Source organism: Vulpes lagopus, chromosome 10 (genome assembly GCF_018345385.1).
Source record: "Vulpes lagopus strain Blue_001 chromosome 10, ASM1834538v1, whole genome shotgun sequence".
In the NCBI taxonomy this organism is placed as follows: domain Eukaryota; kingdom Metazoa; phylum Chordata; class Mammalia; order Carnivora; family Canidae; genus Vulpes; species Vulpes lagopus.
Genome location: NC_054833.1, coordinates 34,998,392 through 35,068,744, shown reverse-complemented (window position 1 = coordinate 35,068,744; position 70,353 = coordinate 34,998,392). Strand labels below are relative to the sequence as shown.

Here is a 70,353-nt window from a genome sequence, read left to right as displayed (position 1 = left end):
TTGGTTTTGAAATACCACGGTGACACTAGAAACAACCGTAGAGATTGGCCATTCTTTGAACTGGTGAGTTATTCACTTAGTCCTTTCTGTGCTCCTGTATCCTCAAAGGACGGGGCCATCCTGCTCCAGCACCGTTCAAGGCCTGAAGCCTGCCCTGCTCAGCTGTGGCTGTTGACATGTCCACAGCTTGACCCAGCAGATCAAGGCTTTCTGCTTCCCGCCACCCTTGGTGCTCTTTCTCTCAGATTCCTGTGTCAACCTCCCCTTTTCTCTCTGCACCTCCAACCCTCCCTTCCTCCCCTATCACTGGCTGCCAGATAGCAAGCTTTCCTCTTCCCTCTTTTCCTTCCTTCAACCCATATTTTCTTCTGGCTAAGCCTGGGAACTAGATGATTATAGAACAGTGAATAAAACAGACCTGCTCCCTGCCCTCAGGGTGCCTTTGGTTTAGAGGCTCCTTTGCTGCCAGGCTGATCAGAGCCACAATGGCTCCAGTGTCTTGCCTCCCTCTTATTCATAGAACTTAGGACTGGGAGGGACTCCTTCACCAGCCCCTCTGGTACACACACACACACACACACACACACACTCTACTTCCTCGGTCTTTCCCCCTTTCCACTGTGTAGCTTTTTTCTTAAGAAATGTGTCTTTTTAAGTTGGTGTTATTTGAAATCTTTGTTTTTATGTTTAAATCATGTAAGTAAAATACTCAGTTTAGAAAAAGTATAAAATAGTGGCCAGAATAGACATCACTAGCCTTCTCATCCTCTCATGTGGAGACTACCTTTTTTAGTGCTTGGCGTATATATCTTTAATTTATCATAATTTACTTAAAATACTTTATTCTCCTGATGTCTTCAAGATTTGCTTTTTATCTTTGGCTTTAAGCAGTTTGGTGGTTCTGGTGGTGATGTTGTGTGTACTCCTATTCTTTTAGCTTCTTTGGATCTGTGTTTTGATGTTTTTCATTATTTTTGGAAAATGTCGGATTATGTTTATAATAAGTATATAATATTCCATCCCATTTTCTCTTTCTTCTCTGTCTGGGAAACAAATCACATCTGTAGAATATTTTGTATTATCATACGGCTATTGGATGCTATGTGCTGGTTTCTTCTTACTATTATTAATTTAATTATTATTATGTCTCCTCATGTTTCTATTCCCTATTGCCCAGTCTTCAAGTTCACTACTTCTTTCCTCTCCTGTATTGAGTCTACTGATGAGCCCAGCACAGAAATTCTTTACCTCTGATATTATGTTATTTTATTTCTAGCAAAATCTCTATTTCTTAGAGATTCCATTTCTCTGTTAAGATTTTTCATCTGTTCGGGCATCCTGTCTAACTTTTTCATTCAGGTTTTTAACATATTGTAGTCAGTGTCTCTAATTAATATTTCTAATGGGCCATTGCATAGTTCAGTTATGATAATTATTTTCTCTTTTGACAATTTATTGTTTACTCTTGCCTTTGTAATTTTTTTTTTTGCCTTTGTAATTTTTTAATCAAATGTTTGGCACCACGGGTAGAATTGTAGAGAATGAAATAAATAGTATTGACACCTAGACATGGACATGCTTCTTTTTGAGTGAGGCTGTCAGTATGAGTTGAGTCAGTCTAGTCAGGAATTGTGATGGGTCATAATTTAATGTTGCTACTGTTACTTTCCAGGGACTACAGGCTTCAAATTCCTCCTTTGAGGGAGTGCACTTTTTTTTGTGTGTTGGAGGGTGTCAGGGAGGGTTTCCCTTTGTGTTCATGCCCCCCCTACCCTGTTTATGTCTCTTCCTAAATCTGGCAAGTTTGTAGCTATGGTTTAGTCCATTTTCAGTCCTGCTTTCTTTCTTCTCTCCCCCCCCTTTTTTTATATTAAAGATTTTATTTATTTATTCATGAGAGACGCAGAGAGAGAAGCAGAGATGTAGGCAGAGGGAGAAGTAGGATTCCCATGGGGAGTCCGATGTGACACTCGATCCTAGGACCCCAGGATCATGACATGAGCTGAAGGCAGACATTCAACCAGTGAGCCACCCAAGTGCCCCTCTTTCTTCTATTCTTCTGGGGCTCCAATGGCATGAATCTTTTGTTATAGTTTAATGGATCCCTCAGGCTTTATTCGTTGTGTGTGTGTGTGTGTGTGTGTGTGTGTGTGTGTATAGTTTCATTTTTTGCTGTTTTTTGTTCTGATTGGGTTATTTCTAACTTTTTTTCCCCTTATTTTTCTGTCTTCTGGTTCATTCTCCTTTTTCCCCCCTCATTCTGCTGCTGCTGAGTCCACTCCACTAAGGTTTTTATTATGGTTATTATATTTTTCAGTTCTAAAGTTTTTATTTAGTATTTATGTTTTATTTCTTTGCTAAAACATTTTATCTACTGAGGGCATTCACTTGTTTCCTTTTATTTTATTTTTTTTAAGATTTTATTTATTTATTCACGAGAGACATAGAGACATACGCAGAGGGAGAAGCAGGCTCCCCTCAGGAAGCCCAATGCAGGCCTCGATCCCAGGACCCTGGGACCACGACTTGAGCCCAAGGCAGAGGCTCAGTCACTGAGCCACCCAGGTGCCCCTCTGTTCACTTGTTTCAAGAATGTTCATAATTCCTCATGGAGGCATATTTATTATGATTGCTAAAATCTTTTTCAGATAAACATGTCTGTCATCTCAGTTTTGGCATGGATTGCTTGTCTTTATATTTTACTTTCATTTAGTGTGGGATCTTCCTGGTTTTTGGTATGAAGAGTGATTTTTTTTTTAAATTTTATTTATTTATTCATGAGAGACACACAGAGAGAGAGAGGCAAAGACACAGGCAGAGGGAGAAGCAGGCTCCATGCAGGGAGCCCGACGTGGGACTCAATCTGGGATCTCCAGGATCATACCCTGGGCACTAAGCCGCTGAGCTACCGGAGCTGCCCGAAGAGTGATTTTTTGAAACTTGGACATTTTTAAATTATATCCTGGGCTTACAATTTTACTTAAACATTTTGTTTTAGTTGGCTTTTTTTTTGCAACAGTTCCGGCAACGAGGTGGACAATACCTTGTTCCTACCCAGTAGAGACAGATGTACAGGTTTCCCATTTGGCACCCAAGTCAGGGAGCCCTTCATTGCTGCCATGCAGGGTAGAGTTCCAATTTCACATGTGGTCTCTGCTGATACTATCATGGGGGCTGCCTCAGTATGCTGGGTAATGGGGAAACTCTCAACCTCAGTAGACTTCCTCTGATACCACCAATGAGAATGGGAACTCCCCATTATTGTTAAGTGGAGGCAGAAGTCCTGGCTTTCCACATGGCCATGCTGACACTGGCAAGGGCCCTGTTTCTTACTGGGGTGTGAATATCCCAACTCCTTCTTTGGCCTTACCTGATACAACCACAGCAGGGGTGTTAGGCACCCAATTATAGGCTCATTAGGGTGGAAGTGCAGGCTCCTGACTTGGCCTTTGCTTGCCTTGGTGGGTATGGGACTATAGTTGTTCTGTGGTTAGTTAGCTGTAATTGATTGGTTATTGTCTTTGGTGGGGGGGTGGAGAGTAAAAAAAATTAAACATTTAATAACAAATTCCTTATATTTATACAGCTTACATTTTTTAACATTTTATTTTAATCTCCATAAAGTTAATATACAGTGTTCTATTAGTTTCAAGTATATAATATAGTGATTCAACAATTCAGGACAGGGGATCCCTGGGTGGCTCAGTGGTTTAGTGCCTGCCTTTGGCTCAGGGCATGATCCTGGAGTCCCGGGATCGAGTCCCGTGTCAGGCTCCCGGCATGAAGCCTGCTTCTCCCTCTGCCTGTGTCTCTGCCTCTCTCTCTCTCTCATGAATAAATAAATAAATAAATCTAAAAAACACCCCAAAAATTCAGTACAGTACTCAGTGCTCATCATGATAAGTGTATTCCTTTTTTTCTTTTTTTTTAAAAAATATTTTACTTATTTATTTATGAGAGACACAGGTAAGGGGAGAAGCAGGCTCCGTGCAGGGAGCCTGACGTGGGACTTGATCCTGGGTCTCCAGGATCACGCCCAGGCTGAAGGTGGCACTAAACTGCTGAGCCACCCCGGTTGCCCGATAAGTGTATTTTTAATCCCCTTTACCGTTTCATCCCTCTACCTACCTTCCCTCTGATAACTGTTTGTTCTGTATAGTTAAAAGACTGTTTCTTGGTTTGTCTCTTTGTTTTTCCTTTGTTTTGTTTCTCAAATTTCACATATGTGTAAGATCATATGGTATTTGTCTTTCTCTGATTGGCTTATTTCTCTTATTATACTCTCTAGGTCCATCTATCTTGTTAGAACTGGCAAGATCTCATTCTTTTTTATGGCTGAGTAATATTCCTCTGTGTGTGTGTGTGTGTGTGTGTGTGTGTGTGTGTGTGCGTGTGTGTATCACATCTTTATCCATTCATATATTACACTTGGGGTGCTTCCATAATTTGGCTGTTGTAAATAATGCTACAGTAAACATAGGAGTGTACTAATCCTTTTGAATTAGTTTTCTCATATTCTTTGCGTAAATACCAGTTGTGCAAATACCCAGTAGTGTGGGTTGCTGGATCATATGGTAGTTCTATTTTTAAATTTTTGAGGATTCTACCTCAAAATTTTATTTACACTTAAACAGTAGTTTTCCACAGTAGCTGCACCATTTTGCATTCCCACCAAGAGTCACCACGGTTCCCTTTGTTATCAAGAATGAGATGGAAAGAAAAAGAAACCTCAGTTCTTTTCACTGCCATAGTAAAGAATTATAGGACAGCAAAATGAAAATAAAGCAAAACAAAGTTTTAGTCAAGTGCACTCCAAGGGAGGAGCCAGCCAGTCAAGAGAGACAATGGAAAACATTCCCCTACAGCCACAGTTTTCTACCTTTATTCGAGTAAATCAAATACTTTTTAGTATTGCATTTTAATTTTTCCATTGGCTTTTTAGCTATACCTTTGTGTATTTTTTTTAAATGAGTTTTCTTTAAGGATTACTATATCTCTTCACAGTTGAATAAATTAATACTGTACTACTTAAAAATACGAAACTTTTTTTTTTTTTTTTAAGATTTTATTTATTTGAGAGAGCAAGCGAGAGAGCACAAGCTGGAGGGAGAAGGATACTCCCTACTGTTCAGGGAGCCCAACATAGGGCTCAATCCTAGGACTCCGGGATCATGACCTGGGCCAAAGGCAAACACTTGACCAACTGAGCCACCGAGGTGCCCCCAAACTTTTTTTTTTAAGTTGGCTCCATGGCCAGCACGGAGCCCAACATGGGGCTTGAACTCACAGCCCTGGGATCAAGCCCTGAGCTGAGATCAAGAGATTGATGCTTAACCAACCGAGCCACCCAAGTGTCCCGAAAAAAGAGACTTTTGAAACTATGGTTCCAGATACCTCCTCTTTCCTTTGTGCTATCATTGTTATGTGTATCTTTTTACATTAAAAATAATTTTATCTTTAAGCAGGTATGGCTTTTAAAATTAGGAAAAGAAATAAGGTATATGTCTTACATTTACCACATTTATTATGTTTGTTCTCCACATTTCTTCCTGTAGATCAGAGTTGCCATCTGGCATCATTTTCATTCAGCTTCCTTGAACAAGAAGAAATTACTTTAGCTTTTTTTTTTTTGAAGCAGAAACACTCAACCACTGAGCCATCCAAGCGCCCCTGAGACTCCAATTAATCTTATGTTCTATTGCTTGATATTGTCCCACAAGTCACTGAAGTTTTGTTCACTTTAATATATTTTTTAATGATTTTATTTATTTATTCACGAGAGACACAAAGAAAGAGGCAGAGACAGGGAGAGGGAGAAGCAGGCTCCATGCAGGGAGGCTGATGTGGAACTTGATCCCGGCACTTCAGAATCACCCCCTAAGCCGAAGGCTCAACTGTTGAACCACCCAGGCGTCCCTCTTTAATATTTTTTTTTCTCTGTTTTTCAAGTTGGATAATTTCTGTTGAGCTTTCTTCAAAATTGCTGATTCTTATGTGGTCTCCAATATGCTGTTAAGATCATCCAGTGATTTTTTTTTCAGTTTTGTACTTTTCAATTCTAAAATTTTCATTTGGTTCTTTTTTGTAGTTTTAGTTTGTGTTGGGATTCCTTATCTATTCACTCATATGAGAGTATTTTATTTATTTATTTATTTTTAAAATTTATTTATTTATGACAATATTTAAAAACTTTTTTAAAAAAGATTTTCTTTATTCATTCATGAGAGATACAGAGAGAGAGAGAGAGAGAGAGAGAGAGAGAGGCAGAGACACAGGCAGAGGGAGAAGCAGGCTCTCTGCCGGGAGCCCGACATGGGACTTGATCCCAGGTCTCCAGGATCAGGCCCTGGCCTGAAGGTGGCGCTAAACCGCTGAGCCACTCGGGCTGCCCTATTTTTAAAAAATTTTATTTACATTTAGTTAATTAGCATATATTATTTATTTCAGAAGTAGAGCTCAGTGATTCGTCAGTCGTATATAGCACCCAGTACTCATTACATCAAGTGCTCTCCTTCATGTCCATCACCCAGTTATCCCATCCTCCCAGTGATCTTCAGTTTGTTTCCTATGATTAAGTCTTACGGTTTGTCTCTCTGATTTCATCGTTTTATTTTTTCCTCTCTTCCCCTATGATCCTCCGTTTTGTTTCTTAAATTCCATATAAGAATGAGATCATATGATAATTGTCTTTCTCTGATTATTTCACTTTGCATAATATTCTCTAGTTCCATCCACATTGCAAATGGCAAGATTCCATTTTTTTGATGGTTGAGTAATGTTCCATTGTATTTACATACCACATCTTCTTTATCCATTCATCTGTCAAAGGACATCTCAGCTCTTTCCATAGTGTGGCTATTGTGGACATTGCTGCTATAAACATTGGGGTGCAGGTGCCCTTTCAGATCACTACATTTGTATCTTTGGGGTAAATACCCAGTAATGCAATTGCTGGGTCATGGGGTAGCTCCAACTTTTTGAGGAACCTCTATACTGTTTCCAGAGTGGCTGCACCAGCTTGCATTCCCACCAACAGTGTAAGAGGGTTCCCCTTTCTCCGCATCCTCGCCAACATCTGTTGTTTCCTGACTTGTTAATTTTAGCCATTCTGACTGATGTGAGGTGGTATCTCATTGTGGTTTTGATTTGTATTCCCCTGATGTCGAGTGATGTGGAGCATTTTTTCATGTGCTTGTTGGCCGTGTGTATGTCTTCTTCTTCTTTTTTTTTTTTTTTTTTTTTTAAGATTTTATTTATTTATTCATGAGAGAGACAGAGAGAGAGAGAGGCAGAGGGAAGCAGGCTCCATGCAGGGAGCCTGACATGGGACTTGATCCCAGGTCTCCAGGATCACACCCTGGGCTGAAGGCAGTGCTAAACCGCTGAGCCACCAGGGCTGCCCCATGTGTATGTCTTCTTTGGAAAAATGTCTGTTCATGTCTTCTGCCCATTTCTTGTTTGGATTATTTGTTTTTTGGGTGTTGAGTTTGATAAGTTCCTTATAGATTTTGGATACTAGCCCTTTTCTGATGCGTCATTTGCAAATATCTTCTCTCATTCTGTAGTTACCTTTTGGTTTTGTTGACTGTTTTCCTTTGCTATGCAAAAGCTCTTTATGTTGATGGAGTCCCAATAGTTCATTTTTGCCTTTGGAGACCTGTCTAGCAAGACGTTGCTGCAGCCAACGTCTGCAGCCCTCTATGCTGCAGCCATAGAGGTTGCTGCCTGTGTTCTCCTTTAGGGTTTTGATGGATTCCTATCTCACATTCAGGTCTTTCATCCATTTTTGTATATGGTGTGAGGAAATGGTCTAGTTTCATTCTTCTGCATGTAGCTGTCCAATTTTCCCAGCACCATTTGTTGAAGATACTTTTTTTCCACTGGATATTCTTTCCTGTGTTGTTGAATATTAGTTGACTATAGAGTCTATTTCTGGGTTCTGTAGTCTATTCCATTGATCTATATGTTTTTATGCCAGTACCTTACTGTCTTGATGATTACAGCTTTGTAATAGAGCCTGAAGTCCAAATTGTGATGCCACTAGTTTTGGTTTTGTTTTTCAACAGTCCTTCAGCTATTTGGGATCTTTTCTGGCTCCATACAAATTTTAGGATTAATTGTTCCAACTCTATGAAATAAGTTGATTTTTTTTTTTTAATTTTTTTAATTTTTATTTATTTATGATAGTCACAGAGAGAGAGAGAGAGAGGCAGAGACACAGGCGGAGGAAGAAGCAGGCTCCATGCACCGGGAGCCCGACGTGGGATTCGATCCCGGGTCTCCAGGATCGCGCCCTGGGCCAAAGGTAGGCGCCAAACCGCTGCGCCACCCAGGGATCCCCAAATAAGTTGATTTTGATAGGCAGTACATTGAATGTGTAGATTGCTCTAGGTAGCATAGACATTTTAACAATATTTATTTTTCCAATCCACGAGTATGAAATGTTTTTCCATTTCTTTTGTTTTGTTTTGCTTTTTTGTTTTTCTATTTTTTTGTGTCTTCCTCAATTTCCTTCATGAGGCATGACACTATTTTCCTTTAGAGTCTTAAACACATCTCTAATAGCTACTTATTGCTTTTGTTTACTAATTCCAATGTCTGGTATTTCTTGGGGTCAGTAACTTTGTTTTCTTTGCTATGGGTTACATTTTTATTTCTATGCCTTTATTTCTTATTATATAGTGGACATAGTAAATGATGCATTGTAGAGGTTCTGGACTTTGTACGTTCCTCTGAAGAGCATCAACTTGTTTTCTACTAGGTGGTTATCTTGGGTTGACTTTGTTGTGCCCAAGATTGCGAATCCGAGAAACCACCAAAGAGCCGACACCGATGCAAACACACGAGGGTTTATCTACAAGCTCGAGCTTGGGTCCAAGTATACCCGACACAGCGGAGCAGGGACTTGGACCCCGAGACTAAGAGGCGTAGCAGCTTTATAGGGGCCAGTGGCCAATGGGATTGTAATATACCCAGAAAGTTGCACAGTCATGTCGATCCACACGCAGGTGGCCGATTGAATTACATTTTACCCTATAGTATCCATTTGAACTGGTCTATCACTCTGGTCAGAATGGGTGCACAGTTTTGGTGGGCACAAGGCGGGGTTACATTGTTATGAGCCTATTTCCGATTAGGGTGTGCCCACCGCCTTGACTAGGGTGGGGCACTGCCTTAAGCAATAAGCAGGTCCTGTGGGGGTGATACAGGAGGTGGCGGGTGCAGCACAAAATGGAGTTAGTCCTGCTCTGCTTGTCCAGGGGCAGGGGATTTTTGTTAAATTTCCTGGGTCCCACAGACTTGTAGTCCAAACTCTATCTTCTTTGAGGTAGATAGCAGCACACATCTCAGCTTTCAGCTTCCGGGAGTCAGTGATCAGCCAAAAATTTGGTCATAGTTTATATTCATTTTGAGGTTTCATTGTGGCTTCTTACTTTCCAGGATTTCTCTAATTTTACAGCTGCTCTGCTAGCCCTAATGTTTATTCTCTGATTCCTCAAACCAGTAAATTGTGGGTTTGTCCTTGATAGGTAGACTAAAAAGTCCTCTCAGGCATAAGGCCACAGACTTGCAATTCTAACCCAGCACTGTTCCTGTCTTTTTAGGGGTGACTTCTCTCCAGTTCCTTTAAAGGAACTTTCAAATAGTTCTTTTCTGTTTTTTGCCCCATTTATAATTGTTATCTGAAGGAGGGTTAGTTTGACCAAACTATTACACTATTAATGGAAGCCAGAACTTCCCTTCTCTTACTTTTTAACCACATATTTGAACATATTTCCTTAACATATGTAACTATATTTATAGCATAGATTTAGCTACTACTTACTCCCTTTGTTCCCTCAAAAAACATATGTCAGTAATGTTAGTAGGATTCCATTTTTCTTCTTGCCTTCAGTAGACCATATTTCAAGTTGAGAATTCATTTAGAATTTTAGTTCCAGGTTTGGTACTTTATTTCTAAATGCCAGTTTATCAAGTAGTACTATGTGTCCAAAATAATTTTCACTCAGAAATTTGAGAAGTTTGAAAAGGAGCCTGAGGGAGTCTCTGGACCACAACCATTTATTTTGACTTGTGAAAAAACTCTCCAGTTTGTCTTGCTTAGGATCCTGTAATCTTAATAATTTAATTAATAATCTTAATTTTGTATACTTATATACCACAATTTAATAATTTTGACTGTTTTCAGGATTAAAAGAGAAGGCATCAACAAGACTGCTAAATGCATTGCATGGCCTAGGGTATATATTCCGTAAGTGCTAGTTACCACTCTGTTCACATTGATGATTGTCTTCATGGAAATACATATCCAAAGTCAGTGCCCAGCTCATTTGGTTTTAAGCCAGTAGTACATACCTTTTTTTTTTTTTTTTATTGGAGTTCAATTTGCCACCATATAGCATAACACCTAGTGCTCATCCCGCCAAGTGCCCCCCTCATTGCCCATCACCCAGTCACCCCAACCCCCCGCTCACTTCCCCTTCCACTACCCCTTATTCATTTCCCAGAGTTAGGTGTCTCTCATGTTTTGTCACCTTCACTGATATTTTCACTCATTTTCTCTCCTTTCCCTTTATTCCCTTTCACTAATTTTTTATATTCCCCAAATGAACGAGGCCATATAATGTTTGTCCTTTTCCGATTGACTTATTTCACTCAGCATAATACCCTCTAGGTCCCTCCAGGTCAAAGCAAATGGTGGGTATTTGTCGTTTCTAATGGCTGAGGAATATTCCATTGTATACATATACCACATCTTCTTTATCCATTCATCTTTCGATGGACACCAGTCTCCTTCCACAGTTTGGCTATTGTGGACATAAACATATAACATCGGGGTGCAGGTGTCCTGGCATTTCACTGTATCTGTATCTTTGGGGTAAATCCCCAGCAGTGCAATTGCTGGGTCGTAGGGCACATCTATATTTATCTCTTTGAGGAACCTCCACACAGTTTCCCAGAGTGGCTGCACCAGTTCACATTCCCACCAACAGTGCAAGAGTGTTCCCCTTTCTCCACATCCTCTCCAACATTTGTGGTTTCCTGCCTTGTTAATTTTCCCCATTCTCACTGGTGTGAGGTGGTATCTCATTGTGGTTTTGATTTGTATTTCCCTGATGGCCAGTGATACGGAGCATTTTTTCATGCGCTTGTTGGCCATGTCTATGTCTTCCTCTGTGAGATTTCTGTTCATGTCTTTTGCCCATTTCATGATTGGATTGTTTGTTTCTTTGCTGTTGAGTTTAAGAAGTTCTTTACAGATCTTGGATACTAGCCCTTTATCTGATAGGTCATTTGCAAATATCTTCTCCCATTCTGTAGGTTGTCTTTTAGTTTTTTTGACTGTTTCTTTTGCTGTGCAGAAGCTTCTTATCTTGATGAAGTCCCAATAATTCATTTTTGCTTTTGTTTCTCTTGCCTTCATGGATGTATCTTGCAAGAAGTTGCTGTGGCCAAGTTCAAAAAGGGTGTTGCCTGTGTTCTCCTCTAGGATTTTGATGGAATCTTGTCTCACATAGTAGTACATACTTAAATCCATAGATGAAAATATTAAATTCATCACAGCTTATATTTCTCTATTAAACTACAACGATGTTTAATATGTTGTCAATTTGTATATTCCCATATAAAAAAATATGAATGTAAACATCATTGAGTTTTAGACAATGGAAAATAAAATTATATACTGAAAAACATGCCTCCAGTGATTGTTAAAAAAAGAAAAAGTGAAAATGAGTTTGTCTTCCAGCCAACAGTTCTTGCCAATGAAGAGTCTGTTACCAATATGTTTTTGGGAGAGGGTCCATGATGTATGTATGTGTGTGTATATAATTTTTAAGTTTCACAAACAGTCAAATCTGTTTCTTGCTGTAGTAGTCTAAGAGCTTGTTTTGTTTTGTTTTAAGATTTTATTTATTCATGAGAGACACACAGAGGCAGAGGGAAAGGCAGGCTCCCTGCAGGGAGCCCGATGTGGGACTCTATCCCAGGACCCCAGGATCACGACCTGAGCCAAAGGCAGATGCTCAACCACTGAGCCACCCGGGTGCCCTGTATTCCAAGAGTTCTTAAGCATGAAATCTAAAACCCTGTCCATAAAAAAAAAAAAAATTAGTGAATTGGGTTTTATCAAAATTAAAGGCTTTCGCTCTGCACAAGACACTGTTAAGACTACTGTTAAGACAACTCAGGAGGTTTTAAACAGAGCTTTGAGAGAGCAGTGGCTGAAAGGAGATGGGCTTGTATAGGAAGAGAGGATTGACTTTGGTCTTGAAAGAACTGTTCTGCCTGATACTTATCATGTGCTGGAAACGAATTGCAGATTTGGTTTTGAAATCTGGCCTTGGCTCAATGTAACTCTGTAACCATGGCAAGTTTGGAACAACATGGAGTATGAATAAGTAAATCCTATGTATTTGTAAACTAAGGATGATGCTATCCTTCTTGTCTCCCTTACTGGGCCTTTTTCTGAGACGATGAGACCATTTGTATGAAAACACATTGAAGAATATAACACTAAAAAAAAAAAAAAAAAAAAAAAGAAGAATATAACACTAATACAAGGAGAGAGAGGGACTATTACAGTATTTCCACCTGCTCCAATGCTGAGATGATCCAGTAACATTGTGTGAGAAAAGGATTTAAGCAGTATGACCTACTACATATTTAATAACAAATTTTTTAAAAAGTCATTTTATTGTTATAATTATGTTAAGAATAAACTCTTAAGGACTGAAACTCTCAAGAGCCAAAGAAGGAATGAGTTTTGGACCACATCATTGGATGGGGTAGGGTTTCTATTGGTATGGAAGAGGAGGGGGGTCAGAGAAGGTCCCACAGTATTGTTTGAGCTACCCTGCATTTCTCTTTGTGGTCTCTGCCCTGGGGGACTCCTCCACTTTGAGGAATGTGGAGTGATTTAAAATGCATCCACTTTAGTGTGAGGAGAGGAAGCAAGTTCTGACTGATCCTGTAACTGGCTGATAGGAAAAGAAGTCTGTTTTCCAGTCTGTATTGACCATGCGGAATTTATTGAGAAAGAAAAGAATGTTGAGAGATGGGGTAAGGGAAGACAGATGACAGAGAAAAATGGGAAACAGCATGGATAGAAGAAAAGTGAAGTATTTGCACATTCTGTCTAACACTCAGGCAGAGGCAGATGTGATTAGTTGTTGACTGGGGAAGAAACAAAACATAAATTGGGCCATATTGGGTGATGGAGGATTTTTGCTGCCTGAGTCAGGGTAGGAAGCAAGGACACAGGCTTCTAAATCTTGTTGCAGAAAGATTGGTTCCGACAACATATAATTTGCATCCTGGTTCCATGGGAGAAGAGATTCATAGATGGGCACATGTTTTCACATCCCTGAACCATGAATTGGAGTTTTCCACCTGAAAGAAGCAGAGACAGACTGTAGTGAGCAGAAGGCTTCCTCCTTGTCCTTTGCCTTCACCCATGGCCCCCAGTGTCCTGCAAGCACAACCAAGACCTCCAGCTTATAGATTCTTCCTCCCCTCTCCGTTTTTTTTTTTTTTAATTTTATTTATTTATTCATGAGACAGAGAGAGAGAGAGAGAGAGAGAGGGAGACACAGGCAGAGGGGAAGCAGGCTCCATGCAGGGAGCCCGACGTGGGACTTGATCCCCTGTCTCCAGGATCACACCCTGGGCTGAAGGCGGCGCTAAACCGCTGAGCCACCAGGGCTGCCCTCTCCCCTCTCCTTCCATCTGTCTTCTGGGCCCTTCCTCATATCTGTTGCCCACGCCCTCTGTTGAGGGACTAGACAAACCACAAGTCAGGTAGTATGTTTCATAGAATGGCAGTAACCAAGATCCTTTATTTTGGTATAAGGGTAGAGAGGTATGGGAATATAATAAGACAGGTCCAGCAACCTGTGAACACTGACTGATTGACAATGGTTTATTCATTTATTCAGCATTTACTATATGCCTACCATGTACTAAACATTGTGCTAAGTGCTAGGAAAATATAGCTGTGAACAAGACAGTCTTGAGCTTATGGTCAATGTCTCAACATCTCAAGGTACAGCTCATACATTTCTTTAAGAGGAAGAGACGGCTAGTCTCCCTGTCTCCTTTTAAGACATCAGAGTGCTCCTGGGAAGGCCTCTACCTCCCAATCAGTAGCTGGAATTCTGCTCTTAATTCTTGAGAGGATAAGTTTCTCCTGAATCTCCCAAGTTTCTGGGGAATCACAGCTTGACCCCTCCTCAGGCTTCTGCCATCCCAGCTGCTCTCCAGAGTACTCAAGTTAGTTGATATGTGTTTCTCTGGCAAAGATTGTATCATGAAGTCCCCACATACCTTCAAAGATCTTCTTTAACATGCACTGCTGGGAATTCTGAGTGGAGCAGACTCCCTCTCCACGAAGACATTTTCCTTGATCATTCATATATGAGCATGTGTGACAATTTAATATTGGGCCTGCAAATTTAAGATAAGCTTGTTGAAATTTCCTGATGGACTAGGCACAGAGCTATGAGTCACAAGGAGAGGAATGAAGGGCCTGGATATAACACGCTTCATTGTTTGGTTCTTGGGCATTTGAGGGCCCTATGTCTGATAAAGCATAGTCTATCTTCTGGACCAGAGGAAATTCCTTCATTCTTTCTGCTTCATCTATCATTGTCATTGCTGAAGAATCCCAAATTTCTCTCTATAATACTGATGTTAACTCCAATTCATATTCCCCCTGACTTCCTGGACATTTATAATTAGATGTCCTTTTGCCATGTCTAACTCCATAGGAGCAAAGAAGAACTTTAATCATATGACTGGCTCCCATTTGGACTCCCCCCATCATACTCTCACCCACAAGGCACAAATATTTAGAGCACGAGCTAACTGGTTAACAAGCTAAGTTAGAATGCTCTGATGTTGCAGATTCTGTGTAGAGTGATCATTCTCCATTTTCAAGTCAACCGTCAACTATGTCAATTTGTCACAAAAGGCATTCTTTAAGAAATGCTTCCATCTTGTCTCTTTTACTATGTCCATTGCCAAATCCCTAGTTAGGGAAACAAAGAAATAGGAAAGATGTGGGCCTTGTCAGAGCAGATGTGTCAGAGCAGATGTGTCAGAGCAACTTAAGTTGGATCCAAGGATTGTAACTCTCCAGCTATGTGATGTTAGTCTCACTTCTCTCATCTGAAGATTGGAATACCACTACATATGCAATGGGAGGAAATATGAAGTGCTTATGTCTGGTAATATCTTGAGGTGTCAAACTCTGGATCTGGTTTTCCTTCCTTGAGCAACCCTTTTTAGTAAGAGCCAAAGAATTGCAGTTGTGCTGGGAACTTCTTTAGGAACCTAGCAGAGACTAAAGTGTGTTCATGCTTTATTTTCCACATTTAAATAAACAAAATGGAGATACCAGCACCAGGGCTAGACAGGTATTCTAACATAGATTTTTTTTTTTTAAGATTTTATTTATTCATGAGACACACATGCAGAGAGAGGCAGAGGGAGAAACAGGCTCCATGCAGGAAGCCTGACATGGGACTCGATCCTGGGTCTCCAGGATCACGCCTTGGGCTGAAGGCAGCGCTAAACCACTGGGCCACCCAGGCTGCCCCCTAACATAGATTGTTAAGGCAGATTTAGCACAAAGTTCATGAAGGTTAGTCTCTCAAGAAGGTTAGTTGCTCCTTCCAAGGGAGCAGTGGGCATTTGTATTTGTAATTACTTACATAGAGTGAAGTTGGAGGGACTGCTGGAATTTTGTATTTGTGTTATTTCATTTTTTTAAAGGACCCTCAAAATTGTTTAGCTTTCAGAGCCCCACAAAACCTGTCTCCTGCCTTCCTGGTACTATTGTAAAGAGGTGTAAAGAGTGTCTTTGAGAGAGCTATGAACTGTTTGTCAACTGGTCTTCCAAACCCTCTCCTTAAAATTGGGTTTCTTGATGTGTTGCATATTTCACACCTGAAATCAAGGACTAGCACCCAACCAGATGTGCTTCCCCTGAAAATGTGCCTTACCTGAAAATGTGCTTGAAGGTGGAATGCCTGAAGGCTGTTCACCCAGTGGCTTTTCACCTGACGCCTGTTCACTTGAAGCCTGTTCAGCTGAAGCTTGTTCAGCTGAAGCCTGTTCACTGGAAGCCTTCTCAATGGAAGCTTGTTCACCTGATGGCCTTTCAGCTACAGCCTGTTCACCTAAAGGCTTTTCAGCTACAGCCTGTTCACCTGATGGCCTTTCAGCTACAGCCTGTTCACCTGAAGGCTTTTCAGCTACAGCCTGTTCACCTGAAGGCTTTTCAGCTACAGCCTGTTCACCTGAAGTTTGTTCAGCTGAAGATTTTTCACCAGAAGACTGTTCACCGGAAGGCTGTTCACCTAAAGACTTTTCACCGGAAGGCTGTTCACCTGAAGACTTTTCACCGGAAGGCTGTTCACCAGAAGGCTGTTCACCAGAAGTGTGCTCACTTGTAGCATGTTCACTAGAAGTGTGTTCACCCGTAGCACGTTCACCTGAAGTGTGTTCACCTGAAGCGTGCTCACCTGAAGTATGCTCAGTTGAAGAATGTTCAGCTGAAGCGTGCTCAACGGAAGTATGCTCACCTGAAGTGTGCTCACTTAAAGTGTTCTCACCTGCAGCAGTCTCATATAAAGCCTCACCATCTGACGGGTTTCCAAGTGAAAAGTACTCACCTGAAAGTCGCTGAACTGAAGCTTGATGATCCATAGAGCCAGGAGGCTCATCAGGCTGACCTGATGCTCCTGGAATGGAGAAGGAAACAGAAGATGGTGAAGATAAGAGAATGAATATCCAGGGTAAAGACTTTTTTTTTTTCAAAGATTTTATTTATTTATTCCTGAGACACACACACACACACACGGAGAGGCAGAGACACAGGCAGAGGGAGAAGCAGGCCCCATGCAGGGAGCTTGACATGGAACTCCATACCGGGTCTCCAGGATCAGGCCCTGGACTGAAGGCGGCGCTAAACCGCTGAGCCTTCCAGGCTGCCCAAAGACTGTTTTTCTTATACAATAAAGCTACGGTGGAATTCCTAGGTTTCCTTTGGGCCTGGTCAGGCATCTGAAGATCTTGCAGATGTTGGAGGATATCATCTAGTTACCCATGAGACCATGAAGGACAGAGGTGTTAATGAAACGCACTGAGACTGCCTCTGGTATTTAAAGGAAGAATTTTAAGATCCACATTATTAAGAAATGCACAGGGAAGCCCATGTACCAAAAGCACCTGAAGGGAAAATGATGTGCCTTCCTGCTTCAGGAAATCAATGTGTCATCAATCACAAAATCAGAAGTCTACCACCAGCCCTCCCTCCAGTCTTTTGTGGGTGAAAAACAAGAAAGATAAAGATACAAAAGGGAAAGAGAAAGCAAGTTGTTTCAATAGCTAAGTAATTCTAGCTGTAATTGAAGGTGGAAGATTTTACACTTCGGATAGGATAAAATTTTCAACCAGAGGTGACAAATATCTAATGAACCCACAAAAATGATCAGATGGGATTTAAGACATTTTTATTCTTACACTCAATCACCAATCCATGTGGGTTAGAGACTCAAAGTTGGAATCAATTATTAAGATAAAAACATTCTTTGCTTATTTATTTCTGAATTCAGATTCCTTGTGATATAACATTTATACCCACTTTATGCTGTTGCCATGAGTTTTCAGTATGAAAAGTCGTGAAGCACCTAGTTTATGGCTTAAGTGCTCAATTTCTCTCTCCTCCCCACTTTACCCTGGGGCTTAAAAAAATTCTTAGCAGGTCATTCTCTTCTGGCCAGCCAATCCTTTCTACCTTTAATCCACCTCACCAGTGACTATCAAATATTCTTTAGGTATGACTTTCATTTTATTGAATGTAGCACCAAGCAATTTGATTATTACTCTTTGGTTAGACTGAGTAGTAACCCAGAGGAGGGTGGGTAGACTACAAGGACTGAATCTTAATTCTAGCCAAAAGCTGAGAGGAATGACAAGATATTTTGAGGTGGAGGTAACCTAAGGCTCGAAATTACCCTTATCTCTGTAAGAGCCCTGCAATAGATAAATATATTCTGGGTGATTCACAGTCTATAATCAATGACTTTTTTAAAGACTAAGATTAGAATATGTTGATAAAGGAAAAAACAAGGTTTGGAAAAGCTTTTGGGAGGTTTTACTTTTAAAAGTTGTTACTGAGTATTATCTGCTTGACTGATTCTTTAATAGTTAACAGAAGTTTTAATAAAGAGATTTCTGATGTGGAAAGGAGGCTTGAAAAAGCACACTCATTTCTTAGCCATTCTTATAGTTGATGATTTACTGCTTTGCCATGTGGCTGCCATATACTACCATTTGGTAGCTATATATCTGCATTTCTAAGTCAACTTTCGAAAATCTCTTTATTTTTTTAAAGGATTTTATTTATTCATGAAGACACACACACACACACAGAAGGAGAGACACAGGCAGAGGGAGAAGCAGGCTCCATGCAGGAAGCCTGATGTGGGACTCAATCTGGGACTCCAGGGTCACACCCTGGGCTGAAGGCAGGCGCTCAATGGCTGAGCCACCCAGGCGTCCCAACTTTTGAAAATCTAAGCAAAAAACCAAAATCTCGGACAAACATTAAATGGCAACACTTTGTCATTTAACTGACAGTTCAGAGCTCATGGCCTCTCTCTTCTCTAGGAGGAATAAGGGAGCACAGCCCATTATGAATGAGGATCCTCAAAGAGGAAATACAGACAACTGGATGGTAGAAAGAACATGGCCAGGAAGGAGAGGTTCATAAAGTCTCTGGCCCATAGCCCTGTTTTGTCCTGAGATGGCTTTCTGGGTACATCATATTCCCATCTCCTTGTAGTTTTCCTTGCTACATTAGCTACATAAGGATCCCTTGCACTCAGTTCATTGAGACAAACTTTCATTGGATTTTCACAGAACCCTTAGACCTGTCTTTTCATCTCACAGATCATCAGGTACAAATGATCAGTGGCTGAAAAAAGTAGTAAGAATGAGACTGCTCCAAGCCAGCAGGCCTCTCTAATGATAAAGCCATTACTAGGAAGAATCAACTGGCTCAGAAGCTCTCAGAGTTGAACTTGTTTAGCTATTCCTGATTTTGAGTCAGATTGGTTTGGGAACATATTCTGGTCTTTCTTCTTTATTTTAGATTTTATTTATTTGACAGAGAGTGCACACAAGCAGGGAAAGTGGCAGGCAGATGGAGAGGGAGAAGCAGGCTCCTGCAGAACGAGGAGCCCGATGCAGGACTGGATTCCTGGACCCTGGCATCATGACCTGAGCCAAAGGCAGATGCTTCGCTGACTGAGCCACCCAGGTGCTCCTGGTCTTCCTTCTTCAAGGGCTATAACACCTTAAAGAAGTTTCCCAAGGGCCAAGTTAGGGGACTCACCTCTGGCATATCCAATCAGATAAAGACTCATTAGTAAGAGAAACTTCATCTGGATTTTGAGAAAGAGGAGACCCTGGTGAAGGACACCCAAGAGCTATGAAGGAAAACTGTGAGCAGAAGCTCCTAATGCTAAGCTACAGCTCCCGGGAATTCTAGAACCTCAGACACCACCCATGTGCCTCACAATGGGTTGAGCTCTGAGGTTCTCATGTAGGCTATTCAGGCAGGATGGCCCTCTTAACAACTCAGGTCTAACTGTGCCAGTGAAGGCTAATTTGCCATGTATAAGGTGGTGTATTGGGGCTCTTTGCCCTATCTTTAAAAACAAACCTTATTACCAAAATAACATATTCTCTTTGTAATAAATTTTAAAAGCTATTCTCTCTCTTTTTAAGATCTTATTTATTCGTGAGAGACACACCGAGAGAGGCAGAGACACAGGCAGAGGGAGAAGCAGGCTCCATGCAGGAAGCCCGATGTGGGACTTGATCCCAGGACTCTAGGGTGAGACCCTGGGCTAAAGACAGATGCTCAACCGCTGAGCCACCCAGGGATCCCCAAAGCTATTCTCTTTTGAAATGTTCTTGACAAAGAGGTGTGATTGGCTGATTGTTTTCTATTTGGCTCTTTGAATCAGCCTTTTCTTTTTGGCCCTTGTAAGTTAATCTCTGTTGACTTGATCACCTGAATGCTGGTTGGGTTTGGCTTCAGACTGGGTTTATTAGCCAGTGGAAGATTCGAGAGGGAAATACACACACACATACACATACACATTGAGATTGAAATATTTATTCTATATTTATTCTTCCTTTCCTGCCACAGTTTTGATACTGGTTGGGTCTTGACATGACAAAGCTTCTATTGGGTGTCCTTTCTACTATGGCTCCTGCTCTCAACCAGCTATGGTAACATGTTGGTTTTGGTAAGAAACAAATGGCAAATACATGAAATGTATCCAGAAGAAGGACCAACAAGGGATTGTTGAAAGTTGTGCCTCGAGCTGTAATTTCTATCAAGGGGGTAGAATATGGATGCAGTGAAGCATCCATATGATAGAAAACTAGAACTGTTGGGGATTGGGTGGCAGAGATCCTATGGCCCTCACCTCCTACATCTTCCCTGCCCACCAACCTCGGACCACTTTGGTACATGTAGTACTGAATGCTGGAACCAGAATAGATTTATCAGTCTTATAATTATTTAATATTTATCTCCTCCATTAGACTCTGAGCTCCTTGAAAGAAGGATCTCTGTCTGTCTTGATCACTGTAGTACCTCACTACCTAGCAGCAGCTTTGCCATATAATACATACTTAATACATGCTTTCTGAATGAAGGTATGGATAAAGTGCCTTTTCTGGGCCTCCGTCTGCCTCATAGTGGAAATTTTATAGAGAGCTCTTAGAATGGGCTGGCTAAAGACCATGGGTCAGTTGGAGAAAAGGGATCACCAGGCATCAAAAGTTGCAGAGGGAGGCCTACCTTACTTGGCTTGTATTGGAGGACAAAACTAGGATTTGTGGGTCTGAGGCTGGGCTTCTGTGGAGTGGAAAAATTCATGAAAGAGTATGTTGCTGATAATTCTTTTCTTCCATGTGGAGAGAGTCTGGAGAAACAGCTAGGGGATCATACCGAGTCAGACTTTCATTGATAGAAGTGGTGGAAATTTGTGGAAAGGGAGAGGCACTATGTATACCACCTACCAGTTGTTTTAAAGTTTGGCAGCACCCTTTATTTGCAACTTTCAGAACTTTCTGGAATATCACTGACTCACCCCTCCCCAGGAGTCACAGAATTGAAAGGTAAGACCTAAAGCCTGAATGGTCTTTCCTTAAACCTCAGCCTCCAACTTTTTCTTCCTTCTTTTCTTAAGGTTGACTTTACAGGACTATATCCCAATCCCACCCAGGCTGGCTTTTCTTGGGGTCTACTTTGGAGACTTTTCTCCCTATGCCAGTGGTCTGGCACTGCAGAGCCAAACCTGTGAGTATTTGAGCACACTGTATAAGAAAACGTGGAGTGATGGAGAATTTGCTGTGGGACCAGAAGTGCTCCAGAGCTAAGATGTCCAGAGGTGCTCCAATCCCTGTGTCCTTCCTCTGCCCATCTCTGCATCCTAGATAAAAGTGAAGCTCCAGTTTCTTTTTTTTCTTCAAATGACCAATGACATTTTTTTATTTACATTTTTAAAAAATTTACATTCAGTTTGCCAACATATAGTATAACACCCAGTGTTCATCTGAAACTCCAGCTTCTAAAGGCCTGAAGCGAAGCAAAGAAACCGCGGTGTCAACCCTGGCTGGTAATATTTGTGGCCTGGTTCAAAAAGATGAGCTGAACTGAACAGTCTTCTCCCAAGGGCTTGCAGTTGGAACATAGAGAGAGGCAACTAGGCTCTGTAGGAATAGTCTTATCTAGGGAGAGCTGAGTTGAAAGGTTAATGTAACTGAAGTCTGAGACAGCTGTTTGGGGTCGAAGGGAAAATGAGCAAGCCAAGAAATCCAGGAAAGAATAACAGAAAACACAGAAGAGATGAAAGATACCATGCCTCCTTCAGTTGATCTTAGTTGACCTTAAATAATGGGAGGTGACTCAGATACTCATGTAGGGACACACACCACCCAGCCTGGGCCTCATGGAGACGTGGACACAGTCTGTGACCTGGAAGGTGTTTCTGGATACTTAGCAGTTCCAGTTTGGTTTCTTTTTTAAATAAACTTTTTATTTTTAATTTATTATTATTACTATTATTATTATTATTATTTAAGATTTTATTTATTCATAGAGATGCAGAAACAGGCAGAGACACAGGCAGAGGGAGAAGCAGGCTCCATGCAGAGAGCCTGACGTGGGACTCGATCCCAGGTCTCCAGGATCACGCCCTGGGCTGCAGGCAGCGCTAAACTGCTGCGCCACCGGGGCTGCCCAATTTATTATTTTTTAAAGTAAGCTCTACATTCAACATGGGGCTTGAACTTAGAGCCCTGAGATCAAGAATTACATGCTCCACTGCCTGAGCCAGCCAGGTACCTCCAGTTCTAGTTCTAATAATCCTGTAGGTCTTAGTTTCTTCTAGTTTTCTTGCCTGTGTTTCTATTGCTCTTGTTCTGTTCCCTCTATTTTGTGACTTCTGCTTATTCATAATTCCTACTGATTTGGAATTTTTGCTTGCTCATCATTTTGGAGTGTTTGCTATTTCTGCTTATTCATGATTTCTGTTTATTCATGGCTTGTGCTCACCCCTGACTTCTGATGTGTGCCTTTGTCCTTTGGCCCTAATATGCACTGTTGACTCTGCTTACATTCAATTTTCTTTTTTATTTTATTTTTTTAAAAGATTTTATTTATTTCTTCATGAGGGACACAGAGAGAGAGAGGCAGGCTCCCTGTAGGAAGTCCAAGGTGGGACTTGATCCCAGGACCTGGGAGCATGACCTGAACCAAAGGTAGACGCTCAACCACTGAGTCACCCAGGTGCCCCATCCTTACTTTCAGTTTTCAAGACAGAGAATCTCAATGGTTTAAACTCTCACAATCATCATTTTTGCACAAAATTCTAATGCCAGCCTGTTTCATAGGCCTTTTATGCAATTCATGTCAGAAAGACACCAAGAGTCTAGGTTACACCTGGAATGGTGATCTCTGTTAAGAAACCTAGGGAAGGGGTCGTAGCTGTGGTAACCATCCTGAAGCTTCTCAGAAGTCAGGGAGCAGGGGGCAGTAAAATTGGAAAGTGTGTTGCTTCATCTGTGCAGTACTGCTGCCAGCGAAAGCCATCAAGACGTCTTGCCATCTGTCCCCACATTTGCTTCCTTAGTGTCATCTCACTTGTCTCTTTCTCTTACATCTTCATTCTATGTCCATCTCAAGCCTCACCCATACCCAGTTCCTAGTTATTCTCTGAATGTACAATGCTCTGTGACTTTCATAGTGCTCCTCCCCACTTTTCTTGAAATTGTACTTCTCCATCCCATCCTCCTGATGAGAACTAATTCTTACTTTTTACATATTCCCTATGAATAGTTTTAATCTGTGTCAATCAACACCTACAAATTGAGGACTCTAAACCTATAAGCTGGCCCTTCCTCCTTAATTCAGACTCAGCTACCCAACTACCAGCTGGACATTTCTATGTGGGTTCCCACAATATCTCAAACTCAATGTTTGTAATACTGAATTCATCGTTTGTATCCCAACTCTGTTCCTGGGACCTTTGGCTCAGTAACCAGCTCCTCCTTTGCCCTCCCCTCACACATTATATCAGTTTTACCTCTAACTGGTTCTTTCATTTATCAGCTCTTCTCTCTTTCCACTGACATAACCTGAGTTCAAGCTCATCTTTCTCCTGGACCACTGAAACAGCTGCTTCTTGGTCTTTTGTCCTCATCAGAACTTTCCTTTGATCTGTTGCCAAAACTGACTTCTAAAACTAAAATCCTGAGCAATAAATTTCCTCTGAATTTTCTGCAGACTCCAGACAAAGATGTCCAAGATCAAGCTTCTCCAGCTTCAGTTTCCATAGCCTGACATCCCTGTCAGTCACCTAGCATGCAAACAGATGGTTAGACACAGTCCTTTTGAGACAATGCATTGTTGAATATGGCACAAACCTGAGGAGAGGCCTGTTCAAAAGTGGGGAAATCTTTGATTTGGCTGTCTGTGTAGATTTGTTCCTTCCCTGATCTATCAAATCAGAGATGGGGCATGTGATATTATCACTGAGAATTGTATGAGTAGAAGGATATAGCAATTTCTACCTTTCACTTGCCCACCTTCTTTGAGTGGTGGTAACTTAACCTGTGATGTGCTGTGCTGGGAACTAGCCTGAACTGGCTGAAGAGTGCTAATTGGTAAAGTTTCAGGAATTCCACAAGCTGTTTGTTGAACACAGCTATTAAAATTAACATATAAACTGACATATTAGAAACAAATACTCAAAACTTCATCACTTCTTAATTATGACATTTTACTATTATCTATGCTTATAAGGTTATTTAGTACTGTTGTATCTATATGCTGGAAATACTCTATAATAGTGGGCCTATCTCTTCCCAACTCCCTATTCAGTGATGTCAGGATGGTAGCTGAAAATTGACATTTACACCGTGGAAATGTGCAAAGGCTACAAATCAGGGCTTTTCCCATCCAGGCTCACCCCACAAGCCAGTTGTTAAACGTTTACCAGCACATCAGGGGGCTAAATCCATGTACTTGTAATTACTGGGAAAAGTGGCCAACTTTTCAGGATATTGAAACCTTGCACACTTTTTCATATCTGACAGGATGGCTGATCAAAATAACAGCCAGGAATTATTTTTTTTTAAGATTTTATTTATTTATTCATAGAGACACAGAGAGAGAGAGAGGCAGAGACACAGGCAGAGGGAGAAGCAGGCTCCATGCAGGGACTCCATCCTGGGTCTCCAGGATCACACCCCAGGCTGCAGGCGGCGCTAAACCGCTGCACCACAGGGGCTGCCCACTGCCAGGAATTCTGCTGTTGTTGGAGCCAGATAAGAAATGAGAATTGGTACTCATGGTTGCATCCAATCTATGCATTCTTTTGTCTCCAGTGATTTTTTTTTTTTAAAAGATTTTCTCCTTTTTTATTTGAGAGAAAGAGAGAGAAAGCGCACATGCATGATCATGAGGTGGGGCGGGGGAGGAGCAGAGGGAGAGGGAGAAGCAGACTCCCTACTGTGAGCAGAGAGCCTGAAATGGGGCTCCATCCCAGGACCCTGACATTATTCAGCACTAAGTCTGGCACATAGCAAGCTCTCTATAAATGTCTTACGTTGTTTTGAGATGGCATAGTTGAGTCAGCCTCCTCAGATTTTAGAGGGATGGGGGAATAATTACACCCTTATGGAGTAAGCCCTCCATTTTAGTGGGTTTCTCATTCTTAAACTAGAGAGAATATTAATGCAGAAGGGGAGCAGATATATTTATTCTTCAAGTCATTCTTACCATGTTTGAGTAAGAATGGACCCAAGTTCTAAGGCTGCAGAGGAGCCTGATCCAAAGCTATAAAACTCTTAAAATCCAGGTAAGTGTTTTGTTTTTAAAGATTTTATTTTTAAGCATCTCTATACCCAATATGGGGCTCGAACTCAGAACCCCAAGATGAAAAGTTGCTTGCTCCACCGTCCCAGCGAGCCATGTACCCTTTCAGATCAAAGTTTTTAAATTACATTCCTCAGCATATAAACAAACATCTCTAATCTGGAATACAGCTAATCTGGAAGATAAATGCAATAGATTGAATGAATGCAATAGATTAACTCTTGCAACAAGAGATTGAAGGAGAGAAAGACAGAGGGAGAGAGAGAAGAAGCCAACACAGGTCTTATTGACGCAACAGAAACCTGGAGAGGGGGTCCCCAGCTAAGGCTGGAGCCCTCGCCACTTACAGGCTGAGGCGTCCTTACAGGACCCCTTACAGGAACCCTAGTTCAGGACGTGAGTGGCTGGCCCTTGCTAGAGTCCCTAAGGAAGATCACCTCATGGTTAGACTATTTTTTTGTTAAACAGGATGTTTGGTTTAGTGTTTTTTTTTTTTTTTTTCAGCAATAGTCTGGGTGCCCATTCTTATCTGAGAAATCTGCGCTCACGCTCTATTGAGGAGCATGTTCTGTAAATATGGGCAGTCACATGGTGGTGTGTGCTCACCCCCCTGGAGGCAGGCAGGAAGGCTAAGGCTCCCACCAGCCCTCTGTTCACTCTGCAGTGGGAGTGCAGCCCTTTGTCTCAGCTCCCATCGGGGCCCCTCCCAGCCAGGGTTATAAAGCCAGATACTCAGGGCCTGTGCACCTGTGGCTCTGTCCTGCCTTCTGCTCCCTGGTCATGGGTGCAAGAGGAGTCTCAGCATCCCATCTCTACTGGTGGTGCTGGTGCTATTGCCAGTGATGCTGATGCAGTTCCTCTGCATCGGGCTGGGCATCTGGCAAGAAAGCACTCCTGAAAAGCAAAAGAAGAAACCTTGGGGACCGGTTTCAGGTGAGCTGTGAATTGGTGGGCATCGGGGAGGTGAAGAACAAGGCCCAGGGCCTCCCTTTAACCTCACAGGTGATCATAGCCTTCACCCCCTCACCCCACTGTGTTTCCTCCCTCTCTGCCTCCTCTCCTTTGCTTCCTCCACTTTTGTCCTTGCTCTTCCCTTTGTCCTTCCTCCCCCGCCTTCTATTTTACTTCACCTCCTTCCCACCTCAGGTCGAATCCCTGACACTCCCCAGTTCCTTAGGCTATGTTGCTGAGAGCCCTAAATTTGAGTGGAAAGGGAGCAAAGAAGATTTTGTGGATGGTGAAGGCAACGTGGGCTGCCCCTCGGGAGGGATTGGGAAGATGGTGATGGGTCCATATGAGTGGGGTTGGGGGAGCTACAGTGTAGGACCCGACCTTCCCCGGGCAGCACAGTCCATCCCTGGGAGTAGAGGGGGATCCTGTCTGTCCTCGGGCAGGCATGCCTCCTCCCAGGCATGAGCCAGGCACCCAGAAATCCCCAGCTTTCAGCCAGGTGGCTCATGAGGCCTGGGAACTGGCCACTGTCCAGGCTGCCAGGGCCCCAGAGAATGTGGTCCCTCCTGACCTGTGGGAAGACAGAGCCTGGAGACCCTCGTGATGCCCAATTTCACTTTCCAATTCTAGTACATTTCCAGAATCTAAGAGTCTACGTCTATAAGATTTTTATGGCCAATGGAGTTTCCCAGGCTGAGCCAAGTGCCACCCAGACTACAGGGAGCCTGCAGAACTCTCTGACAGCCTCTGAAGGTAGGTGGGACGTGCAAAGTCACCTGAGTGATGTTTGCCTCGTCTTGGGGCGATAGCTCTCAGGAGCCCCAGGGGCAAAAGCGGAGAGCTCCAGAAGGGTGTTTTTCCTAAAAAGTTGAAAAAAGGGGTCCTGGCCAGAACACATCAGGGATATCCCCGTGGGTGGTGGTTTTAAGTAAATGTCACCATATCTCTATAATCAGCTTGCTAGAATTTTACTCTGGAAACTCCCTACAGGTCTTGGCTTTAGGCTCTTCCTTGTAAACTCCACCATTAAGCACTGTAAAAACAATCCCAGTTCTGGGTTCTGGCGGTTTGCAAAATTAGTGTTTCCATTGTTTGAGCCAGGGCTGAAATCAGTGTAGCAGTATTTGATTATGATCTAAAGCATCACATGTGATAGTGAATAAAGTGATAGTGAAATCCTTCGGAAAAATGAAAGTTGCAAAAGGGTCCTGGATCTGGTGCTGGACTGCCACCAACCCTTGACTGGACCAACAGACATATCAGAGAAGTGCTTGTTGAGGGATCCCTGGGTCTTTGGGGAGTCCCCATGCAGACCCCAGGATGGGCGGGACTGGCTATAAAAGTTGTAGCAGAGCCTGTTTGTGGTGGTGCTTTTGGAAACTGGAGGCCTTGGGGGCAAGGTGAGGGTTTGCGGGGAGATGGCCACTAGGGTGGCCATTGCAGGGTGGCTGGTGTCCCTTCTTACCTGGCAGCTCAGGACTATGTGCCGTTTCTTCCTGTTGGCTGAATCACTCATTCTTTCCACGGGTATGTATTGTTTACCTTGTAGATGACAAACACTAGAACTTGCAGGCCACAAATCAGAGATGCTCTTTTCTTGTCTTCTTTCCAGATAAGAAGCTCCCGTATGGAGACCGGGACACTGGGCATCTCTCCCTGCCTTTCTGCAAACCAAGGGTGCAAATTGGTTTTGAAATACCACGGTGACACTAGAAACAACCGTAGAGATTGGCCATTCTTTGAACTGGTGAGTTATTCACTTAGTCCTTTCTGTGCTCCTGTATCCTCAAAGGACGGGGCCATCCTGCTCCAGCACCGTTCAAGGCCTGAAGCCTGCCCTGCTCAGCTGTGGCTGTTGACATGTCCACAGCTTGACCCAGCAGATCAAGGCTTTCTGCTTCCCGCCACCCTTGGTGCTCTTTCTCTCAGATTCCTGTGTCAACCTCCCCTTTTCTCTCTGCACCTCCAACCCTCCCTTCCTCCCCTATCACTGGCTGCCAGATAGCAAGCTTTCCTCTTCCCTCTTTTCCTTCCTTCAACCCATATTTTCTTCTGGCTAAGCCTGGGAACTAGATGATTATAGAACAGTGAATAAAACAGACCTGCTCCCTGCCCTCAGGGTGCCTTTGGTTTAGAGGCTCCTTTGCTGCCAGGCTGATCAGAGCCACAATGGCTCCAGTGTCTTGCCTCCCTCTTATTCATAGAACTTAGGACTGGGAGGGACTCCTTCACCAGCCCCTCTGGTACACACACACACACACACACACACACACACTCTACTTCCTCGGTCTTTCCCCCTTTCCACTGTGTAGCTTTTTTCTTAAGAAATGTGTCTTTTTAAGTTGGTGTTATTTGAAATCTTTGTTTTTATGTTTAAATCATGTAAGTAAAATACTCAGTTTAGAAAAAGTATAAAATAGTGGCCAGAATAGACATCACTAGCCTTCTCATCCTCTCATGTGGAGACTACCTTTTTTAGTTCTTGGCGTGTATATCTTTAATTTATCATAATTTACTTAAAATACTTTATTCTCCTGATGTCTTCAAGATTTGCTTTTTATCTTTGGCTTTAAACAGTTTGGTGGTTCTGGTGGTGATGTTGTGTGTACTCCTATGTGAGATTCTTTTAGCTTCTTTGGATCTGTGTTTTGATGTTTTTCATTATTTTTGGGAAATATTGGCTCTTTTGTTTTTAAGTATATAATATTCCATCCCATTTTCTCTTTCTTCTCTGTCTGGGAAACTAATCACATCTGTAGAATATTTTGTATTATCATACGGCTATCTGGCTATTGGATGCTATGTGCTGGTTTCTTCTTACTATTATTAATTTAATTATTATTATGTCTCCTCATGTTTCTATTTCCTATTGCCCAGTCTTCAAGTTCACTACTTCTTTCCTCTCCTGTTGAGTCTACTGATGAGCCCAGCACAGAAATTCTTTACCTCTGATACTGTGTGATTTTATTTCTAGCCATGGACTCTTTCTTAGAAATTCCATCTCTCCTTTCAAATTCTTCATCTATTTGTGCATCCTATTTTAACTTTCAGCCAGCCAGTTTCTGTTGTTTTAAAAAGCTCCCCTAAAACCTCTTTTCCTTTTGTATTACATTCAGCTCAAGGACAAAAACCATTTTGTGGCAGGATACCAGCTGACCTGCTAAACCCTTTTTGTCTTTCCTCTCTCCTTTCTCAAAATAGCTCCCACATTCTTCCAAGAAGTTTCCAGTCCATTTTATGCCTGGCCTCAGGGAGAATTTTTTGGCAAGCACAAACAGAGTTGTTTGAGAACAACCTCCCCACACCTGCTGGTTTATCTGGAAGCCTGAAGCCCTTTGCAGGATTACCTAGATAGTGGGGAGAGCAGTGAATGCCTTGGGGGCTGTGGGAGAATGGGATTGCATCTCCCCACCTTGATTCTGGCAGCGCCTGAAGGAGCAGGTGACCTCACAGGGACATGGTCCACTGGGAAAGGTGGCCCCTCATCTCTGTGGATTTCAGCTCTGGCAGGAACCAGTGAGACCCCGAGCATGAAACTAAACAGGAACCAGGAGCTTCAGCAGAGGCAAATATTTCTGCTGTAAATTCAGGCAAAAATCCATGAACTTCCACTGATGTGTCTCTTCTTTAGACACTCCTCCTGAAGGAAATGAGGAGAGAAGCCCCCGAAATAACAGAGATGGATGTTTTTACCATCCAGGTAGGTGGTGATGGAGTGTCAGATTCTAGATGACTTCAAGAGAGTGAGAAATAAGATATTGTTTGGACACCAGATTATAGTAACAACAAATTCACACCCACCACACCACCCATACTTCCTTTTCTAATAAAACTTTCAGAGAGCCCTCATAAATCACTTTAAGTAGATTTATATTCAATTCAGATGAGCATGAGCCCCTCCTGGTTTCTTAAGTCTTTGTCAATACTTCCACTGAATGTTGGACAGCTAAGGTCCTTCCACTATGCCATGCTCTCCCTGGTCCTATATTTTCTGCTAAACAAGGCTGTGTGGTGGGTCTCTGGGAAGGGTGAGGACAGGATGGTAATTTTCTCATGACCTCCTGCATAACTCAAATTTTGTACCTAAGGAATTAAGGAGGTATCATAAGTGTTAATTTGATCACTCTGAGGTCTCAGATCCTAGGGGCAGACAGTGTAGCACCTGTTTTCAGTCAGAACCTGTTTGCTGGCTCTGCCTACCCTACACTCAGAGATGTGGGAAGGCAGGACTCACTTGTAGAGCAGACTGCTAGTGGGGCGGTGGTCTTCTTCCAGGACTGTCTACCAAGGGAAATGCCATCCAAAGCAGCTTCTTCCAGACCCCTGCCCCCGCAGCCCCTCTCTGGGATGTTGAGCTAATTGGAGCCCAGAGAAGGAGAGGCCAACAAGAAAGTGCCCACGACTCTGTTTCCTAAGGAATGAAGAACAGGTAGACCGTGATGTTGGTTATAGTGTGCACCTGCTCATTGAGGCAGCAGGATGCCAGCCCCTACTTCTCTCTTCCTGTACCCTATTCCTCAGAAGGCAGAGATTAGGGTGATGGTCCTTATGGTCTTGGTCTCTGTGTTCCTTCCTAGTCCTGCTACTTGGAACTCATGCTCATTTGATAAGGGCCTGAGCAAAAATGTTCTGTTTCTGATCCTGAGGGAGACAGGGAAGACTGACAAGGGCAGAGGGTGTCATATCTTGAGCACAACATGCCCTTCCTGACCAGGGACTCGGCCTTAGAGGAGAGCCTGATGCTCTCCCTCCAGAGGGAGGGAAGGTGGGGGGAAGTAATCCAGACAGAGAAACATGGTGAAAGGATGGGAGAAAAGTGAGCCCAGGGTTTAACTCTCATCAGAGGCAGATGAGGAGGAGGACAGGCTGAGGGAAATAAAGGGTGGCATTCATTCAGGAGACGTACCTGCTCAGGAGAGGCCTGTGTCCCCACTTCCCAGCGAGCCAGACTGTCCCAACTAGAGAGGTGCCTGTGCATGTGCTCTTTAGTACCTTCAAAAACAGAATGCCGAGCTCTCTTCCCATCCAGAGAAAATGATCTCATTGCTGCTTGCAAAGCAGAGAGCAGCCTTAAAGGTTGGCTTCCCTGTTGAACCAGAGACAGAGATGTCATCAGGTTTGATTAACTGTCTGTGGCTAAGCTGCTGCACATCCGAGCCCAGCTGGGCTCTTCCCAGGAAAGAGATGCTGGAATAGGAAAGGGTTTTGTGTCTGTTCTGCTGGTGAGGACTTGCGGATTCAAAACATCAAGTAACTGTCCTGATTCACAATACTTTACAGAGACAAAATTAAGCCTCAGCTTAGTTAAGACTCAGATTTTCTCTGTCCCTCTGGCCCTGCCGAGGCCCTCTGAGCCTTCAAGGACAGTGCCAGGCCCTCACTCCTGCCACATCCCCAGCACCCCGCTGGAAATACCCAATACAGCTTTTAGCAATGAAGTTCTAGAACTTGTTAGTGAGAAAGTGAAAATAAACTTTGTTTCACAGTTTACTAGAAATTACAGAAAACCACAAGATGGGAAATTCAGAAGGTTCAGGAGGCAGAGGGCTAAAAAGGGAGGCATCTGGCCCTCATTGTTCTCATCTTCTTTATTTACTTAATTTAGCGGCAGGATGGAAACAAGCTGAGCTGTCACTTGTATTAAATCCTTGGAAGTGCCAACACGGGGTCCCCAACACTGCTGGGTTCCAGGTGACTCCGATACACCTGTGCCTCACAGTCCTGGCTCCAAGGTGGTGAGGAACGTCTTTACCAGAGCCAACAGACCATCGATTCCAAGTCTGGAGCTTAGCAACATGAAAAAACAAACAAAACACATAATAAGTAAATAGCAATGGAGAGAAATCTTTGAAATGACTTCTGCCTCTTCAAAATTCAACAATGACAAAAATGGAGAGAGTTGAGACCACACAGACAATGGCCATGTGGCCACCTTTGTCGTGTTTGTGGCTGCCTGACTCACACCTGTGACAGCTGGAGAGCTTGTCCAGAGGCCTGTCATGAGCCTCACTTAGGGAGCCTTCCGGAGGTGTCCCTACCTGCGTGTCCCTTGGCGGTCAGCATCTCAGGCTCCTCCAGCTGTGATGCTTCTGCTCTGCTCCATCCTGGTGGCAGCAGGTGACCTTATCCCTGGGCCCTCTCCATCCTCACACCTGAACTCAGGGACCTGAGGATTCGGGTGGGGGTAGGGGGAGGAGTCTTCACCTCTCACAGAGTCAGGACACAGTGAGCAAGGCCGCCCCCTGCAGGCAGCCTCCCGGCTGAGAGCATGCATTCAGCCTGGCCCCCTGTTCACCTGGTGTGGGTGCTGGGCAGGCATCTGGCCTCATGGTGAGCCAGAGGCTTCTCCTCCTTCCTCGGGTTGTGGGGGTGGGTGGGCAGACTATGGCTTGCCACCCGAAGGCACAGCTCACTTAGAAGGCCTGCGGGGCTCACATGTTCCCCTGCCCTCCCTCAGACCCCCAGACTTATGCCAGGATTTCTTTAGAGACGTGCAGTCAACCTGAAATTCTCCTCCCTAGTCCCTGGCTCTCTACGCCCAAGGAAACACCTGTCTCTGTGACCACTGTCCTCCAGCAGGTGCTGTTGGGTGGAAGCCTGGTGTCCATTGATTTCTGTCTCAGCACGTGGAGGCCCCTGGGAAACATAGGTTCCTCCAAGCACCTCTGCCCCAGGACTGCCCTCCCCTAACCATGAAAACCCCCAGTTTATTTGGAAATTCTGCATCCATGCACATGGGGTATGGTGCCCTAGACTCTCTCTCATGGTTACTGAGGATTCCAAGTTCGACTCTCCCTGGACTCACGACCTCACCCCACTTCACCTTTATGCCTTCCTTTGTGCCTAGGATGACCCCCCCCCCACGAGGAGTGTCATCCCTTTACCTTCAGAGTGATAAAGGGTGTTTGTTCACACGGGGATTTCGAGAGGGTAGGGTTTCACAGAAGGGTTCTGTACCCAAGGGGCTGGACTGCCCTTCCCACTGCTCTCACATTCCCTCCCCTTCTATGCTCCTGAGCCCTAGGAGCCTCGGGCCTGGCCAGAACCTTCATCATGTCACTAGGAGGACAACTGTCTTCTCATCCCCCATCCCAGTGCTGGTCCTTCCTCCCAGATTTACCCACTCAACCTTCTCTCTACAAAAACAAGGCTCTCAGCTTTTAGAAATGGAAATGACTGAAGGTTCTTTGTCCTCCCTCAGCAGCAAGACATCAATCAGCCTCAAGACAAAGCCAGGTCACTTGGAAGTCACTGTTTTCAGTGCTTCCGTTTATCTCTGTCACAGCATCATTTTCATTGAATGAAGCTATAATCCGTGTTCCTGCCAAAGTCTCCGATTCCTCCAAAAGCTTTCTCTCCAGAATTGAGAAGTGAGTCCTTGAACTCCTACCATGGGGAAGGCTCTCTGCAAACCTGAGGTCCATGGGTAGGAGGCAGCACAGGGCAGGGTCCGACTGTTGCCACCACAGGACAAGCTGGGGAGCCTCCTTCCCACCCCCCACCTTTTCTGAAGCTTGCCAGGCTGCCGGCTGCTGATGCTCAGGCCCGCAGCTCACCCCCAGGCAGCCCACCCCCAGGCAGCCCTGTCCATTCCTCTCTGTAGCTGGGAATCCATCTGTGTTCTGCACATGAGGCGGCCCCCCTCAGCCGCCCTCCCAGCTGGGGCTCCTGACCCGTGAGAATGCTCCCAGACGCCGCCAGGGGGCGCCACGCACCCTGCCCTGGTTTGGGAGGCTGGGTCTCAAGGGTGATCTCAGAGAGTTCTTTGACAATTGTGCATCTGGCTTCTCTTGATTGCCCAATTCGGTGGAAAAGAGAGACATAAGAATGGGGGCACCAGAAATAGGCGCTGTAGTTTCCATAACCTGGCGCTTGGTCTAAGACCGCGAAGCCGTGACTGCCCCAGAAGTAGACCTAGAGCTTCCACTGGAGGCTCCCGGGCCTCCTCCAGGGCACTTGGTGACCAGTTGGGGATAACTGCTCAGGAGGAATGGGTTCCCCGTGCTGAAGGTGACCTGCTGTAGGTTGTGCCCAAGGGATGATGTATCCGTAGGAATTTGATTTTTTTTTGGACAGATTTTATTAATTTAAAGATTTTAATTTATTAATGAGAGACACACAAAGAGAGACACAGGCAGAGAGAGAAGCAGGCTCCATGCAGGGGCCTGACATGGGACTGGATGCCGGGTCTCCAGGATCAGGCCCTGGGCTGAAGGTGGCGCTAAACCACTGAGCCACCGGGCTGCCCTGGACAGATTTTATTTTTAAGGAAGCTCTACACCCACTGTGGGGCCCAGACTCACAACCCGACATCAGGAGTCCCAGGCTCCACTCACTGAGGGCCCCACGTGCCCCACCCGGGAATTTCATAGTTTTAGTCATCCAGGAATGGAAGCCTGCTTATCACTCAAAGCTAATTTTCACATTATTTTCACATCACAGTTCAGGATCCGTGGTGCCTGGAGCCCAGCTGAGCTCGCAGAGGGCTCTGCCCAGAGCTGAGCCCCTAGCCTTTCAGACCACACCTGCTAGGATTTTGAGTGGAAAACCCCAGCCCTTAATCCTGTCCCAATTCCAAGGGGGAATGGTCAGCAGCAGGGAGCAAGTCCCAGCCCCTGTGGATGGGGCCGGTCTGCTGGTTTGGTCCCTTCCCCAGTGGCAGGTGCATGGGAATTGGGGGGTGGGGTGCACCCGGGGCCTTCTCTTGGCCGGGACACAGTAATGTCCCCTGTTACCACCCATATGTAGGTGCACCTGTCTGTCTCCTCTTGTGTGGATGAAGCCTTTCCCTGATGGGACTCCTGGAGGCCAAAAAGCCATAAAAGCTGGTGTGCTTGCGTGAGCCCTCGGAGCTCTCAGAGCACCTGCCACCAAACCCAAAGATTCCTGAGTTCAGATGAGCTGATTGTGGAACCCGTCATATTGGCCGTAGGTCACACCAACCTCAAGAAATTTCTGCGTGAGGAGGTGCCCCAGAAAACACTGCACGGTCCCTTTAGGGGATTAGATCGGGTCTCAGAAACCCAGACGCTGAGCAAAATAGATGCTTCAACTCTTAAGGCTCAAATGAGCCTCCTTCGGGCACACCTGCTGAACTTCTGCCTAAAAACTATGGTCCTGGAAGCGACACCTATCTACGAGAGTGAAAAAATGTGACTACATCCTGAAACCTCGTTTTGGTAACTGTCCCGTTGAGGGACCCAAGTATGGTGCTCTGCACCCATTTGGGACCAGATTTGGGCTGATGGAAATGTGGGTGGAACTGCATTGGCAGCTAAGAGTCCAACTGAACTGCTGCCAGCCTTCAGGACGGTGACAGGCCGCTGGGAAGAACTTTCCCCGAATGTAAGAAAATGTAAGGAGTGCACTTTGAAGTCGGGCTTTCAGAATTAAACAAACAGATGGTGATACCCATTTTACTTGGCATAAGGAAGTTTCCAAAAGGCCTCAGAATTCCAAAATCGTTTCATTGAGAGATTCCTGCAACACCCCCACGAGAAACTACAGACAGGGCTTGTTCAATCCGGCCTGCAAGTGTTACTGTTTGTCCCACCTGTGACTACAAAGTAGGTCTGTGATCAGAAATTGGCCAGATTGCAGAGCCTGATAGCATTAAAAGAAGTTAAAGAAGAAACTACGTGTCCTCCCCTCACCTACATTGGAGCCAGGTACCCAGAGGGTCAGGAATGCCTCCCCAACCTTCCTGGGGCATTTACTGAAAAAGAGAAGGTAGCTACAGGGTGAGCCCACCTACGAGAACATTGAAGCTGCAACGCAATTCCTGGAGCAACTGAGAGTCCCTGGCCTCCTCTTACAAATCTTTGCAGCCCTGGAATGCAGCTCTGGAGGCAAGCCTAAGTTGCATATTACATGATGCCATTTTAGCACTTGGCCGGCCAACGTCCCCTGTTTACCCCAAAGTGCTGGGAATCTGCACTCTCTCTTGGGCCCCTGAGACGCCAATGTCATAAATGTGGCAGGACAAACTTCAAGGAGGAGATTACACCACAAGTTGGAACTCCTTCTGGAACCTGGGCAACCGGGCAACCCGGCAACCCTGAGGAGGGAGTGTGTGGTCTCTGTTTCGTCTGTCTGTGGGTCTGTACACCTGTGTTGTGGATGTCGGTATTTGCTGCCTCCACATGGAATCACCAAAGTTCATTCTCCAAGAACACCTGGGAGGGACGTGAAGAAAATCCAGCACTTACCCGAATTAAGACTTGGTAGAAATCCTCAGGGTGATCATGGGAACTGACCCCACGACTTTTCAGGTTCATGTGCTCTGGGATCATCTTTGGCAAAGAAAAGGTAGTTTCCGTTTGGTTGGATGGAAACAGGCCCGTCTTCAGACTTACCCGCGTTAACTATCTCGCAGATGGTCAGACAGGCTCATGTTCTCTCTCAGATGATTTGTCAGCAAGGAGAACAGCCTGGCCTAACAGAACTACTAAGAACAAGGAAGTTCATTAGATAGAAAGAGCACAGGGCACCAGGGTGGCTCAGCTGGTTAAGAGTCTGCCTTGGGCTCAGGTCATGGTCCCGGGGTCTTGGGATCCAGCAAGTGTCAGGCTCCCTGCTCAGGGGGGAGCCTGCTTCTCCAACTCCCTCTGCTTCTCCTGCTTATGCTCTCTGTCAAATAAATAAATTAAGTCTTTTTTTTTTTTTAAATTTTTTTTATTTATTTATGATAGTCACACACACAGAGAGAGAGAGAGGGGCAGAGACACAGGCAGAGGGAGAAGCAGGCTCCATGCAGCACCGGGAGCCCGATGTGGGATTCGATCCCGGGTCTCCAGGATCGCGCCCTGGGCCAAAGGCAGGCGCCAAACCACTGCGCCACCCAGGGATCCCTAAATAAATAAAGTCTTAAAAAAAAAAGAAATATCAAAGACATTGTTAGATGTATTTTTAATTTTTTTAAAAGATTTTATTTATTCATGAGAGACAGAGAGAGAGAGGCAGAGACATATTCAGAGGGGGAAGCAGGTTCCCTAAAGGGAAGCTGGTATGGGATTTGATCCCAGGACCCCAGGATCACGACCTGACCCAAGGCAGATGCTCAACCACTGAGCCACCCAGGCACCCCTAGATGGACTTTTTAAAACTTTCTCCAAATCTTTGGGTCTTGTGAGCTTTAACTGATTTTAAGTTAAATCAAATGATAGGCAGTCATTAACTGTCCAGGTCAATACAAATAAGATGAAAGGTTAAAACATTAATTGCTAATCCTCAGCTTGCTTGATACCTGGGATTATTAGTAAACATGTTAAAAACCCTGAAAAAAATTCGCCAGAAGAAAATATGTTTCCAGAAATTATAAAACATAATCATAAATTTGCCAAGCCCCAGAATGCTAATAATATAGAAGACTGTTCATGCTTGTGTAATCTTTATTTTCATGAAAAATTAAAGTTCCTAAGGGTGAAAAATTCTAACATATCTAATTAAAGCAACCAGAAGAAATCAAGGAAGTTTATCCTAATGCAAGGAAATTAGGTTGTGTATTTTCAATAACGGACAGTTATAAAGGAGGCTCATGCTCTCTCTGATAATTTGTCAGCAAGGAGAATAGCCTGGAATGATGGCCGGCTTCTCTCAGGCCTCATGAAGTTGTTGTGAGTGGCCTAACAGAAAGGCATTTTTTTGTTGAGGGAAAAGAAAGGAATTTTGTCCTGAGAGAGGCTAATTATTCAAAGTGGGAAAGAGAGAGAAAAAGAAAAAAAAAAAAAACAGGACAAATGTGAATATCAAAAGAAAGTTGTAGAAGGTTTATAAAAAGGAAACTTTGGAAAGAAATTTTAATGTGTGGTCAAGGCAGAAGGCTTTTAATTAAGTGAAATGAGTTTTAGATTTATTTATTTGAGAAAGAGTGGGAAGGGGCAGAGCAAGAGACCTTTAAACATTTTTTTAAAGATTTATTTATATTTTTATTTTTTAGAGGAAGAGAGCATGAGCCTGGGATAGGGGTGGTGGGGGATGGTTAGAGAGATAGAAGCAGACTCAGGGCCCTGAGATCAGGACCTGAGCTGAAATCAAGAGGCAGTGGCTTAACCCACTGCACCACCCAGGGGCCCCAGAGGTAAATGGGTGCAAAACCAGAACTGGTTTGCTCTCTGTTAAAAGGACAAAGTCTTCATTGAACCAACACTTGAGCTATTGGTCTGCTCTTGGTAAGAGATTGTAAAGGTTTTTCTTTACATTTTTAAGTCATCCGCCAGGAAAGCGAAGATTGCGGGTTTTCCTCAATATGTGATGCATGAAAATGTCTTTAAATGTTTTAGTTTTTCTTTCTTTAAACAGAAAAGCTCCAATTCACCTGCTACTCCATCCGGCAGGAACATCCTCGGACTTGCCTCCCGCGGAAGCTGTCAGGCCACCACGCTTGGACACCCACCGAGCTTCTCTTTCCCCATTTACCAATTCAAGATACACGTGCCTTTAATGCCCGGGGTGCCCATGGATGCAATGGGGATCTTAGGGGCACGCAAAACTCTTTGCATAATGATGTGACCAGCTATTGCCCTTGCCTCTTCCTCTTCCCCGGATGAGCAACTTGCTATCTGTGAATGAAGAAAATTCCTGAGCACTTTCTCTGCCTGGAGTAGCATCCACCATTGTGCCAAAGAGTGGAGGCCAGGTTTGTGACACTGACACTCATGGGCCTCTTTAGCAAAAAGTGAGATAACAGGTGCACAGGGTGGTATTCTCTCGCTACCTTGACCCAGGTGCACCTGAGGAAGCAGGTGAGTGAGGCTTGAGACTCCCCAGGGAAAGGCCTTCCAGGCAGAGGGAGTAGCAAGGGTAAATGTCATGAGGCAGACTTTGCTTGGGAGTTTGCTTGAATAGCCAAGAGGCCCAGAGAGTCTGGAGTGGCCAGGGTCGCAGCAGTAGGTAGGGGAGAGCCACTGGGAGCCCACATCTTGCAGGGCCTGCCAGCCCTCTAAGGGTTCTAGCTTGACTCTAAGTGCACCGGAGAGCCAGGGGAAGGTGCTGAGCAGGGGAGTGACCTGATCCGCCCATGGTGTCCCTGGAGCATCTGACTGAGGGTGTGCAGGACATAGTGTGGCAGGGAGTAGGAGGGCCAGACCGGACGGAGGCAGGGAGACCGGACAGGAGGCTGCTTCTGTTCTTTCTTTCTTCTTCTTTTTTTTTTTTTTTTTTTTTTTTACCTTCAGGACTTTTTAATGTAAACATTCTTGATTAACTAATTTTCAAAATAATGATACAAATTTAGCATTCTTCTTGGAATGGAAGACTTGCTCGGAGGTTACTTCATTCTTTTTCTCTTTTTCAAAAGTGCATCTCGTAGTGCCAGCTGTTTTTCTCGGAAGGAACGCTTGTTTTTTGACTGGACGTTATGGCTATATTGCATCATCATAAAGTTCTTCTGTTTTTTCTTCTCTTTATTTGTGGAACTGGAAAATGGGTTCATTTTGGTTTTCTTCCTCACAAATTCTTTTCGGTCTGTCTTTCCAGCCACTGCTGTTGCTAGTCTTGTCTCCTTGTCAGATTTTGGCTTTTTATGAAGGCGTTCAATGTCCCGAAGAGAAAGTAACTCACCCCTGGGCTCCTCATCACTATCTATTTCAATATATTTCCTCTTTTGGGCTTTCCCTGGGGTAGCGTCGAGTTCTTTCCTCATTTGGGCTATGCGGATTTTCTGGAAGTCTTCCTGAGTTAGAACTCGGCTCGTGCTAATGGCTGCAACTTTGGCTTTCCACTCCCCCATGGGCATCCTGTTGAGCTTCTTGAATATTTCTTGCTGCTCTTCATCAGAAGAATGATGCACATCAACCCACTCACCATCAGCATCTGCCTCCTCACTGAGACTGGTACTTTCCCACCCATCTTCAACATTTTCAGCATTCTCTTCTTTTCCAACTTCTAGAACTTCTGCTCCTGGAATGTAATCTTTAGCATCTAATTCTCCATATTCTTACACTCTTGCTTCTATGGAGGCCTCTGTAGGCTTACCCCGGAATTTTCTTCTGCAACATCTTAGGATTCAGGGTTCGGAAGAGCTGAATCAAAGTTCTAGCAGACATCATCACATTCTTTTTTTTTTTTTTTTTTACATCATCACATTCTTATCTCTGTGTGTTTTATACTGAGCTAGGTCTTGGAGAAGTTCTTCAGTCATGGCTAGGGGACATCGAGCTGTTATCTCTTTTATAGCATTGATTCCTACTGTCATGACCTCCCCAGAGTTCTTGTCGGTGACAAAATTGTTGGCCACAGTCATGAGCACTGACTGAATGATCTCTGGGGGTACTAAGTGATGAGATGCTTGGGCAGCAAACAGAAGGATCTTTGTTACTTCTCTTTGGTGGGGCTGCAGAAATCTTTGTACAAAGGGATAGAAGTTGAAGAGAAAAAGCTCATGAATTCCCACCAATCTGGAGATGAGGTTCATGAGCATCATTTTCACCTCAAACCTCTCCGTAGAGCTCTCTAGTTGTTTTAATAATTTTTCTGCAAAATCTTGGGGATTATGAATCAAATGAATAGCTGAAAAGTTAAACACCTCTGGTTTCTTATTTTTTTTTGTTTCTTGAGCACTTTCATAGCCTTTTCCAACCTTTTCTTGTGTTTGGAGCTTTTCTTCCCTGTGGCATATTGCACTAGCAGGTCTCTTGCTGTTGGTCCTTCATCCTCGGATTCTGAGTCGCTGTCCTGTTTCTCCTCTTCATCTTTCCCAAGGAAAAATGTCAAAGCAGCAACTAATATATTGGTGACCTTAGAGAAACATGCAGTTGTGATCACACTGACAATTTTGGCATCATTCCAGATGTTTCTTCTGTAGAGTTCAGTCATCACATCCAAAGATATCTTGGCTGCAGTTGCATTGCTATCTCTTAACATGGTGTACATGAAATTCTGCAACACAATATTCACTTTATTGTTCTTGTGTTTTGCATTTATATTCTTGATATCAGTGACAATATGTGTGTATAAAGTCTTTCGCAGAAGCTTATCATGGCAATGCAGAAGTTCAAAGAAGAGTTCTAGCAAACTTGATGGATTGATGAGATTCTTATTTCTCAGCAAGATCAAAGCTTTGCAAAATGTCATTCGAAGATCTGGATCCAAGACAGTGTGATTGTAGGAGAGAAGATCTTTCAGCTCTTGAGGAAAGTTACTTAAATGTTCTGGGTAGCAGTGACCAATTTGTGCCATAAACATCACTAGCTCTGCCAGTTCTTTGCTAGGTTTATTTGGTTGTAATTTAAAAATCTCCACATTGGATTTGTAGTGATTATACTGCTGTAGAAACTCCTCGACGTAAGCTGGCGGATCCCGCTTGATCAGATTCTGTAACTGTGACAGGTTGCTGGGCAGCTTGTTATTGTTTCTGTTAGACATGTTGGTTGCTGAGTGGCTCGCAAGAAGCGGTCTGAAGAAGCACCTCACTGCTAGCCCTTTTCTTTTCTTTTCTTGTCTTTTCTTTCTTTTCTTTTCTTTTCTTTTCTTTTCTTTTCTTTTCTTTTCTTTTCTTTTCTTTTCTTTTCTTTTCTTTTCTTTTCTTTTCTTTTCTTTTCTTTCTTTCTTTTCCTTTCCTTTCCTTTCCTTTCCTTTCCTTTCCTTCCTTTCTTTCTCTTTTTCTTTTTCTTTTTCTTTTTCTTTTTCTTTTTCTTTTCTTTTTCTTTTTCTTTTTCTTTTTCTTTCTTTTTCTCCCTCTTTCTTTTTTACATTTACTCCTCTGTGGATCTGATACATTTTTTAAAAACAGAATCTTCAAAATTTCTATTACATAAAAAAATTCTATGATTATTTGTAGGTACATTAACAGCTATGAAAGACTCCATTTCTGTGTATTTATCTTTTTACAGAATTAGGTGTTTGAATAAAGGCAGAGATCTCTCTCCTCTGTCTTCCGGAATCCAGGCAGACCCCCTGAGCACTGTGGGCATTACTGCTCCGCTGCCTTCAGCAGCTGGTGCTGTTCCTGACAAGAACAGTGTTGGTTCAATGATTCTGCAGTGGATCTGCTCTTCTCTCTAGGAAGGGGTCATTCGTTATCTTCCTTATACTTGCCGAATGTACTGGAAGCTCACAATTTTGAGCAAGGCAGGGTCTTACCACATTTTCTCTCCTTGACACTTGCTAGACCCTTTCTACCTAAGATTTATACCTCATTTGAGGAAAATGGGGAAACATTTTTTCATTGACAAATCCGTCCCATATTTTTTTCTGGAATGCTATAGGTCAGTGTTGCTCTGTGGGTCCACCTTCCACATCTTAGGAACTCCTCACACATTTGTTGTGTTTGTCATCTTTCTCTGCTCTGGGAGATGGAAGGCAAGACTGGCAGGAAGGGAGAGTACAGCACCCCAACATGCGTTTTCAATAAGGAGGGAGCAGCCAACCCCAAAGGCTTCCAGGGAATTAGGGAGAGGAGGGCTGACAATGTTGGGCCCCAGTGTCCTGAACCTCTGCCCTCTGGGACCCCATGAAGCTCAGGGCAGGGCAGCTTTTGGGAAGGCAGTCAGGCCTGATGGGTTCTGATTGGCTAAAATTCCAGGTCCTAAAAAAAACGTTTTGAGGCTGATATTGCTCACTTTTAACATAAAAATTGGAAGCACCCCAATGGCAAATCCCTCAGGTTTCCTTGGGATTTGGCCTCCCTGCCACCCACCCCATGCGTACTCACCCCAGCCTAAGCTGACATTCAGAGGCCTCTCCCGGAGCCTACTCAGGTCCTCACTGACACAGCAGTGGTGGATTCAGCCAAGGGGAAATTCATGTCCTCTTCCTGTTCTTTGTCCCTGGGGCTCTTCACCCCCTCTGGCTGCAGGAGGCCCTGTGGAGAGGAGGCTCCCTGAGAGCCGATCCCTCAGCACACGGGGCCATGCTGTTACTTATCAGACATTGACTCTAATTTTGCTTGTACATGATTTTGAGGGCTCCCTGAAAGTTTACTTGGGGCAGGAAGTATGGGTGTGGTGGGTGTGGATTTGTTGTCATTATAACCTGGTGTCCAAGAAATACCTTACTTCTCACTCTCTTGAAGTCATCTAGAATCTGACACTCCATCACCACCTACCTGGATGGTAAAAACATCCATCTCTGTTATTTCGGGGGCTTCTCTCCTCATTTCCTTCAGGAGGAGTGTCTAAAGAAGAGACATATCAATGGAAGTTCATGGATTTTTGCCTGAATTTACAGCAGAAATATTTGCCTCTGCTGAAGCTCCTGGTTCCTGTTTAGTTTCATGCTCGGGCAGAGCTGAAATCCACAGAGATGAGGGGCCACCTTTCCCAGTGGACCATGTCCCTGTGAGGTCACCTGCTCCTTCAGGCGCTGCCAGAATCAAGGTGGGGAGATGCAATCCCATTCTCCCACAGCCCCCAAGGCATTCACTGCTCTCCCCACTATCTAGGTAATCCTGCAAAGGGCTTCAGGCTTCCAGATAAACCAGCAGGTGTGGGGAGGTTGTTCTCAAACAACTCTGTTTGTGCTTGCCAAAAAATTCTCCCTGAGGCCAGGCATAAAATGGACTGGAAACTTCTTGGAAGAATATGGGAGCTATTTTGAGAAAGGAGAGAGGAAAGACAAAAAGGGTTTAGCAGGTCAGCTGGTATCCTGCCACAAAATGGTTTTTGTCCTTGAGCTGAATGTTATACAAAAGGAAAAGAGGTTTTAGGGGAGCTTTAGCAACTGGCTGGCTGAATCACCTGTTTCCCACCCTCAAGTGAGAGCAGAGGGGCTGAGCAGAGCCCCTGGGCAGGGCAGGGACACCTGGCCTGGTGGGAGCTCCTAGGATCTTGGCTGAGTCCCAGGTCTGGGTCCCCCAAGGAGATGCTGGAGGTCTGTGTGGGAACTGGATGGAACCCTTGCCGTCTGCTAGCTTCATTTGTAGCTGGCTATCCCCCACCCTGTGAGCCTGGGGACAGTGGCTGCTGCTTCTGTGCACCTGTCCCCACCTCAGCCACCTGCACTTTCTGCCAGCGACACACATAGGTCACGTAGCAGATCTTCTCTTTCTTTTTTTTTTTTTTTCCTTTTTTTAAAGATTTATTTGTAAGTAATCTCTACACCCACCATGGGGCTCAAACTCACCACCCTGAGATCTAGAGTTGCATGTTCTACCCCTGAGCCAGCCAGGCACCCCTGGTCTTCTTCTTTTAAGAACTTCCCACCCATTCTGCTAATCATAAATATGTCCCATCATAAGACCCTTTCCCCAGACATCCCTAGGATCACAGGCTGCCTCGGGGACGTTTCCACCTTCTGCCCCCAGGCCCAAATCCCCACTGACAATGAGGTTATCAGTGCCTACATTCGCAGCCAAGGGGTTGTTGATTTTACCTCCTGTGGGTCCTTCTTTAAAAGCAATTAGCACTGATTTCATTCTTCAGGATATGAAATACTGTCTCCCACCCCCCACCTCCTGACATGTGCATGTTGGGGATGCTGTCCCGGCAGCAGATCTGTGAGAGGGGCTTCAGCCCTCCATCCCCCCTGGGGTGAGTCAGAAATTCAGGTCCACAATTACGTGCCACCATGACATCAGTGTAACCGGGAAAGCCTGGAATGATCCAACCATACATTTCCCACCTCATTCTGATCCTGTGGATAAGTTTCCCTAGGGACCAGTCCCCCTCATCAAGGCACCAGGTGTGGTTATTGCTCAGTCCTGAATAGCAGGTGTCAGTTCCCTGACAGCCATAGGATTATTCCTCTGACACAGTCCCAACCTCTCTGAAAACTAGGGGCCCCCTAAGCCTCTTACTGCTTCTGAGCTGGCCCTCCACCATCCCTCGATGATGTGCTGTTCCCATGTGCGACTCCCCCGAGGGCCCTGTGTGGCATGTGGTGTCCTCCTCCCTCTATGAGAGTACGTGACCATACTCAATCTCATCTGTCAATCTCATCTGTTTCCACTGTCCCATATTATGCCTTTGGTCATCTTCATAAGTGAGGAGTGGGATTCCCTCCCTCATCCACAGGGTGGGTAAGAGGTGCACATCACCCTCTTAATCCAGGGAAGGAAGCACTATGTCCGGGGAGCCACAAGGGTGCTCTGGACTCAGGTTCTTGCAGAGAGTGCCAGGGAGAAGCTCCAAAGGAATGCATCCCTTTGGGCAGCCCAGCAGCAGGGTGCATTCCATCTTCCTATCGGAGATCTTCAGAAATCATATGATCAGGTGTGTCAGAAGAACCACTTGATAAAAAACCACTTGATAAAATCCACAGGCTTATGGAGCTGGATTGGGCCTGAAGAAGCGTCTCAGAAAGCCAAGACCAGTATTGACCAGGGCCATCTCTGTAAGGTGAGCTGGAGGGAAGTGGTGCACGGGGATTAGAGAGAATGGTTTCTGCTAAGGGGGCTGCCCCCAGGAGCAGGTCAGAGTCTGTGGGACTGTGCGTGCAGGGCCCGGGGTGATGTGTGGCAGACAGCCGGAGCCCAGGCCTGGGTGACAGGTACCAGCCGTGTGCACCTGGCCACAGCACTGACCCTTAGTCTTCCACTGCACAAACCGGAGGTGACCGTGCCCGGCACCTGGCATCACCTGGAAATAGAGGGCGCAAGTGGAAGTGCTCCTCAGGCTCTTGCCTGGGGCCCTGGCCCTGGGTAAACGCTTAGATGAAAGTCATTCTTGTTTTGAATCTTTGGAGCCCTTTGGACAGATGGAAAATAAGAATAGCTTCATGAAATAGCCTCCGCTCCCGCAGGCTTTGCAGGCATCAGCTGGTGGGGAAGCACAGCAGGAGGAGGTGTGTGTGAACTTTTGCTGAAGTCTGGGGATGAAATCTGGTTCCGCATTCAGCCTAAAGCCATAAAGTACTGGATTGACCGTCCCTTTATTCCATGAGTCCACCTAGGATTTTTCAGCTTCCCGTGTGTAAAAGCCATACACGCTCGTCAGAAACTGTACTTGGTTTTTTCTAAGCTTTTATTTATATATTTATTTATTTTAGAGAGAGAATGAGAGACAGCTAGAGCACTCATGAGGGAGGGAGGGGAAGAGGGAGAGAGAGAGAGAGAGAGAGAATCTTAAGCAGGCTCCACACCCAGGGAGGCGCCCAGTGCAGAACTCAATTTAAGGACCCTAAGATCATGTACCTGAGCTGAAATCGAGAGTCGGATGCTTTTTTTTTTTTTTAAAGATTTTATTTATTTATTTGACAGAGGAACAGAGAGAGAGGGAGAGAGAGAGCACAAGCAGGGGAAATGGCAGGCAGAGGCAGAGGGAGAAGCAGGTACCCTGAGGAGCAGAGAGCCTGATGCGAGTCTTGAATCCAGAACCCTGGGATCATGAGCCAAAGGCAGACACTTAACCAACTGGACCGCTGGGGTGGCCCAAGAGTCAGACACTTAACTGACCTAGCCACCCAGGCACCCCAAAATGGTACTTTGGATCTTTCCCTGGGTGGGGAGAGGCACTGTGACACCCTCTCCTAAGGGGTGGACGCTGCAGGCCACGCTCCCAGTGTCAGGAGGGCCAACAGAGACTCTCACAAGCATTCTGTTCCTGCAGTCATGCTGTTTGCCCCTTCATCACACTCCGATAAATGACATGAGATATTCCATCTGGTATAAAGTAGGCTCGCACAGGTGATTTTGCCCGACCGCGGGCTGCCGTGAGTGTTCTGAGCGGTGTAAGTGATGACAGGTAGTAGGTCAGGTGTGTATTCGGTGCTCTCTTGACTTAGGATTTCGCAACTCAGGATGGGTTTGCTGGGGTGTAACTTCATCGGAAGTCCAGGAAGATCTGTGCTTGTTTCCTTTGCTGCTGAAAAACATCACAACTTAGTGGTGTAAAACAACACTTATTTATTCTCTTAGCATTCTGGAGTTGAGATCTGAGATGAGTCTCATGGGGCTCAAATCCAGATGTCGGCAGCACCGGAGCCTTCTGGAGCTTCTGAGGGACAATCCTTTCCTTGCTTCTTTCAGCTTCTGGAGCCTGCTGGCATTCCTTGGCTTGTGACCCCCTCACATCGCCTGAGTCTCTGGCTCCCATCACTACATCCCCCACTAGGGACTGACTGACCTGCCTTCCTCTCCTAGGGACCCTATGATTACTCGAGCCCCACCCGGAAAATCCAGTCTCATGTCCCATCTCCAGATCCTTAATGGCATCTGTAAAGCCCCTCCGTGCAAGAAAGTAACATTTGCAGGCTCCAGGGATTAGGACAGGGACGTCATCTGAGAGCTACCATGTGGATTCTATGCACTGTCCTGTACATAGTACACAGTGCAGACTACACACACCACAGACACATGTACGCACATAGGTATGTACCCTAGTGTGTATGTATACACACACACGTATGTATCTTAAAAGATTTGTTTCTAGAAATTAACTCACATGATCAGGGAGGTTGACAGGTCACATGTTGGGGCAGGGTACCTGCAGCCTGGACACTCAAGCAGAGTTTCTTCTTCTCCAGGACATTGTTTTTGCTGCCCTCGTGTTAGTGACGGCAATGTCCCTTCCACACAGTCGACTGATTGTCCACATGTACAAAGGGTCCTCATGGTGACACCTGGACTAGCATGTGACTCATCAACTGGGGACAGAGCCTCCCGTGTAAAGCTGACCATCCCTGACATGGACATTTGTGTTTTCCATCCTGTCCGGGGCACCTTCAGCCGTTGAGTCTGTGGCCGCATCTTTGGCTGCTGTCTCGCTCCCGCCTCCTGGTCCTTCCACACGCGTCAGTGTTGGGGCTTGCGGGGGCCTGTTCATTCTTCTGCTTTCTTTCCCTCTTTTCCTCAGGTTGCATAATCTCTGTCAACCTGTTTAATATTTCTGCTTCTTTCTTCAGCCAGTCGGATGGACCACTGACCCTTCCCACTTTTTCATGGAAGCTGACCTTGTCACCTCCAGAATTTCCATTCAGTTCTTTTTCATAACGTCTGTCTCCTGGCTGGTGTGTTGCTGGGTGAGCCAATGATTTCCTTTAGCTCTTGAACACGTCCCTAAGGGCCTCTGGGCCGCCTCGGGTGAACCAGACATCAGCCTGTCCCACGGGGAGTGTCTTTCTCCCACCTTCACTGAGGGATAATTGACAATAAAATGATACATATTTAAGGGAGTACAATGTAACGATTTTGTACACACGTATTTTGTGAAATGATTACCACATCCAGCTAATTAATCACTTGGCATGCTTACTTTTGCTCTGTGCGTGGTGATGAGTAAGGGACAGGTGGGGCTAGATAGGGAGACAGAGATAGGGGGCTACGTGGTCAGGCTCACAGAAATCCCGACAATGTGGAGGCGTTGGGAAACCAGAGATGAGGGAACACACCAGGCCACTCCGCCCTCGGTGTCTGAGGAGAGGAGTCTAGTTTATGACAGTCTCCTGTGGCCAACAGCAAATAACCAGATCATAAAAAAGAAGTCAACCATTAAAAATGTTATCACAAGTCCTTAATCCATGGCTCTGCCAGTAGAGACGTTAAAAAGATCGAAGTTCCCCGATTAGCTTTCAGGGAAAGATCAACCCTCAAAGCCCTCCATGGCAGCCCTGTCGGGAGCACCTAGTCCTCTTGTAACTGAGCTTTTGAACCCCTTACCAACATTCCCACACTCCCATTGCAGACGGTTTCTGGGACCATCTCTTTCCTGGGTGTGGGCCCCATATTCCCGGGGCTCTGCTGGCCTCACAGGGTTTTGATGCAACTGGACATTTTAGGTAAATTATTGTAGCAACTTGGATAGTGGTTCCTGCTCTTTGGGCCCGCCTCCCAGGGATTTGGGTTGTTTTCTGGACTATCTTTAGGGACTGGCCTGAACGGTTTTAGTGAAGCTGACTTGCTCCCGGGGTAAAACATCTGCTGTCTCCCCGCAGATAGCTGTTTGCAGTCAGCTGTGTGCTGCTCCCTGTGATCTGGGGAGGGCGGTGAGCAGGAGACTATCGGCCTGTCTCTTCCCCTCTTCCCTCCGTTAAGCTCTCTGCCTCTGGGCCTCCAAGCAAGCTCCGAGCCTCCACTAGTTGCTGGCTAAAGGCTCCATGCTTTCAACAAGGCCCTGGGGTAGAGAGAGCTCCCCCGTTTGAATTTGTTGGATGTCTCTAGAGTGATTCCCAGGGTTTTGAAACACTGGTTTGAAAACCACTTTTCACTTGTTATGAGTGAGTAGGGTGGAGGTGGGTGTGCAGTGCTCCTCCCAACACCATTCTGGAAAGGAATCCCGCCACCCACGGTAATCTAGCAGCCCTGAGAGAAAAGAAAAGGTTACTTAAAAAGGGAACGGTGAGATTTAAAAAAGCTGAAAACGAAAACCAACTATGGGTTACCGCAGTAGAGCCCGTCAAGATTTGGGGGAAATGCCTTCCTCGGCTCCTGTTGGGCTCAAAAGTGACAAAGCAAAGCAGGTGTGTTTCATTTCTAAGACCTGAGACAACACCACCACCAAAACCTACTGTGTTCTGTTGTGTGCTGGCCTCGCATTTTTTTTCAAAAGTCTAAGCATGTGAATAGGAGAGCATCTTCAACAGGGCGGGTGTGTTTATTGACACCATTCTTCAGTCTGTCCCTTGGACAGGACAAACTTCTTTACGTGGGGCCACGTTCCCTAATTCACTTGAATCTCACATCTTCAGTTATGTAAGTCTGGCTTTATTATTCCATTTATGACTGGGAAATTGAGATACAACCAGCGATGCCTTCTTATTTGAGTTGGCTCCCTTGGGGTCGGGTCAGTGGGGGGAGCGTGGCCAGGATCACTGGGGGGAAGGCAGGGCTCCTCAGGTGCTCTGTCCTCATCTGTCCTCACTGTATCCTGGGGAAATGAGCCTTCGCTGGGCTGCCATTGGCTGCTCCTCCAGCCCGCACTCATAAAGCCTCGATTCTCACCGGCTCCAGATACCTGCACCTCTGCCCGCTTCTGCCAATCTTTGAGGCCGGGACCAAACGCGGAGATGGGTCGCTGCTTGCTGCTGCTGCACCTGCTGCTCATCCTGTGCTCACAGCTGGACCTGCTCCAAGGTGAGGCGCTGGGGAGCAGTGGAGGGCAGTGGGGACTGACGAGGATCCGGGGGAGTGGTGCTTTCCAGCTCCAGGTGGGACTTCTCTCCCTGACTCTAGATCTACCTGCCTTGTCCTGACTTGTCCCCAACGGGTAAGATGACCACGTGGGTTATTCTTTAACTGGGACATCCTATTTTTCTAGGGACACATTTCAGTGTCTTTGTGCTTGTAACTTTTGTCCCCACAGCATCATGTACTTAGACACTTTTCAGGCTGATATGTGTTGGTACTCTCTCTGTTGCACTTTAACATTTCTGCTGTTGGGTTATCCTGTGGGATCAGGGTGGCCCCCACCCCAAAGGTGGTTCCGATGTCTGGACCCACAATGCCACATCTGCACCCAGAAGAAATGAGAAGGTTTTCCTCTTACCTGCTGAGGCTTTCTTGGAAAAGCAAGACTTGTGTCCAATTGGTGTCTCAATGGACTGAGGAGGAGGGAAGGGAGACTGGCTCGGGAGGTACATGGTGGTTGGGAGAGGGCCAGGGGCATGTTCCTGCCTGTGGTGAGGGTCTGAATGTTTTGAACCTCCCGCCCATGCCAATTGCAGGAGCACCGGGGCCCAGATGTGGGGCAGAAGGGATGCGACAAGATCTGTCACTTGTCAAACATCCAAAACCGCAGTCAGACACTTTATTAACGGCAACTGAATTTAGGGTGCCATACCGTTGTGGACACTTAGATTGAATCATAAATTAATTCTTCTGAAGCTTTGGTGCCTGGGTGGCTCAGTGGTTGAGCGTCTGCCTTTGGCTCAGGGTGTGATCCCGGGGTCCTGGAATCAAATCCCCCATCAGGGTCCCTGCAGGGAGCCTGCTTCTCCTTCTGCCTGTGTCTCTGCCTCTCTTTGTGGGTCTCTGCCTCTCTCTGTGGGTCTCTCATGAATAAATGGATAAAATCTTTAAAAAAAATTCTTCTGAAGCTTAACCATTTCCAGCAAAGCTTGCTGAGAGCAATGTAGGTTCCTCATCACCTTCAATGAAAACTTTTGTAATTCAGTTATCCTACCTGTGTGTGTGTACATACTTAATTAGCAAAAAGTCATTTCTACATGCCCTGTAGTTGTATAATGTGTGTGTGTGAGGGGTTGTGTTGTACAATTGTTGGAACACAGGATACAATCAATTTGTTCTGTAGTTATACTATCACCACAAAAGAAATGATTTTATGTTCGGTGTGAACTTTGACACTGAATTTACAACAGCATTCACAAAAAGTCAGATGTTTTACCATCTACGGAATATGTGTCCACAGCTTTTACTTGATTCCATGGATTGAGTGAAGAATAGAATGATTATTGGCATTAACTGGCCGCTGATATGATTCGTTTACAACGTTCTCCATCTGCCAGTGGAATCAGCCTAGAAGTAGTCCAGGTTTCTCTTAGGGTATGTGCACTAGAAGGCTCAGAATACCAAATATGGCAAGTTAATTAAAAAAACACTCATTTGATCTAAATAAAAATTCATCTTCCTGCCCTGTGTTCTCCCAGAAGCTGGATCTGAGGCACAGATCTGAGTAGAAATAATTTGATTGGACAGGGGTCCCAGGAAATGCCAGCAAGAGAGTGAGGAAGTGAGACGCTGAAGGAAGGAGCAGGTGAAGGAGGCATCCTTGAGCTAGATGCCAGGTGGGCACCCAGAGCCCGGGGCTCAGTCCCACTGGGACATTCTGGAGGACAGCGTTGAGAAGGCCGCAAGCCGTCCCATCTCAGTCGGTGTACTTATGCACCGACTCCCCACCTGCTCTTGGGAGAGGGCTACCTCCAGGGGCTTTGACTCTGTAGGACCCCAGCATACGGGTGTTGCAAGGCGAGTGTGCCCCGTGGGCCCCAGTCAGAGTCGCAGGTGTGTGCAAGAGCAGCCCACAGCCTGTGCGGGTGAATCAGGCTGGGAGGCAGGGGGAGGCAGGGGGAGGCAGGGGAGGCCGACTGCAGTGCCATCTCTCCCCTGGGCCTCTTGCATTCTCTCCTTCTTTTAAGCTCCTCTTGCATTCCCTCCTTCTTTTAAGCTCCCATCGTCTGCACAGCAGCCAGAGGCAGCTTGCAACACAGTAACCAGTGCGTGTCACTCCTTATTTTTATTTTTATTTATTTGTTTTTTTAAAGATTTTATTTACTTGAGAGAGAGAGAGAGAGAGAGAGAGAGAGAGAGAGAGGCAGAGACACAGGCAGGGGGAGAAGCAGTCTCCCTGCATGGAGCCTGATGTGGGACTTGATCCTAGGACCTCAGGATCATGCCCTGAGCCTAATGCAGACGCTAATCGCTGAGCCACCCAGGCATCCCTCACTCATTTTTAAACCTCCAGTGGCCTCCTCTCTCGAGTAAAATCTCAATTCCTAAGGCGGCTGAAACTGTCCTGTCCAGTAAAAATATAAAGCCAGCTACAGGTGGCATTTTGAGTTTCTGAGTAGACACATTTGAAAAATAAGAAAGGTGTAGCATTAACTTTAATAATGTATTTTATTTACCCTGATATATCTAAAATAGTATCCATTGCATGTCATTGATGTTACACTTACACTTACATCAGGAAGCAAAAGAATTTTTTTGCCTATGTGTTTGAAATCACTCATGGCCCATCTCTTTGGGTTTTTTGGTTTTTTTTTTGTGCATTTGTGCGTTTCTCTTTTTTTGCGTACAGAGCACCAGGGACAGGCCCCATGGGCAGAAAGAGCTGCAGGGGGGGTTGTGAGGAGTGACTGATTATATACTTTTTAGTTAGTGGGGGTTAGGGACAGCTTCTGTCTCCAAGGAACTTGTGCTCCTTACAAGTGGGATCTCCAGACCCCAGTGGGGGGCTCCTGCGGTTAAGGCAGGGCTGCTCTTACCCTAAAACAGTGGTCAGGAGACCCTTCAGATGGGGAGCAGCAAGCCGTGTGTTTGCAAGGTGATTGCTAACCTATACCTGGAGGGGGGTAAGGGTTGTGGGAGGGAAGTCACGCTAGAGAGAGCCGGGGTGCCGCGATCACACAGTGAAGGAGACCTTGAGGAGCTGCAGGAGAGTTACCCTCTGTGAGCCTCTGTGAGCCTCGGGAGCTTGGCGTGGGGATGGTGAGCCTCAGCAGAGTCCGCTGCCTGCTCCCTTCTTCCATCACCTCCCCCTCTGACAGCTTTGACCCTTAAATCTTTGAGGTTGCTGTGGGCAGAAGGGCTCCTCTTCTGTAGCTTCCTCCTGCTGAAGCAGGTGCAGAGAGGCCCCTACCTGGGGGTCCCGGGGGCCCTGCTGAGGATTTAGTAGGAGCCCCGCAGTCAAGACAAGGCCGAGCAGCTGTGTCACGAGTGGGTAACATGTGGGCATCCCCTCGGGTGGGGAGGGTCAGCTGTGGCCTTGATGGGGGGCAGGGGAGGAGTTTTGGCACCAGGCGCTGGGACATTGGGAAAAACAGCAAAACAGGATGAAAATAACAAGAAGAAAAAGAAGCCCAAGGAAGAGTCCTTTGACAGTTGCCCAAAATCCTAGGGCCCAGGCATCGGACCCGTGACCCTGCAGGTGCTTGGCAGCCCCCGGGCAGGGGCCCAAGGTGGACGGCGCAGCCCTGAGGAGGGCCCCGGCTCTGGCCCCCGGAACCTCTTCCATCTCATTTCCAGTTGGCCAGCCCCCCCCACTCCTCGGCTGTCCCTCTCATTCCTGGAACCCGCCACACCGATTTTCTCTCACAGCCCCTGCCCTTGCCCCTCTATCTTCCTGGAGCCAGTTCCCCAACTTCTCCCAGGTGTTGAAAGAGCCAGCCTTTCCTTCTCCCTTTAATTTGCCCACGTGTGAGTGTGAGTGAACCCCCCCCCCCCCGAGAGAGCCTCTCTGGCCGCCCCGGGTGAAGGGACAGCCCTACTGGCCCCCACCTGCCAGCTCTGTGTCCTCGGGCCACAATCTTCCTCTGTCACCAGGACCTGAGATCATCTCTCTCCCGTGTCCTTTGTCAGCTACTTCCCCCATTTCTTTGCAGCCTTGAGGACATAAGTGCCATGCATGTTTCATTCCTCCCTCCTGTCACTCTGTCCCTGACATCGGGGACAGCCTGGCACACAGCAGGTGCTCAGGGGGTGTTGAGTGAAGGCAGGGGCCAGCTGCTGCCCTCCTAAGGTTGGAGAAGAGAGAGAGAGCTGGGGCTTGGGCCAGACGTTGGCAGGTGACACCTGCGGCTCCCTCCGCCCTTCCTCCTTCTCCTTTCCTGAGTCCTTCCTGACTTACCCGCCCCCCCCTCTGATCTCATCCTACCCTCCTCCATCCCTGAGAGTCGAGGGGGATCTTGTCTGTGCTCCTCCCAGGTGTGAGCCAAGCACCCAGAAATCCCCAGCTTTCAGCCACATCATCGGGCCTGGGAACCGGCCACTGTCCAGGCTGGGAGTCGCCCAGAGGGTGTGCTCGCTCCTGACCCGTGGGAACGCAGGGCCCGGAGAGCCTCAGGATGCTCATTTTCTCTTTCCAGCTCTGCAATGTTTCCAGTGTAAACAAGTAAATGCCAATGGGGTTTGCGAGGATGGGAAAAGTACCTGCCAGGCTGAAGGCAACCAGCAGTGCTTTCTGAGGAAGGTCTATAAAGGTAGGTGGGCCTGTGGAGTGTCCTGGGTGACCTTAGCCTGAAGTTGGGTGCTAGGAGTGGGCGTGCAGGGTTGGGAGGGGTATGAGTCCCCCATGGGACCACGTGGATCTGGGGGCCCCAGGACAAGGAAAGGTGACTCCTGGACCCAGGAAATTGGAGCCATAGGAACCCTGGCAGCAGCACCAGTATAGGTAGGGGTTGGTTGTCTTTTTTCAACTAAATGTGTGAATCTGCATCATCTGGTTCTGGTACTTGGCTGCCAATGGCTCTTAACTGGGCAGGTACCTGCAAGAGAAGACAGAATCTCCTGTTAGCTCCTGGGGTGACAGGAAGGGCTGCTAAAATCCCACTGAGTGGGACCTGTGTGTTGTAGTGTTTGGGGGAGCCACGGGGTAGAGGTGGGGAGAGAGGGTTGGGGAAGGTGATATGGGCAATTCCTATTCACGCCTTCCTGACCTCTCCTGTGTGGGGAGGGAACCCTAGGACACAGAGCCCCTCCAGCTATCCTGTGAGAACCCACTAGGGGGCCCTATCTCAAATTTCTCAATCCTGAGAGGCAGATACTCCTCCCTACCAGAGCTAGCAGTTCTTGATGGAAGGTTCCAGCTTCTCTCATTCCTTGATTAATTTGTTATCAACTATCACTGATCCATTCAGCAATATTGATTAAGCACTGCTTGCCAGGACCCGCTGGACCCCACAGCCATGCGTCTTGAAACCCAGGTTTTGGGGTCTCACTTGCCCCCTTCTCTGCCTCTTTGCAGATAACATCCTTTCGTACGGATACCAAGGTTGTAGCAGCGTGTGTTCCCCTATGACGATCTTTAGTAAGGATGTTAATTTGGAGGAGAAATGTTGCAATGACTCACCTTTCTGCAACAAGTTCTAAAGATGGGGCCCAACTTCGCCCTGACCTGCTAGAGGAAGCTGATTCAACACACTTTTCAACTCTCACGATCTTTACAACTACTGTGTGCTGACCACAGGTTCCCCAGAGGGGGCCTGACACAACCTGCTAGTTGTGTGCTAGGCGCAGTCACCCTTCTCTTTGCCTCATTGTGAGATGTCACCGGGAGAGTCTTTAACATCCAACTGGGGTGAAGAGTGGTGGGCACCAGTAGGTCCAAGCATGATTTCTTCCTTTCAAAATCCTAATCCTAGTCACATTGATTTTCACTTTAAAAAGGCAGGGTCTGTGGGATACTGTGGGGTCTGTGATTCTGGGTGTTCTGGAGGCAGCCAACTGAAGGAAGAGGGAGAGTCCTCAGAAGCTCAAAAGTGTAGGTAATGAGTTGGCTGTAAATGATGTATTAGGTGGTGGTGAGCTGCTGTAACAAGAATTTCTGAAATGTTGATGTCTTAAAACAATAATAATAATAAACGACTGCTAACCCATTTCACAGTTCAATGAGGTGGTGGTGATTATTTAGAGAACCCAGCTCCTCTGAACTTTTTAGGCTGCCGTCTTTAACATGGCCTCCAAGGTCTCCACCGTGGGGAGTCACACTGGGTCTTTTGTGGCCGGAGCTCACAGCGGTGTACATAATTTCTGCCCGCATTCCACTATTACTTGACTCCAAACAATTTGTAAGAAATGTAATCTTGCCACCTGCCGTGCAATCTGTTGTGCCCGAGAGAAAATTCAGATGCCCTGATGAACATGGTGGATAGAGTCTGGTTCCTTCCCCCACCCCCACCCCACCCCACCCCTGACCGTTCAGGACCCTTGACCTGCACCCACATTTGGCCTCTGTTACAAGGGAAAGAATGACCCAGCAAACGAGGACTAGGGAGCACCATACGCTGATTAAACATGTAGAACCTGACCAGATATCCCACCCTCACCCTCTCCGTCTCCCCCACATGGAGGCTGGAGCCCAGCGTGTCTCTTGAGCCCATCTGTGGCACCCAGGGTGCTCTGGGGGGTCTCAGGGCTCTCTTGCTGTGTCTCCCTCACCCCCGGCGACAGGGACCCCCGTATGGCTGTCAGTGGTGTCATGTCCTCATTCTCCCCAAGCAGCCAGCCCTCGGGAGAGGCACTGGTAGAAACTGGGAGAAGGCAGGTGAGGAAGAGGAAAGCCAAACAGAGCGCGTTGACGCCAGCATTGTTCACCCCCCTGCATGGGAGTCACCAGGGATGAGAAGTGAGTGATCACAACTGCGCTTCTGTAGCATCTTAGCAAAGAAGCAGCATTTTGTACAGAAGAGACAAAATGAAAGAAAGGGGGTTGATACTTTCAGGGCTGGCAAATTATGGGGGGAAGGTAAACACATGGAGGAAGGAATGGAAAGCCTACTTAGTCCGGACTGTTGGGAGATTCCTCAGGGCTGGAGTCTAGAGCTGCGGAGACAGGGAGGCCAGAGGGTTTTTCTTGTTTCTTAGAAGTGACTTCCAGCTCAAAATGATCCTATGTCACATGACGTATTTTGGGGTGGCGGCTTCTGAACCCTTTCAATTCAAACCCATCCGTGAGGGCTGGACGGAATCAGAAGTCTCACTGCTGTCTCTCCGGCTTCCTGCATCACTGGGACCCCAACACTCCCTCTCCCAGGGCTCCTCTGAGCACAGGAACATAAGCCATGACTTTTGAGGCCAGGAATGGAGCTGTGCCAGAGTCATTAGCTGTGCCCCCTCGTCTTCGTCAGGCTTAGTGAGGGCACTGGGCACAACGCAGACTCGGGTCCCCGTGCATCCTTGGTAGATGCTGCGCACACTCTGAAGCCAAGTGTACACATCCTGAGGTCCCTGGGCCTGCTGTGGAGGCAGTTTTCTCATCCACTGGGAGATTCATTTCCTCATAAAGTTTTCCTCCTCTGAGAAAGACTTGGTTATAACTTTGGTTATCAGCTGGTGATGGTCTCAGGCTGGCTCTCGCTGCCTCTGTGTTCATGGGTCACGGCTAGACTCACAGCTTGCCATGGGCTAGGTGGAAGAGCGGGTGTAGACATGCCACCTCAAAGGCCATACCATGTGACGCTTACAAGATTCCCTCCACTGGTCTGAATTGACTGTGACAGTGGTGGACACACTTGACCCAACGGAGCCAATGAGTTCTCTTTCCTGGGAATTCCTTATTAGATATCAGGGACGAATTTTCTCATCTGGGGAATGACTTTACCAAAGCAAAGGGCTGCCCATTCCAAGTGTAGCCCTTAGCAGCACTCAACAAACCAACAAAGAGAGATGGAGAAACAGTTTAGTGTTAGCTGTGCCTTTATGTCCAGGGTTTCTGCTTCCTCAAAACAACAACAAAACCCAAAAAGGACAAGGGAAGAAAACACAGACAATGGCCATGTGGCCACCTCTGTCATGTTTGTGGCTGCCTGACTCACACCTGTGACAGCTGGAGAGCTTGTCCAGAGGCCCGTCGTGAGCCTCACTTAAGGAGCCTTCCGAAGGTGTCCCTACCTGCGTGTCCTTTGACGGTCAGAATCTCAGGCTCCTCCAGCTTCAGCTGTGATGCTTCTGCTCTGCTCCATCCTGGTGGCAGCAGGTGACCTTATCCCTGGGCCCTCTCCATCCTCACACGTGAACTCAGGGACCTGAGGATTCGGGTGGGGGCAGGAGGAGGAGTTTAAACCTCTCAGAAGGTCAGGACGCAGTGAGCAAGGCCACCCCCTGCAGGCAGCCTCCGGGGTGAGGACACACACTCAGCCTGACCCCCTATACACCTGGTGTGGGTGTTGGGCAGGTGTCTGGCCCCATGGTGAGTCAGAGGCTTCTCCTCCTTCCTGGGGCTGTGGGGGTGGGTGAGCAGACTATGGCTTGCCACCCGGAAGGCACAGCTCTGTCTAGCAGGGGATTTCTGGGTGCTTGGCTCATACCTGGGAGGAGCACAGACAAGATGCCCCTCGACTCCCAGGGATGGAGGAGGGAAGGATGAGATCAGGGGGGGTGGGTAAGTCAGGAAGGACTCAGGAAAGGAGAAGGAAGGAGGGCGGAGGGAGCCGCAGTGTCACTGCCAACGTCTGGCCCAAGCCCCAGCTTCTCTCTTTTCTCCAACCTTAGGAGGGCAGCAGCTAGCCCTTGCCTTCACTCAACACCCCCTGAGCACCTGCTGTGTGCCAGGCTGTCCCTGAAGTCGGGGACAGAGTGACAGGAGGGAGGAATGAAACATGCATGGCACTTATGTCCTCAAGGCTGCAAAGAAATGGGGGAAGCGGCTGACAAAGGACACAGGAGGGAGATGATCTCAGGTCCTGGTGACAGAGGAAGATTGTGGCCCGAGGACACAGAGCTGGCAGGTGGGGGCCAGTAGGGCTATCCCTTCACCCGGGGTGGCCAGAGAGGCTCTCTCGGGGGTCACTCACACTCACACGTGGGCAAATTAAAGGGAGAAGGAAAGGCTGGCTCTTTCAACACCTGGGAGAAGTTGGGGAACTGGTTCCAGGAAGATAGAGGGGCAAGGGCAGGGGCTGTGAGAGAAAATCGGTGTGGCGGGTTCCAGGAATGAGAGGGACAGCCGAGGAGTGGGGGGGCTGGCCGACTGGGAATGAGATGGAAGAGGTTCCGGAGGCCAGAGCCGGGGCCCTCCTCAGGGCTGCGCCGTCCACCTTGGGCCCCTGCCCCGTGGCTGCCGAGCACCTGCAGGGTCACAGGCCCGATGCCTGGGCCTCCCCCTGAGCAGGAAGCCTGACACTTGCTGGATCCCAGGACCCCGGGACCATGACCTGAGCCCAAGGCAGACTCTTTTTTTTTTTTTTTTAAATTTTTATTTATTTATGATAGTCACAGAGAGAGAGAGAGAGAGGCAGAGACATAGGCAGAGGGAGAAGCAGGCTCCATGCACCGGGAGCCTGATGTGGGATTCGATCCCGGGTCTCCAGGATCGCGCCCTGGGCCAAAGGCAAGCGCCAAACCACTGCGCCACCCAGGGATCCCCCAAGGCAGACTCTTAACCAGCTGAGCCACCCTGGCGCCCTGTGCTCTTTCTATCTAATGAACTTCCTTGTTCTTAGTAGTTCTGTTAGGCCACTACAACAACTTCATGAGGCCTGAGACAAGCCGGCCATCATTCCAGGCTGTTCTCCTTGCTGACAAAATCATCTGAGAGAGAACATGAGCCTGTCTGACCATCTGCGAGATAGTTAACGTGGGTTAAGTCTGAAGACGGGCCTGTTTCCATCCAACCAAACGGAAACTACCTTTTCTTTGCCAAAGATGATCCCAGAGCACATGAACCTGAAAAGTCGTGGGGTCAGTTCCCATGATCACCCTGAGGATTTCTACCAAGTCTTAATTCGGGTAAGTGCTGGATTTTCTTCACGTCCCTCCCAGGTGTTCTTGGAGAATGAATTTTGGTGATTCCATGTGGAGGCAGCAAATACCGACATCCACAACACAGGTGTACAGACCCACAGACAGACGAAACAGAGACCACACACTCCCTCCTCAGGGTTGCCGGGTTGCCCGGTTGCCCAGGTTCCAGAAGGAGTTCCAACTTGTGGTGTAATCTCCTCCTTGAAGTTTGTCCTGCCACATTTATGACATTGGCGTCTCAGGGGCCCAAGAGAGAGTGCAGATTCCCAGCACTTTGGGGTAAACAGGGGACGTTGGCCGGCCAAGTGCTAAAATGGCATCATGTAATATGCAACTTAGGCTTGCCTCCAGAGCTGCATTCCAGGGCTGCAAAGATTTGTAAGAGGAGGCCAGGGACTCTCAGTTGCTCCAGGAATTGCGTTGCAGCTTCAATGTTCTCGTAGGTGGGCTCACCCTGTAGCTACCTTCTCTTTTTCAGTAAATGCCCCAGGAAGGTTGGGGAGGCATTCCTGACCCTCTGGGTACCTGGCTCCAATTTAGTTGAGGGGAGGACACATACTTTCTTCTTCAACTTCTTTTAATGCTATCAGGCTCTGCAATCTGGCCAATTTCTGATCACAGACCTACTTTGTAGTTTTTTTTTAATATATTTTTTTTATTGGAGTTAGATTTGCCAACATGTAGTATAACACCTAGTGCTCATCCAGTCAAGTCCCCCCCTCAGTGCCCATCACCCCATCCCCCTGCCCACCTCCCTTACCACCACCCCTTGTTTCCTAGAGTTAGGAGTCTCTCATGTGCTGTCACCCTCACTGATATTCCCCACTCTTTTTCTCCCCTTACCCCTATAATCCCTTTCACTATTTTTTATATTTCCTATATGAGTGAGACCATATAATGTTTGTCCTTCTCTGATTGACTTACTTCACTCAGCATAATACCCTCCAGTTCCATTCACGTCGAAGCAAATGGTGGGTATTTGTCATTTCTAATGGCTGAGGAATATTCCATTGTATACATAGACCACATCTTCTTTATCCATTCATCTTTTGATGGACACCGAGGCTCCTTCCACAGTTTGGCTATTGTGGACATTGCTGCTAGAAACCTTGGGGTGCAGGTGTCCCGGGATTTCACTGCATCTATATCTTTGGGGTAAATCCCCAGCAGTGTAATTGCTGGGTCGTAGGGCAGGTCTATTTTGAACTCTTTGAGGAACCTCCACACAGTTTCCCAGAGTGGCTGCACCAGTTCACATTCCCACCAACAGTGCAAGAGGGTTCCCCTTTCTCCGCATCCTCTCCAACATTTGTGGTTTCCTGCCTTGTTAATTTTCCCCATTCTCACTGGTGTGAGGTGGTATCTCATTGTGGTTTTGATTTGTATTTCCCTGATGGCAAGTGATGCAGAGCATTTTCTCATGTGCATGTTGGCCATGTCCATGTCTTCCTCTGTGAGATTTCTCTTCATGTCTTTTGCCGATTTCATGATTGGGTTGTTTGTTTCTTTGCTGTTGAGTTTAAGAAGTTCTTTATAGATCTTGGAAACTAGCCCTTTATCTGATACGTCATTTGCAAATATCTCCTCCCATTCTGTAGGTTGTCTTTGAGTTTTGTTGACTGTTTCTTTTGCTGTGCAAAAGCTTCTTATCTTGATTAAGTCCCAATAGTTCATTTTTGCTTTTGTTTCTCTTGCCTTCATGGATGTATTTTGCAAGAAGTTGCTGTGGCCAAGTTCAAAAAGGGTGTTGCCTGTGTTCTCCTCTAGGATTTTGATGGAATCTTGTCTCACATTTAGATCTTTCATCCATTTTGAGTTTATCTTTGTGTATGATGTAAGAGAGTGGTCCAGTTTCATTCTTCTGCATGTGGATGTCCAATTTTCCCGGCACCATTTATTGAAGCGATTGTCCTTTTTCCAGTGGATAGTCTTTCCTGCTTTGTCGAATATTAGCTGACTATAGAGTTGAGGGCCCATTTCTGGATACTCTATTCTGTTCCATTGATCTGTGTGTCTTTTTTTTTTTTTTCTCCCAGTACCACACTGTCTTGATGATCACAGCTTTGTAGTACAACCTGAAATCCGGCATTGTGATGCACCCGGCTCTGTTTTTTTTTTCAATATTCCCCTGGCTATTCAGGGTCTTTTCTGATTCCACACAAATCTTAAAATAATTTGTTCTAACTCTCTGAAGAAAGTCCATGGTATTTTGATAGGGATTGCATTAAATGTGTAAATTGCCCTGGGTAGCGTTGATATTTTCACAATATTAATTCTTCCAGTCCATGAGCATGGAATATTTTTCCATCTTTGTCTTCCTCAATTTCTTTCAGAACTGTTCTATAGTTTTTAGGGTGTAGAACTTTTACCTCTTTGGTTAGGTTTATTCCTAGGTATCTTATGCTTTTGGGTGCAATTGTAAATGGGATTGATTCCTAAATTTCTCTTTCTTCAGTCTCATTGTTAGTGTATAGAAATGCCACTGACTTCTGGGCATTGATTTTGTATCCTGCCACACTGCTAAATTGCTGTATGAGTTCTAGCAATATTGGGGTGGAGTCTTTTGGATTTTCTAGGTACAGTATCATGTCATCTGTGAAGAGGGAGAGTTTGGCCTCTTCTTTGCCAGTTCGAATGCCTTTTATTTCTTTTTGCTGTCTGATTGCTGAGGCTAGGACTTCCAGTACTATGTTGAATAGCAGTGGTGAGACTGGACATCCCTGTCTTGTTCCTGATCTTAGGGGAAAGGCTCCCAGTGCTTCCCCATTGAGAATGATATTTGCTGTGGACTTTTCGTAGGTGGCTTATAAGATGCTGAGGGATGTTCCCTCTATCCATACACTCTGAAGAGTTTTGATCAGGAATGGATGCTGTATTTTGTCCAATGCTTTCTCTGCATCTATTGAGAGGATCATATGGTTCTTGTTTTTTCTCTTGTTGATGTGATCTATCACGTTGATTGCTTTATGAGTGTTGAACCAGCCTTGCATCGGGGGGACAAATCCCACTTGGCCTTGGTGAATAATCTTCCTAATGTACTGTTGGATCCTATTGGCTAGTATCTTGTTGAGAAGTTTTGCATCTGTGTTCATCAGGGATATTGGTCTGTAATTCTCCTTTTTGGTGGGGTCTTTGTCTGGTTTTGGAATCAAGGTGATGCTGGCCTCATAGAACAAGTTTGGAAGTATTCCAGCCCTTTCTATCTTTCGGACCAGCTTTAGTAGAATAGGTATTGTTTAAACATTCTTTAAACGTTTGATAGAATTCCCCTGGGAAGCCATCTGGCCCTGGACTTTTGTGTCTTCGGAGGTTTTGGATGACTGCTTCAATTTCCTCCCGGGTTATTGGCCTGTTCAGGTTTTCTATTTCTTACTGTTCCAGTTTTGGCTGTTTGTGGTTTTCCAGAAATGCATTCTTTTCTTCTAGATTGCCTAATTTACTGGTGTATAGCTCATAATATGTTTTTAAAATCGTTTGTATTTCCTTGGTATTGGTAGTGATCTCCCTTTTTCCATTCATGATTTTATTAATTTGAGTCTTTTCTCTCTTCTTTTTAATAAGGCTGGCTAATGGTTTACCTATCTTATTAATTCTTTCAAAGAACCAACTCCTGGTTTTGCTGATCTGTTCTACAGTTCTTCTGGTCTCTATTTCATTGAGTTCTGCTTGAATCTTTTTTATTTATTTATTTATTTATTTATTTATTTATTTATTTACTTGAATCTTCATTAACTCTCTTCTGCTTGGTTAGGTTTTATTGCAGTTCTTTTGCCAGTTCCTTTAGGTGCAAGGTTAGCTTGTGTATTTGAGTTCTTTCCAATTCTTTGAGAGATGCTTGTATTGTGATGTATTTCCCTCGTAGGACTCTTTTTGCTGTATCCCAAAGATTTTGAATGGTTGTATCTTCATTTTCATTAGTTTCCATGAATCTTTTTAATTTTTCTCTAAATTCCTGGTTGACCCATTCATCTTTTAGCAGGGTACTCTTTAACCTCCATGTGTTTAAGTTTCTTTCAAATTTCCTCTTGTGATTGAGTTCTAGTTTCAAAGCATTATGGTCTGAAAATATGCAGGGGACAATTCCAATCTTTTGGTATCGGTTGAGACCTGATTTGTGACCCAGTATGTGGTCTATTCTGGAGAAAGTTCCATGTGCACTTAGAATGTGTATTCAGTTGTGTTCAGATGTAAAGTTCTGTATAGTTCTGTATATGTCTGTGAAAGTGAAATCCATGTGGTCCAGTGTATCATTTAAAGCTCTTGTTTCTTTGGAGATGTTGTGCTTAAATCTGTCATTTTCAGAAAGTGCTGTGTTGAAATCTCCTACTATTAGTGTATTATTATCCAAGTATGTCTTTACTTTGGTTATTAATTTATTGATATACTTGGCAGCTCCCACATTAGGGGCATAAATATTCATGATTGTTAGGTCCTCTTGTTGGATAGACCCTTGAAGTATGATATAGTGTCCCTCTTCATCTCTTACTACAGTCTTTGGGATAAACTTTATCTGATATGAGGATTGCTACCTCTGCTTTCTTTTGAGGACCATTTGAATGGCAAATGGTTCTCCAACATTTCATTTTCAGGCTGTAGGTGTCCTTAGGTCTAAAGTGAGTCTTGGGAAGCCCCGGTGGCTCAACGGTTTAGTGCCACCTTCGGCCCAGGATGTAATCCTGGAGACCAGGGATCTAGTCCAACATTGGGCTCCCTGCATGGAGCCTGCTTCTCCCTCTGCCTGTGTCTCTGCTTCTCTCTCTCTCTCTTTCTCTCTGTCTCTCATGAATAAATAAATAAAGAATCCTAAAAAAATAAAATGAGTCTCTTGTAGACAGCAAATAGATGGGTCTTGCTTTTTTATTCAGTCTGAAACCCTGCGTCTTTTGATGGGATCATTTAGCCCATTCACATTCAGAGTTACTATTGAAAGATATGAATTTAGTGTCATTGTAATACTTATTCAGTCCCTGTTTTTGTGGATTCTGTGGGCTTCCTCTTTCTTTTACAGGGCTCCCCTTAATATTTCTTGCAGAGCTGGTTTGGTGGTCACATATTCTTTCCGTTTCTACCTATCTTGGAAGCTCTTTATCTCTCCTTCTATTCTGAATGAGAGCCTTGCTGGATAAAGTATTCTTGGCTGCATGTTCTTCTCATTTAGGGCTCTGAATATATCCTGCCAGCCCTTTCTAGCCTGCCAGGTCTTGCAGAGAGGTCTGCTGTTAATCTAATATTTCTCCCCATATAATTTAGGGATCTCTTGTCTCTTGCTGCTTTAAGGATCTTTTCTTTATCTTTGGAATTTGCAAGTTTCACTATTAAATGTTGAGGTGTTGAATAGTTTTTATTGATTTTGTGGGGGGGCCTCTCTATCTCCTGGATCTGAATGCCTGTTTCCCTCCCCAAATTAGGGACGTCCTCAGTTATGATTTGTTCAAATATGCTTTCTGTCCCTCTGTCCCTCTTGGTGCTCTCTGGAATCCCAATTATATGTAAATTTTTCCTTCTGAGGCTGTCATTTATTTCCCTTAATCTTTCTTCATGGTTTTTTTGTTTTTCTCTTTTTTTTTTCCTCAGCTTCCTTCCTTGCCATCAACTTGTCTTCTATGTCACTCACTCTTTCTTCTACCTCATCAACCCTTGTTGTTAGGACCTCAAGTTTGGATTGCATCTCATTTAATTGATTTTTAATTTCAGCCTGATTCGATCTAAATTCTGCAGTCATGAAGTCTCTTGATTCCTTTGTGCTTTTTTCCAGAGCCACCAGTAGCTTTATAATTGTGCTTCTGAATTGGCTTTCTGACATCAAATTGTATTCCAAATTCTGTAATTCTGGGAGAGAGTACTGTTTCTGATTCTTTCTTTTGTGTTGAGTTCTTCTTTCTAGTTATTTTGCTCAGTGCAGAGTGGCTGTATGAGCAGGCTGAGTCAAGATTATCAACCACAACCTAAGTGAATTTCACCCTTGATGATTCTGCTGAGGTCAGAGACCAGAAATTAAACACAAGGATCAGAACGATATAAAACAAAAGGACCACTAAAGTGAAAAACAAATTTTAAAACAAAGTAGTACAAAATAAAAGGCCAAGAATCCCAAAGAAGAAGAGAAAAAAAATAGAAAAGAAAAAACAAAAAGAAGAAGAAAAAAAGGCGGGGGGACTGGGAGATGGTGGTGGTGACAAAGTTGTAGTGGAGGGAGAATGTAGTCTACCTGAGGGGTTCTAGAGGGTGATCCTGTTGTTTCTGAGTGTATTAAATTCTGTATGTTAGAAGATGCTCAGTCCCAAATGTATATAAACCAAAAATACTTGTAGAAGGCCCTAATGACCGCCAAAACATAAATGAGATAAAAGAGGGGGCTAAGAATGGGAATGAGGAATCTCACAGAATGAACCAGCACGGTATACCACTTGGTTCTGGGTGCTTACTGGTCATGTTTTAGAAGCCATTAACTTCTGCCATTGTAGAACAAAATGAGGCAGAGAAAAAAAAAAAACACAAAACAAAAAAAACATCTTGTATATCTCTCCAAATTACGTTGAGTATGTTGAAGGGAATCTAGAAGTGGAAAATATATCTAGGACCTGTCATTGTAGAAATAGGAAAGTCAAAAAGGAAGAATCTTAAAAATGAAGAGGTTGTAAAATATTGTAGTTAAGGTGGTAAAGGAGAAAAAAAATGGAAATTTACAGTCTGATATAAAAACGAGTTGTACTGGAAAAAGGGAGAAAAAAATATATAAAAAAATAGGAGATGCACCCTCTGGTTCTATATATTGTAAATCCCTCGACTTCCCCTGGAGCTTCCCAGCGCTGCCCGGTCCAGAACTTGCTCTTCCCCTGTCCTTCCAGCAGGTCTTCTGGGGGAGGGGCCTGCTGTGCTGACTCTCAGGTGTGTGCACCTGGGGGAGCTGCCCCGCCCCTGCCAGGTGCACGGCTCAGGGGGAGCTGTTGACCCCGTGAGGCTCCTGTTCCCTGGTGGCCCCGCTCGGTCCCAGGCGCAGGGTGACACCTGGAGGGCCAACCCCACTGGCTGCGGCCAGCTCTGCAGCCCTGGAGTGCGCTCCCGCAGTAATTCCCGCAGCTCCCAGTCCGCAGGGGCCTGGATGCTCCAGGGCGGAGGCGCTGACCTGCACCGCTCGGGGCGCCCGGCGGGAGCATCCTCGCGGTCCTGTGTCCTCCCAGCCTCCGCCTGCCCGGGGGGTGGGGGGAGCACAGGGTCCCGGCCGTGTCCCCCGAGCCCTGGGCTCCAGCCGTTTACCGCTCGCCCCGGGGCCCCTCCTCTCCTCGTGACCCCGGAGCCTGGAGCCCCCCACCCCGCCCCTCCTGAGGTCCTGCCCAGGTTCCCTGCCAGCGCCTCTCCCTCTGGGAAGAATCCGGGGCGGATGTTTAAATCCCCGCTCCTCCGGGGTGGGGCTCTCCTGCCCGGGGCTCCTGCGCCCCCTGACCGGCTCCTGCGGGGCCTCCCCCATTGGATTCTTCCTTTTTTTTTTCTTATTTTTTTCTTATTTTTTTTTTTGAGTGGTTTTTCTTTTTATTTATTTTTTATTTATTTATTTTTCTCTCCAAGTGGTAGAACCACAGATGGTTTGTTTATTTTCGTCTCTCTGCATTTTACACACTTCCCACATTGTGATTTTATTTTATTTATAAATTTATTTTCTATTGGTGTTCAATTTGCCAACATATAGAATAACACCCAGTGCTCATCCCATCAAGTGCCCCCCTCAGTGCCGGTCACCCCCACCCCCCGCCCACCTCCCTTTCTACCACCCCTAGTCCCCACTGGATTCTTTCTTATTTTTTTCCCCCCGCCTTCCTACCTTGTTAGAGGCACAAACCCTTCTCTCTATAGCGTTCCAGCTGTTCTCTCTTTAAATATCAGGTCAAATTCGTAGGTTTTCAGGATGGTTTCAAAGTTATCCAGGTAAGGTGGCGGGCACAGGTGACTTGGGGACCCCACTCCTCCACCATCTTCTCCAACACCTACTTTGTAGTCACAGGTGGGACAAACAGTAACACTTGCAGGCCGGATTGAACAAGCCCTGTCTGTAGTTTCTCGTGGGGGTGTTGCAGGAATCTCTCAATGAAACGATTTTGGAATTCTGAGGCCTTTTGGAAACTTCCTTATGCCAAGTAAAATGGGTATCACCACCTGTTTGTTTAATTCTGAAAGCCCGACTTCAAAGTGCACTCCTTACATTTTCTTACATTCGGGGAAAGTTCTTCCCAGCGGCCTGTCACCGTCCTGAAGGCTGGCAGCAGTTCAGTTGGACTCTTAGCCGCCAATGCAGTTCCACCCACATTTCCATCAGCCCAAATCTGGTCCCAAATGGGTGCAGAGCACCATACTTGGGTCCCTCAACGGGACAGTTACCAAAACGAGGTTTCAGGATGTAGTCACATTTTTTCACTCTCGTAGATAGGTGTCGCTTCCAGGACCATAGTTTTTAGGCAGAAGTTCAGCAGGTGTGCCCGAAGGAGGCTCATTTGAGCCTTAAGAGTTGAAGCATCTATTTTGCTCAGCGTCTGGGTTTCTGAGACCCGATCTAATCCCCTAAAGGGACCGTGCAGTGTTTTCTGGGGCACCTCCTCACGCAGAAATTTCTTGAGGTTGGTGTGACCTACGGCCAATATGACGGGTTCCACAATCAGCTCATCTGAACTCAGGAATCTTTGGGTTTGGTGGCAGGTGCTCTGAGAGCTCCGAGGGCTCACGCAAGCACACCAGCTTTTATGGCTTTTTGGCCTCCAGGAGTCCCATCAGGGAAAGGCTTCATCCACACAAGAGGAGACAGACAGGTGCACCTACATATGGGTGGTAACAGGGGACATTACTGTGTCCCGGCCAAGAGAAGGCCCCGGGTGCACCCCACCCCCCAATTCCCATGCACCTGCCACTGGGGAAGGGACCAAACCAGCAGACCGGCCCCACCCACAGGGGCTGGGACTTGCTCCCTGCTGCTGACCATTCCCCCTTGGAATTGGGACAGGATTAAGGGCTGGGGTTTTCCACTCAAAATCCTAGCAGGTGTGGTCTGAAAGGCTAGGGGCTCAGCTCTGGGCAGAGCCCTCTGCGAGCTCAGCTGGGCTCCAGGCACCACGGATCCTGAACTGTGATGTGAAAATAATGTGAAAATTAGCTTTGAGTGATAAGCAGGCTTCCATTCCTGGATGACTAAAAGTATGAAATTCCCGGGTGGGGCACGTGGGGCCCTCAGTGAGTGGAGCCTGGGACTCCTGATGTCGGGTTGTGAGTCTGGGCCCCACAGTGGGTGTAGAGCTTCCTTACAAATAAAATCTGTCCAGGGCAGCCCGGTGGCTCAGTGGTTTAGCGCCACCTTCAGCCCAGGGCCTGATCCTGGAGACCCGGCATCCAGTCCCATGTCAGGCCCCTGCATGGAGCCTGCTTCTCTCTCTGCCTGTGTCTCTCTTTGTGTGTCTCTCATGAATAAATTAAAATCTTTAAATTAATAAAATCTGTCAAAAAAAAATCAAATTCCTACGGATACATCATCCCTTGGCCACAACCTACAGCAGGTCACCTTCAGCACGGGGAACCCATTCCTCCTGAGCAGTTATCCCCAACTGGTCACCAAGTGCCCTGGAGGAGGCCCGGGAGCCTCCAGTGGAAGCTCTAGGTCTACTTCTGGGGCAGTCACGGCTTCGCGGTCTTAGACCAAGCGCCAGGTTATGGAAACTACAGCGCCTATTTCTGGTGCCCCCATTCTTATGTCTCTCTTTTCCACCGAATTGGGCAATCAAGAGAAGCCAGATGCACAATTGTCAAAGAACTCTCTGAGATCACCCTTGAGACCCAGCCTCCCAAACCAGGGCAGGGTGCGTGGCGCCCCCTGGCGGCGTCTGGGAGCATTCTCACGGGTCAGGAGCCCCAGCTGGGACGGCGGCTGAGGGGGGCCGCCTCATGTGCAGAACACAGATGGATTCCCAGCTACAGAGAGGAATGGACAGGGCTGCCTGGGGGTGGGCTGCCTGGGGGTGAGCTGCGGGCCTGAGCATCAGCAGCCGGCAGCCTGGCAAGCTTCAGAAAAGGTGGGGGGTGGGAAGGAGGCTCCCCAGCTTGTCCTGTGGTGGCAACAGTCGGACCCTGCCCTGTGCTGCCTCCTACCCGTGGACCTCAGGTTTGCAGAGAG

At 46.0% G+C, this 70,353-nt stretch overlaps 2 protein-coding genes and 1 pseudogene across 7 annotated transcripts; 1 reads left to right on the top strand and 2 right to left on the bottom strand.

The window, feature by feature from the left end:
* Positions 1-13,267: 13,267 nt before the first annotated feature.
* On the bottom strand, positions 13,268-19,451 carry ACRV1 (acrosomal vesicle protein 1). Its single transcript, XM_041772978.1, has 6 exons — positions 19,403-19,451; positions 16,677-16,745; positions 16,347-16,556; positions 16,005-16,061; positions 14,326-14,445; positions 13,268-13,392 (listed from the first exon to the last, which is right to left on the bottom strand). Exons 1-6 carry the CDS (start codon positions 19,449-19,451, stop codon positions 13,268-13,270), a joined length of 630 nt encoding a protein of 209 aa, XP_041628912.1.
* A 6,677-nt stretch (positions 19,452-26,128) lies between these two features.
* LOC121499445 (protein PIP-1-like) lies at positions 26,129-56,283 on the top strand. 6 transcript variants are annotated; one of them, XM_041770044.1, is made up of 7 exons: positions 26,129-26,398; positions 27,047-27,169; positions 28,029-28,163; positions 48,194-48,310; positions 50,238-50,360; positions 54,830-54,943; positions 55,708-56,283. In XM_041770044.1, the coding sequence occupies exons 5-7, from the start codon at positions 50,294-50,296 to the stop codon at positions 55,830-55,832; spliced, it is 306 nt and encodes a 101-aa protein (XP_041625978.1). In that variant the 5' UTR covers positions 26,129-26,398; positions 27,047-27,169; positions 28,029-28,163; positions 48,194-48,310; positions 50,238-50,293; the 3' UTR covers positions 55,833-56,283. The 6 variants fall into 6 exon arrangements, 5 of the variants coding, with proteins under 5 accessions (XP_041625978.1, XP_041625977.1, XP_041625979.1 ...); XM_041770043.1 differs by lacking the exon at positions 48,194-48,310 and adding an exon at positions 45,614-45,690; XM_041770045.1 differs by lacking the exon at positions 48,194-48,310 and adding an exon at positions 38,717-39,053.
* On the bottom strand, positions 39,631-41,859 carry LOC121499444 (annotated as a pseudogene).
* Positions 56,284-70,353: the final 14,070 nt, after the last annotated feature.

What these genes read in the sequence shown, in the direction of transcription:
- LOC121499445 (XM_041770042.1), top strand. Translation starts at nt 26,308, where the DNA reads ATGCTGATGCAGTTCCTCTGCATCGGGCTGGGCATCTGGCAAGAAAGC. An exon ending in ACCTTGGGGACCGGTTTCAG is followed by an intron (nt 26,399 to 27,046) that starts GTGAGCTGTGAA and finishes TTCCAATTCTAG; the next exon opens with TACATTTCCAGAATCTAAGA. An exon ending in CTCTCTGACAGCCTCTGAAG is followed by an intron (nt 27,170 to 28,028) that starts GTAGGTGGGACG and finishes TCTTCTTTCCAG; the next exon opens with ATAAGAAGCTCCCGTATGGA.
- ACRV1 (XM_041772978.1), bottom strand. Translation starts at nt 19,451, where the DNA reads ATGAAGTTTCTCTTACTAATGAGTCTTTATCTGATTGGATATGCCAGA. An exon ending in TCTGATTGGATATGCCAGAG is followed by an intron (nt 16,746 to 19,402) that starts GTGAGTCCCCTA and finishes TCTCCATTCCAG; the next exon opens with GAGCATCAGGTCAGCCTGAT. An exon ending in TTTAGGTGAACAGCCTTCCG is followed by an intron (nt 16,062 to 16,346) that starts GTGAACAGTCTT and finishes AACAGGCGTCAG; the next exon opens with GTGAAAAGCCACTGGGTGAA.